General features: G+C 44.3%; 3 long non-coding RNA genes across 3 annotated transcripts; 1 reads left to right on the forward strand and 2 right to left on the reverse strand.

The window, feature by feature from the left end:
- The first annotated feature begins 5,942 nt into the window (after window positions 1-5,942).
- LOC121858052 lies at window positions 5,943-6,413 on the forward strand. Its single transcript, XR_006087339.1, has 3 exons — window positions 5,943-5,980; window positions 6,112-6,141; window positions 6,401-6,413. It is a non-coding gene; the product is annotated as an uncharacterized LOC121858052 (long non-coding RNA).
- A 602-nt stretch (window positions 6,414-7,015) lies between these two features.
- LOC121858053 lies at window positions 7,016-7,312 on the reverse strand. The gene is made up of 3 exons (XR_006087340.1): window positions 7,289-7,312; window positions 7,169-7,221; window positions 7,016-7,037 (listed from the first exon to the last, which is right to left on the reverse strand). It is a non-coding gene; the product is annotated as an uncharacterized LOC121858053 (long non-coding RNA).
- Window positions 7,313-12,016: 4,704 nt separating this feature from the next.
- On the reverse strand, window positions 12,017-37,993 carry LOC121858054. Its single transcript, XR_006087341.1, has 4 exons — window positions 37,840-37,993; window positions 33,284-33,544; window positions 29,173-29,299; window positions 12,017-13,002 (listed from the first exon to the last, which is right to left on the reverse strand). It is a non-coding gene; the product is annotated as an uncharacterized LOC121858054 (long non-coding RNA).
- Window positions 37,994-51,339: the final 13,346 nt, after the last annotated feature.

The raw sequence follows: 51,339 nt of genomic DNA on the forward strand, positions 1-51,339 counted from the left end.
ACCCACACCCAAACATTGCTGCTTCATCATAAACATCATGTGTACAACATGACCCACACTAAACATTGCTGCTTCATCATAAACATCATATTGTACAAGCATGACCCACACCCAAACATTGCTACTTCATCATAAACATCATGTGTGCAACATGACCTACACTAAACATTGCTACTTCATCATAAGCATCATCTATACAGCATGATACACACCCAAACATTGCTACTTCATCATAAACATCATCTATACAACACTTGACCCACAACCCAAACATTGCTGCTTCATCATAAACATCATGTGTACAACATGACCCACACCCAAACATTGCTACTTCATCATAAGCATCATCTATACAGCATGACCTACACCCCGGCACTGCTTCATCATAAGCAGCATCATCTATACAACATGACCACACCCAAACATTGCTACTTCATCATAAACATCATGTGTACAACAGGAGGTACACCCAAACATTGCTACTTCATCATAAACATCATCTATACAACATGACCTACACCCAAACATTGCTGCTTCATCATAAACATCATCTATACAACATGACCCACACCCAAACATTTGCTGCTTCATCATAAACATCATGTGTACAACATGACCTACACCCAAACATTGCTGCTTCATCATAAACACATCATCTATACAACATGATACACCCAAACATTTGCTGCGCCATCGCAACATCATCTATACAACATGACCCACACCCAAACATTGCTACTTCATCATAAACATCATGTGTACAACATATTTTACCCAAACATTGCTGCTTCATCATAAACATCATCTATACAACACTGACCCACACACCCAAACATTGCTGCTTCATCATAAACATCATCTATGCAACATGACCTGCACCCAAACATTGCTACTTCATCATAAAGCATCATCTATACAACATGACCCACACACCCAAACATTGCTACTTCATCATAAACATCATGTGTACCAGCATGACCTACACCCAAACATTGCTACTTCATCATAAACATCATCTATACAGCATGACCCACACCCAAACATTGCTACTTCATCATAAACATCATCTATACAACGCAGTACACCAAACATTGCTACTTCATCATAAACATCATGTGTGCAACATGACCCACACCCAAACATTGCTACTTCATCATAAGCATCATCTATACAACGCATTTTACCCAAACATTGCTGCTTCATCATAAACATCATCTATACAACACTTGATTACCTACACCCAAACGTTGCTACTTCATCATAAACATCATCTATACAACATGACCCACACCCAAACATTGCTACTTCATCATAAACATCATGTGTACAACATGACCTTCCCCACCCAAACATTGCTACTTCATCATAAACATCATCTATACAACATGACCCGCTAAACATTGCTACTTCATCATAAACATCATCTATACAACATGACCTACACCCAAACGTGCTGCTTCATCGCTAAACATCATCTATACAACGCAGTACACCCAAACATTGCTACTTCATCATAAACATCATGTGCGAGCAGTACACCCAAGCATTGCTACTTCATCATAAACATCATCTATACAACATAACCCACACCCAAACATTTGCTGCTTCATCATAAACATCATCTATACAACGCGACCTGCACCCCAAACATTGCTGCTTCATCTTCAAACATCGTATTGTACAACGCGTTACACCCAAACATTGCTACTTCATCGCAAACATCATGTGGTACAACGCGACCTACACCCAAACTTGTTGCTGCTTCATCATAAACATCATGTGTACAACATGACCCACACCCAAACATTGCTACTTCATCATAAACATCATCTATACAGCATAACCTACACCCAAACATTGCTGCTTCATCATAGAAGCATCATCTATACAACATAACATACACCCAAACATTGCTACTTCATCATCATCCTATACAACATGACCCACACCCAAACATTGCTACTTCATCATAAACATCATCACATACAACATGACCCACACCCAAACATTGCTACTTCATCATAAACATCATCTATACAACATGACCTACACCCCAAACATTGCTACTTCATCATAAACATCATGTGTACAACATGACCCACACCCAAACATTGCTGCTTCATCATAAACATCATCACTTACTAGCATGACCTACACCCAAACATTGCTGCTTCATCATAAACATCATGTGTACAGCAAGCACTGACCCACACCCAAACATACTTCATCGCCAAGCATCGTAATACCTGCAACATTACACCCAAACATTGCTACTTCATCATAAACATCATCTATACAACATGACCTACACCCAAACATTGCTACTTCATCATAAACATCATCTATACAACATGACCCCAAACATTGCTGCTTCATCACATAAACATCATCTATACAACATGACCCACACCCAAACATTGCTACTTCATCATAAACATCATCTATACGAAAAAGCTTGACCCACACCCAAACGTGCTGCTAAATCATAAACATCATCCTATACAACATGACCCACACCCAAACACATTTAACTGCTGCATCATAAAACATCATCTATACAACATGACCCACACCCAAACATTGCTGCTTCATCATAAACATCATCTATACAACATGACCCACACCCAAACATTGCTACTTCATCATAAACATCATCTATACAACATGACCCACACCCAAACATTGCTACTTCATCACATAAACATCATCTATACAACATGACCCACACACCCAAACATTGCTACTTCATCATAAACATCATCTATACAACATGACCTACACCCAAACGCATTGCTACTTCATCATAAAGCATCATCTATACAACATGACCTACACCCAAACATTGCTACTTCATCATAAACATCATGTGTACAACATGACCTACACCCAAACATTGCTGCTTCATCATAAACATCATGTGTACAACTTGCATGACCCACACCCAAACATTGCTACTTCATCATAAACATCATCTATACAACATGACCCACACCCAAACATTGCTACTTCATCATAAACATCATCTATACAACGCGATTACACACCCAAACATTGCTACTTCATCATAAACATCATCTATACAACATGAGCCTACACACCCAAACATTGCTACTTCATCATAAACATCATGTGTACAACATGACCCACACCCAAACATTGCTACTTCATCATAAACATCGTAATTGTACAACATGACCCACACTACTAAACATTGCTACTTCATCATAAACATCATCTATACAACATGACCTACACCCAAACATTGCTTTCTTCATCCGCCGACATCATGTGTACAGCAGCATGACCCCTACACCCAAACATTGCTACTTCATCATAAACATCATGTGTACAACATGACCCACACTACACCCACTTGATGAAAATATATGGTACACAAGGCCAATAATATATACAGTATAGTACCTATATACACAAGAACATCTAGAGCAATTTATGAGAGGCAGGAGTTGTCTCATAGTTGATACACTTTATCTTATACTTATCTACCAAGATTATAACACTCCTCTATAATACAGGCATCGGACTGGTCAAATTTTCCCACAATGCGAAATTTCATAATGCAAAACAATTTTCCCATTGATTTCCATTATAAAAGTTGAGATGTGTTCCTATAAGAGTCTTTTAAGGCCCAAAAATGTGACCCAGGCACATATATGTATGAAATTAGACGGTTTTAACCACATACAATGAGTCATTCATGATGTAACATGATAATAAATGAATAAAACACCAAATTTTTACTCACCAGAAACAATGTTGAGTGCTGAGTTAGGTGAGGAGGTGCAACTGGAGTTACTGGGAGGAGGAAGATGGGTCACTCCTGCCATCATCATCTTTGGCTGCTGCTGGCTGTGGTTTAGGGGCAAACAACTTGTGGTCTGTCACTGACGGAGCAAATTTTCAGTGTCACCCGGTTCCTTATGTACGCTCATGGGTTCTCCAATCCTCTTGCAAACTTGAGGCTGCATTCACGGTCTGGATGGTATGTCTCAATGGTATGCCTCACATCTTCAAGTTGACAAAGCACTTCAGACAAAACCTTTGTTTTCTCCCCAGCAGCTCACTTCTGTTCCATTACTTTAAGATCCTCATTGGACAGATCCTGTCGCAGCTGACTCTGGCAGCTCAACCACAACATCCTGATCCATGCACCTGAACCTGAGAGCCCTTGGTAATCATGGTTACATTCTGGCCAGATGTTCTTCCACACACCACCCATGACCTTATCCTAGGAAAACATTCATTATGTTAAACTTCTTCCAGAAATCTCAGACCGATCCTCACCATTAATGGCAGCTATAAGTTGTCTAAAGTCCTGCGTAAATAGTTGGCCTTAAAGCTGACAATCACACTTCGATCCATGGCTGTAACAAGGCAATTGTGTTCTTGGGCAGTGGCCCCAACCCTGATATTAGTGGAAAGGTTATTAAAGTTAACAGGATGGCTGGGAGCATTATCTAACAGTAACAAGGCTTGGTTGGAAATATTTTGTTGGCTACTGTTCCTTTCTACCACAGGAGAGAAACAATTTGTAAACCAAACTTGGAACAGGCTGCCAGTCATCCAAGCTTTCCTATTGGAGCGCTGTATCACTGGTTACTTGGCTTATAGTTCAGCAGAAGACTTTTAGTACACAAGCATGGGCTATAATTTAAGATCTCCTACAGAATTACCTCCTAACAGAGCCATTACATGATCTTTGCGGAGATCTTAAAACCAAAGGCTGTTTCTCCTCAGTTGAAATAAATGTGCTGGCAGACAAGAAAAGCACTGTTTCATCAACATTTGTAGTGATAATATATCAGCCTCAATGATTGCCTTTAGTATTGCTGGCATTAAAGGGTTTTTTATCAGAACTAGCACCTTGTTCCTGGCTTAAATCTGTGTGCAGACTCTTAGCTTTTTCCTGAATCACCATGTGAATTGCTGATGGCCACATTTCACTTGGTCTGGTCCTCAATAAAGTTCCATTTAGATCATAACATCACTACGATGAAAATATAGTGTACGGAAACTTGCCAACTTTAGCACTAGTACTAATTTACACCTTAACATATCTGATTTTGTTTCTAAGGTAAATACCCTTTTGGAGCTCTCTTACCACCACTACTAGCACTTGATGGCCTCTGTCCACTCATCTTGAATAATAATACACAGTATAATACTTATAATACAGTCCACAAAAGAGAGGCAAAGCTGAACAATGACTGGAGATTCAAACAACCCAAAACTGTTGTTGTTGTGGGGCTGCAGCCGCCTTGTGGCTACCACAGAGAATCCTCACAAAAATATTTTTACAATTTGGATAAAAAAAAAATTGTAAATCATTTATTTTTTATTTTATTTTTTTAAGATTTACCAAAGTACCACAAGGGTGAGTTTGTTTCCATGGCTCGAAATTTTGGGTAATATTTTAAAAATTCTGTGAGGGCAAAATTCCGTAACCAGGGATTTCATACTGCGGGGGATGCCTGTACTACACAAAAGTTATGACTATACCGTACAGTCACGGTCAACTTATTGTCATCGACTCCTCTTACTACCATACCCATGAGCTGGAGGCCCCTTTCTACGTTGGATCTGGGGGTGGGGGTGGCGCGGGAAGGAGGCGCAAGTCAAGGACTACATACATAGTGAAGTTGTAAGTGATGCTAGGTTATCCTTCAACACCTGAAGAAAGAGTTAAGGTTGGTGGATGTTGATGACCCTAGCAGTTTATAGGTTGAGAAGCTCAACCAGGAGGGCCGGTGTCCAGGGAGCTGTTATATGGACTTAATTCTCCTTTAGTTATCTTTGCCTTTACGTGAGGTTCTGGAGAGTAATGTGAGTGAGCTTTTGGCAGGTGATGTGTCATTAGGGTTGATAAGGCATCTGGCTTCAGTGAAGGAAAGCCCCTCATATGATGACAACACAAGGGGATTGGGGTGTGGCTTGGTCACCACCAGTAACACTGAAGTAGGTTGTTACACCTGCTTACTACCGTGAGGGGTGTGGCTTAGTCACCACCAATGGCTACTAGTAGGTTGTTACACCTGCGCCACTACCGTGACGAGGTGTGAAACTGATCACCACCAGTAACACCTGAAGTAGGTTGTTACACCTCGCCACTACCGTGAGGGGGTGAAGCAGTCACCGCAAAGTAACGCACTGAAGTAGGTTGATGCACCTAAGCCACTACCGTGAGGGGTGTGGCTTGGTCACCACCAGTAACACTGAAGTAGGTTGTTACACCTCACCACTACCGTGAGGGGTGTGAAGCAGTCACCACCAGTAACACTGAAGTAGGTTGTTACACCTCACACCACTACCCGTGGGGGTGTGGCTGGTCACCACCAGTAACACTGAAGTAGGTTGTTACACCTACTTCCACTACCGTGAGGTGTGGCTTGGTCTACACCAGTAACACTGAGTAGGTTGTTACACCTCGCCACTACCGTGAGGGGTGTGGCTTGATTTTCACCAGTAACACTGAGTAGTTACACCTCACCACTACCGTGAGGGGTGTGAAACTAGTCTCACCAGTAACACTGAAGTGGGTTGTTACACCCACTCACCACCACTACGTGAGGGGTGTGGCTTGGTCTCACCAGTAACACTGAAGTAGGTTGTTACACCTGCGCCACTACCGTGAGAGTGTGGCAGTCACCACCAATGTACTGAAGTAGGTTGTTACACCTCACACCACTACCGTGAGGGGTGTGGCTTAGTCTCCACCAGTAACACTGAAGTAGGTTGTTACACCTCACCACTACCGTGTGAGGGGGTGTGTGGTCACCACCAGTAACACTGAAGTAGGTTGTTACACCTCGCCACTACCGTGAGGGGGTGTGAAGCAGTCTCCCACCAGTAACACTGGAAGTAGGTTGTTACACCTCACCACTACTGCGTGAGGGTGTGGCTTGGTCACCACCAGTAACTGGAAGTGGGTTGTTACACCTCACCACTACCGTGTGAGGGGTGTGGCTTGAGGTCACCACCAGTAACACTGGAAGTAGGTTGTTACACCTCGCCACTACCTGCATTGAGTGGGTGTGGCTTGGTCTCACCAGTAACACTGAGTAGGTTGTTGCACCTCGCCTACCGTGGGGGGTGTCAAACTAGTCACCACCAGTAACACTGAGTAAGGTTGTTACACCTTTAACTTCACCGTGAGGGGTGTGGCTTGGTCACCACCAGTAACACTGAAGTAGGTTGTTACACCTCGCCACTACCGTGGCGAGGGTGTGAAACTGATCACCACCAGTAACACTGAAGTAGGTTGTTACACCTCACCACTACCGTGAGGGTGTGGCTTGGTCACCACCAGTAACACTGAAGTGGGTTGTTACACCTCACCACTACCTGTGAGGGGTGTGGCTTGGTCACCACCAGTAACACTGAAGTAGGTTGTTACACCTCGCCACTACCGTGAGTGGGGTGGCTTGGTCCCACCAGTAACACTGAAGTAGGTTGTTGCACCTCGCCTACCGTGGGGGGTGTCTTAGTCACCACCAGTAACACTAGTAGGTTGTTACACCTGCAACTACCGTGAGGGGTGTGGCTTGGTCACCACCAGTAACACTGAAGTAGGTTGTTACACCTCGCCACTACCGTGACGGGGTGTGGCTGATCACCACCAGTAACACTGAAGTAGGTTGTTACCTCACCACTACCGTGAGGGGGTGTGGCTTGGTCACCACCAGTAACACTGAAGTAGGTTGTTGCACCTCACCACTACCGTGAGGGTGTGGCTTGGTCACCCCAGTAACACTGAAGTAGGTTGTTACACCTCACCACTACGTGAGGGGGTGTGGCTTGGTCACCACCAGTAACACTGAAGTAGGTTGTTACAGCTCACCACACTCGTGAGGGGGTGTGGCTTGGTCACCACCAGTAACACTGAAGTAGGTTGTTACACCTCACCACTACCGTGAGGGGGTGGCTTGGTCACCACCAGTAACACTGAAGTAGGTTGTTACACCTCACCACTACCGTGAGGGGTGTGGCTTGGTCACCACCAGTAACACTGAAGTAGGTTGTTGCACCTCGCCACTACACGTGTCAGGAGGGGGTGTGGCTTGGTCACCACCAGTAACACTGGAAGTAGGTTACACCTCGCCACTGTGAGGGGCGTGGGCTTGGTCACCACCAGTAACACTGAAGAAAGTTGTTACACCGCCACTTACGTGAGGTGGCTTGTCATCACCAGTAACACTGGAAGTATTATTACACCTCACCACTACTGTGAGGGGGTGTGGCTTGGTCACCACCAGTAACACTCGAAGTAGGCTATTACACCTCGCTACTCACTGGGAGGGGGTAAGGTGTGACTTGGTCACCACCAGTAACACTGAAGTAGGTTGTTTACACCTCACCACAGCCGTGTGAGGGGGTGTGCCTGGTCACCACCAGTAACACTGAAGTAGGTTGTTACACTGCCACTCACTGCGGAGTGGTGGCTTGGTCACCAGTAACACTGAAGTAGGTTGTTACACCTCGCCACTACCGCGTGAGGGTGTGGCTTGGTCACTCACCAGTAACACTGAAGTAGGGTTGTTGCACCTCGCCACTCACGGGAGGGGTGTGGCTGGTCACCACCAGCAACACTGAAGTGAGGTTGTTACACCTCACTACTACCGTGAGGGGTGTGGCTGGTCACCACCAGTAGCCACTTGAAGTAGGTTGTTACACCTCACCACTACTGTGAGGGGTGTGTGGCTTGGCCACCACCAGTAACACTGAAGTAGGTTGTTACATCTCGCCACTACCGTGAGGGGTGTGGCTTACCACCACCAGTAACACTGAAGTAGGCTATTACACCTCACCACTACTGCGGAGGTGGCTGGTCACCACCAGTAACACTGAAGCAGGTTGTTGCACCTCACTACTGCGGGAGGGGGGGGGTGTGGCTTGGTCACCACCAGTAACACTGCAGGTTGTTACACCTCACCACTAACAAGGAGGTGTGGCTTAGTCACCACCAGTAACACTGAAATAGGTTGTTACACCTTGCAACTACTGTGAGGGGTGTGGCTTACCACCAGTAACACTGGAAATAGGTTGTTACACCTGCCACCATTGCGAGTGTGGCTTGGTCACCACCAGTAACACTGAAATAGGTTGTTACACCTCGCCACTACCGTGAGGGGGTGTGACTTGGTCACCACCAGTAACACTGAAATAGGTTGTTACACCTTGCCACTACAATGGGTGAGGGGGTGTGGCTTGGTCTCCACTATTAATTGATAAAAAAAAGTTAATTGCTGTATAGAATGTGACTCATCCACCCTGTAATATGTTTATTAGAGTTGTGAAAATCGATGTGAGGTGATGGAGGCAATAATGTTTGCAGTGATGGAGGCAATAATGTTTGTGAGGTGATGGAGGCAATAATGTTGTGAGGTGATGGAGGCAATAATGTTTGTGAGATGGAGTGGCCACTGTTGTGAGGTGATGGAGGTACACGTTTTGTGAGGTGATGGAGGCAATAATGCTTTGTGAGGTGATGAGTGCATAATGTTTGGTGAGGTGATGGAGGCAATACGTTTGTGAGGTGATGGAGGCAATAATGTTTGTGAGGTGATGGAGGCAGTAATGTTCGGCCACTAGTTCATCACTTCCAGCCCAGTAAAGAACATTGACCGTGCGCCGCCAGTTACAACGAGGCAGAAATTACAAAGGAGGGCGGGGTTACCGTGAAACATTGGTTAACTCGGTGGGGAGTCTGGGTATTACCTTTGGTTTGTTGGCATTTGATATATTAAAATGATTAATTTCAGGAGTGTAATGTAAATAAATACATTTTAACTCTTATTTCTGTATACCCTATAATTTCAGGCTGGGGAGACAACAGGGGAGGAGGACAACGTAACTGCCAGGATAGTGCGGTGGAGTCCAGCAATCATGTCCCAGCTTGAGGAGAAGCTGCACGAGAGACACGTGACGGTAGGGGCTAGCCATGAATACATCAATAAAAATTTGGAGTATTGATCTCAAGTTATTTTTTAAGATGAAAATACCCCATCATCAACCAATCACAGGGCCTGCTGGTGCACCAATAACTATCATCAACCGATCACAGGGCCTGCTGGTGCACCAATAACTATCATCAACCAATCACAGGGCCTGCTGGTGCACCAATAACTATCATCAACCAATCACAGGGCCTGCTGGTGCACCAATAACTATCATCAACCAATCACAGGGCCTGCTGGTGCACCAATAACTATCATCAACCGATCACAGGGCCTGCTGGTGCACCAATAACTATCATCAACCAATCACAGGGCCTGCTGGTGCACCAATAACTATCATCAACCAATCACAAGGCCTGCTGGTGCACCAATAACTATCATCAACCAATCACAGGGCCTGCTGGTGCACCAATAACTGTCATCAACCAATCACAGGCCTGCTGGTGCACCAATAACTATCATCAACCAATCACAGGGCCTGCTGGTGCACCAATAACTATCATCAACCAATCACAGGGCCTGCTGGTGCACCAATAACTATCATCAACCAATCACAGGGCCTGCTGGTGCACCAATAACTGTCATCAACCAATCACAGGGCCTGCTGGTGCACCAATAACTGTCATCAACCAATCACAGGGCCTGCTGGTGCACCAATAACTATCATCAACCAATCACAGGGCCTGCTGGTGCACCAATAACTATCATCAACCAATCACAGGGCCTGCTGGTGCACCAATAACTATCATCAACCAATCACAGGGCCTGCTGGTGCACCAACTATCATCAACCAATCACAGGGCCTGCTGGTGCACCAATAACTATCATCAACCAATCACAGGGCCTGCTGGTGCACCAATAACGTCATCAACCAATCACAGGGCCTGCTGGTGCACCAATAACTATCATCAACCAATCACAGGGCCTGCTGGTGCACAAATAACTATCATCAACCAATCACAGGGCCTGCTGGTGCATCCACTACAAGCATCATAATATTTACAGAGGCCAGGAGTGGGTGAACCTTGGGGGAGTTGGCAGACGTAAATTATTGATTCACCTCAGACGTTCACCTCAAGCTGCTGCAAGAGGTGATGCTGTCCTTGTTTCCATACTCCCCGAGCCACTAAAAATAGTCTATTTGCAAGTGAGAGATTCATTTTCGCATAAATAATTTTTCAAAGTCGAAAATTTATCTACATGGAGCCGCCGATTTATGTTATTGTAAACAGTGATAACAAATGTATGAAGAATATCCTCCACTTGTAGGCTAACTGCTCTGGTGGCACGACAAAGGTGGTGGGCAGCTGGTTCAAGGAAAAGTGGGATGAAATTGACCTTTTGGATTGGCCGGCCAGGTTGGTATTAAGTTTCTCACAGTTAATCACTACAACCATTGGCACCTGTCAAGTTCAACCAATGGCACCTGTCAAGTTCAGCCATTGGCACCTGTCAAGTTCAACCAATGGCACCTGTCAAGTACAACCAATGGCACCTGTCAAGTACAACCATTGGCACCTGTCAAGTACAACCATTGGCACCTGTCAAGTTCAACCATTGGCACCTGTCAAGTTCATATTAATTCATATAAACTTTTCCTTTACCCAATAGAATAAATATGTTGTCTTTTTAATAATTATAATGTTGCACAGGGCCGTTGACTGTGTTAAAATATTACTATGAATGTCTGTGAATACCGTCAGACCTCAACCCCATAGAGACCAGATAGTGAACGAGTGGGAGCCCCAAGACGACCGCACTCCGACCCGGCTCTTCCAACACACACAGGACGAGTGGGGCGAGACGACCGCACACTGACCCGGCTCTTCCAACACACACAGGGCAGTGGGAGCCGAGACGACCGCACACTGACCCGGCTCTTCCAACACACACAGGACGAGTGGGGAGCCCCGAGACGACCGCTGACCCGGCTCTTCCAACACACACAGGACGGTGGGGCCGAGACGACGCACACTGACCGGCTCTTCCAACACACACAGGACAGTGGGAGCCCGAGATAGCCCACACTGACCCGGCAACACACACAGGGCCGAGTGGGAGCGGTTTAGGAGGAACCAATCCATTATCTACGACCACGTGTCCTCGCCAACAGGAAGACCTAGGGAGGTTACAGTAAAGGGAGGACATTGGACAGGGGGTTGAGATTCTACAGGACCCGCGTTGGTAAAAATTAAAAATAAATAAACGGTATTTCCACCCACGTATTTTCAATATTTCTCCTCATATCAACGTTATTATAAATATCTAATTACTGTTGTTTAAAACCTGAACAACAACCTGAAAAAATAAATGAATGGATCACAATATAATAATATGGATCCCCATCTATTGCTCTTTCAACCATAAAAACTTAAGATATTGTATTGACAAAACTTACTCCCCTTCCTTCTTTTATTAATTGTCCTGCTTTCTTCAATAACCTCCCTCTGAGGTGAGGAGCTTGTGTCATATAGCACCGCCCACAACACCACCATTCCCCCTCTCCACCCCAACCAACTTGTCGTTCTCAAAAGACCCGGCCAGGAACAAGAGTTAGGCGGTGGAGTCGATCATTACTGTGTTATATACACCATTAGACATATATATATAACTACATATTGCAGATAATATAAAATATTTACATATTAATTCTCATAAGACAAGAGAACTTCACTCAATATTCTCAACCACAATTTTTTAACACTAAATAAACTGTATCAAATTCAATTACAAAACTCATCCTACTTAATTTTGCTTCCTCATTAAAGTTGCCACCACTAATGTGTGAAAATGCTGTATTATACTGAGCCACTTGAAGATGAACCAGAGTTAGGGAGGTTAGGTTAGTGTTAGGTTTAGTTAACATTAGGTTAGGATAGACTAGTTAGGTTAGGAGTAGGGTGGTTAATCTTCAGATGATTCTTAATCTCCTTCGACAGATACAGTAGTTATTCGAGCCACCGTACAACACCCTCACACCTCCCTATTGCCACACAAGACAAATCAAACATCCCACACACACACACTTCTGAAAGATAAAGACAGCAAGATTTACTACACAGAGAGAGATATAACACACACAAACATTGATTGATTCACATAGATATTGAATAACTTTAACTCAGTTGTTCCTCTGTGAGCTACTCTTCAAAAAAACAACATTAATATGATAAAACAGGTCTGCACAAACTATGTTGGTCCACATCACCAGCACTATGTTGGTCCACACTACCAGCACTATGTTGGTCCACACTACCAGCACTATGTTGGTCCACACTACTAGCACTATGTTGGTCCACACTCACCAGCAATTCATGTTGGTCCACACTACTAGCACTATGTTGGTCCACACTACCAGCACTATGTTGGTCCACACCACACCAGCACTATGTTGGTCCACACTACCAGCACTATGTTGGTCCACACTACTAGCACTCATGTTGGCTCACACTGTCAGCACCATGTTGGCCCACACACTACTTCAGCACTATGTTGGTCCACACTACTCAGCACCATGTTGGTCCACACTCACCAGCACTATGTTGGTCCACACTACTAGCACTATGTTGGCCCACACTACTAAGCACTATGTTGGCCCACACTAGCACTATGTTGGGCCACACATTAGCACTATGTTATCCACACTACTAGCACTATGTTGGTCCACAGTACTAGCACTATGTTGGTCCACACTACTAGTTAATTATGTTGGCCCAATAATTACTAGCACTATGTTGGTCCATTGTGCACTAGCACTATGTTGGCCCACACTACTAGCATCTATGTTGGTCCACACTACTAGCACTATGTTGGTCCACACTACTAGCACTATGTTGGGGCCACACTACCAGCACTATGTTGGCTCACACTACTAGCAAGCACTATGTTGGTCCACTACTGTACTATGTTGGTCCACACTACTAGCACTATGTTGGTCCACACTACTAGCACTATGTTGGCCCACACTACCAGCACTATGTTGGCTCACACTACTAGCACTATGTTGGCTCCACACCACCAGCACTATGTTGGCTCACACTACTAGCACTATGTTGGCCTTAATACTACCAGCACTATGTTGGCTCACACTACTAGCACTATGTTGGTCCATACCACAGCACTATGTTGGCCCACACCTACTAGCACTATGTTGGTCCACACTACTAGCACTATGTTGGTCCACACTACTAGCACTATGTTGGCCCACACTAGCACTATGTTGGTCCACACTACTAGCACTATGTTGGTCCACACTACTAGCACTATGTTGGGCCACACTACCAAAGCACTATGTTGGTCCACACACTACTAGCACTATGTTGGTCCACACTACTAGCACTATGTTGGCCCACACTACTAGCACTATGTTGGGCCACACTACTAGCACTATGTTGTCCACACTACTGTTAAATTATGCTGGTCCACACTACTAGCACTATGTTGGTCCACACTACTAGCACCATATTGGTCCACACTACTAGCACTATGTTGGTCCACACTACTAGCACTATGTTGGGCCACACTACTAGCACTATGTTGGTCCACACTACTAGCACTATGTTGCTCCACACTACCAGCACTATGTTGGTCCACAGTACTAGCACTATGTTGGTCCACAGTACTAGCACTATGTTGCTCCACTACCAGCACTATATGTTGGTCCACAGCACAGCACTATGCTGGTCCACACTACTAGCACTATGTTGGCCCAATACTACTAGCACTATGTTGGCCCCACACATTAGCACTATGTTGCTCCACACTACTAGCACTATGTTGTCCACACTCACAGCACCATGTTGGTCCACACTACTGCACTATGTTGGTCCACACTACCAGCACTATGTTGGGCCACACTATCAGCACTATATGGTCCACAGTACTAGCATGTTGGGCTCCACACTACTAGCACTATGTTGCTCCACACTACAAGCACCATGTTGCTCCACACTACTAAAGGCACTATGTTGGTCCACACTACTAGTACTATGTTGGTCCACAGTACTAGCACTATGTTGGTCCACACTACTAGCACTATGTTGCCCACACTACTAGCACCATGTTGCTCCACACTACTAGCACTATGTTGGTCCACTACTAGCACTATGTTGGTCCACAGCATGTTGCTCCACACTAATAGCACTATGTTACACCCACACTAGCACTGTCAATCCACAGTACTAGCACTATGTTGGTCCACACTACTAGCACTATGTTGGTCCACAGTACCAGCACTATGTTGCTCCACACTACTAGCACTATGTTGGTCCACAGTACTAGCACTATGTTGGCCCACACTACTAGCACTATGTTGGTCCACACTACCAGCACCATAAGTTGGGCCACACTACCAGCACTATGTTGCTCCACACTACTAAAACCTTGTGTTGGTCCACTACCAGCACTATGTTGGGGCCATTAATTATTAGAGCACCATGTTGGTCCACACTATTTCAGTACCATGTTGGTCCACACTACTAGCACTATGTTGGTCCACCAGCACCATGTTGCTCCACACTACAAGCACTATGTTGGTCCACGCACTAGCACCATGTTGCTCCACACTACTAGCACTATGTTATCCCAGTACCAGCACTATGTTGGTCCACACTACTAGCACTATGTTGGTCCACACTACTAGCACTATGTTAATCACACTACTACAGCACCATGTTGGTCCACACTACCAGCACTATGTTGGGCCACACTACCAGCACTATGTTGTCCACACTACTACACTATGTTGGCTCCACACTACCAGCACTATGTTGGTCCACACTACTAGCACTATGTTGTCCACAGTACTAGCACTATGTTGCTCCACACTACCAGCACTATGTTGGTCCACAGTACTAGCACTATGTTGCTCCACACTAGCACTATGTTGGTCCACACTACTAGCACTATGTTGGTCCACAGTACTAGCACTATGTTGCTCCACAATTACCAGCACTATGTTGGTCCACAGTACTAGCACTATGTTGGGCCGCACTACTAGCACCATGTTGGTCCACACTACTAGCACTATGTTGTTCCACACTACCAGCACTATGTTATCCCACACTACTGAAGCATTCATGTTGGTCCACAGTACTAGCACCATGTTGCTCCACACTACCAGCACTATGTTGGTCCACAGTAATTAGCACTATGTTAGCCACACCACTTACCATGTTGGGGCCACATTAGCACTATGTTGCTCCACACTACCAGCACTATGTTGGTCCACACTACTAGCACTATGTTGCTCCACACTACTAGCACTATGTTGCTCCACACTACTAGCACTATGTTGCTCCAATGACTACTAGCACTATGTTGGTCCACAGTACTAGCACTATGTTGGTCCACACTACCAGCACTATGTGTTGGTCCAATACTACCAGCACCATGTTGGTCCACACTACCAGCACTATGTTGGTCCACACTACTAGCACTATGTTGGCCCACACTACCAGCACTATGTTGGCCCACACTACTAGCACTATGTTGGTCCACACTACTAGCACTATGTTGGTCCACACTACCAGCACTATGTTGGTCCACACTACTAGCACTATGTTGGCCCACACTAGCACTATGTTGGCCCACACTACTAGCACTATGTTACACACTACTAGCACTATGTTATCCAAACTACTACACTATGTTGGTCCACAGTACCATGTTGGTCCACATAACTAGCACTATGTTGGTCCACACTAGCACTATGTTGGTCCACAGTACTAGCACTATGTTGCTCCACACTACTAGCACTATGTTGGTCCACAGTACTAGCACTATGTTGGCCCACACTACTAGCACTATGTTGGTCCACCTACCAGCACTATGTTGGGCCACACTACCAGCACTATGTTGCCCACACTACTAGCACTCATGTTGGTCCACACCACAGCGCACTATGTTGGGCCACACTACTAGCAATTATGTTGGTCCACACTACTAGCACTATGTTGGTCCACACTACTAGCACTATGTTGGTCTCACACTACTAAAGCAATTCATGTTGGTCCACACTACCAGCACTATGTTGCTCCACACTACAAGCACTATGTTGGTCCATTGTGCATTCAAAGCACTATGTTGCCCACACTACCAGTTAATTATGTTGGTCCACAGTACTAGCACTATGTTGGTCCACACTACTAAGCACTATGTTGGTCCACACTACTAGCACTATGTTGGCCCACACTACTAGCACTATGTTGGTCCACACTACCAGCACTATGTTGGGCCACACTATTCAGCACTATGTTGGTCCACACTACTAGCACTATGTTGGCCCACACTACCAGCACTATGTTGGTCCACACTACTAGCACTATGTTGGTCCACAGTACTAAAGCACTATGTTGCTCCACACTACCAGCACTATAAAAGTTGTCCACAGTACTAGCATCCATGTTGCTCCACACTACTAGCAATTATGTTGGTCCACACTACTAGCACTATGTTGGTCCACAGTACTAGCACTATGTTGCTCCACACTACCAGCACTATGTTGGTCCACAGTACTAGCACTATGTTAGCCACACTACTAGCACTATGTTGGTCCACACTACTAGCACTATGTTGCTCCACACTACCAGCACTATGTTGGTCCACACTACTAGCACTATGTTGGTCCACAGTACTAGCACTTTGTTGCTCCATACTAATAGCACTATGTTGGTCCATAGTACTAGCACCATGTTGGGCCACACTACTAGCACTATGTTGGGCCACACTACTAGCACTATGTTGCTCCACACTACCACAGCACTATGTTGGTCCACACTACTAGCACTATGTTGCTCCACACTAGCACTATGTGTTGCTCCACACTACTAGCACTATGTTGTTCAACACTACTAGCACTATGTTGGTCCACGCACTAGCACTATGTTGCCTGTCCACTACTAGCACTATGTTGGCCCACACTACTAGCACTATGTTGGTCCACACTACTAGCACTATGTTGGCCCACACTACCAGCACTATGTTGGTCCACACCAGCACTATGTTGGTCCACTACCAGCACCATGTTGGGCCACACTACTAGCACTATGTTGGTCCACACTACCAGCACTATGTTGGGCCCACACTACCAGCACTATGTTGGTCCACACTACAAGCACTATGTTGGTCCACACTACCAGCACTATGTTGGTCCACACACTACTAGCACTATAAGTTGGTCCACAGTACTAGCACTATGTTGGTCCACACTACTGTAGCACTATGTTGCTCCACACTACTAGCACTATGTTGGTCCACACTAGCACTATGTTGGTCCACACTGCTAATTCATGTTGGTCCACAGTACTAGCACTATGTTGGTCCACACTACTAGCACTATGCTGTTCCACACTACTAGCACTATGTTGGGCCACACTACTAGCACTATGTTGGTCCACACTACCAGCACTAGTCAGTTCATTGTGCACTAGCACTATGTTGCACACACTACTCGCACTACATGTTGGTCCACACTAGCACTATGTTGGGCCACACTACTAGTACTATAAAAGTTGGTCCACAGTACTAGCACTATGTTGGTCCACACTACTAGCACTATGTTGCTCCACACTACTTCAGCACTATGTTGGTCCACACTACTAGCACTATGTTGGTCCACTACTAGCACTATATTGGTCCACACTACTAGCACTATTGGGCTACTAGCACTATGTTGTCCACTACCAGCACTATGTTGTTCCAATACTAACACTATGTTGGTCCACACTAATAGCACTATAGTTGGTCCACAGTAATTAGCACTATATGGCACACACTAGCACTATGTTGTTCAATATTAATAGCACCATGTTGGTCCACACTACTAGCACTATGTTGGCCCACACACTACTAGCACTATGTTGCTCCACACTACTAGCACTATGTTGGTCCATACTACTAGCACTATGTTGTCCACACTACTAGCACTATGTTGGTCCACACTACTAGCACTATGTTGCTCCACACTACTAGCACTATGTTGGTCCACACCACAGCACTATGTTGGTCCACACTACCAGCACTATGTTGGGCCACACTACTAGCACTATGTTGCTCCACACTACTAGCACTATGTTGGTCCACACTACTAGCACTATGTTGGCCCACACTAACAGCACTATGTTGGTCCACACTACTAGCACTATGTTGGCCCACACTAGCACTATGTTGGGGCCACACTACTAGCACTATGTTGGTCCACACTACTAGCACTATGTTGGGCTACACTACTAGCACTATGTTAACACACTACAAGCACTATAAAGCACACACTACTAGCACTATGTTGTCCATTAGCACTATGTTGGTCCACGCTACTAACACTATGTTGCTCCACACTACTAGCACTATGTTGGTCCACACTACTAGCACTATGTTGCTCCACACACTACTAGCACTATGTTGTCCACACCACTAGCACTATGTTGCTCCACACCACTAGCACTATGTTGTCCACAGTACTAGCACTATGTTGCTCCACACTACTAGCACTATGTTGGTCCACACTACTAGCACCTGCTGGGTCCAGTACTAGCACTATGTTGGGCCACACCACAAGCACTATGTTGCTCCACACTTACTAGCACTATGTTGGTCCACACTACTAGCACTATGTTGGCCCACACTACCAGCACTATGTTGGTCCACACTACTAACACTATGTTGGCCCACACTACTAGCACCATGTTGGTCCACACTAGCACTATGTTGCTCCACACTACTAGCACTATGTTGGTCCACACTACTAGCACTATGTTGTCCACAGCACTAGCACAATGTTGCTCCACACTACTAGCACTATGTTGGTCCACAGTACTAGCACTATGTTGGTCCACACTACCAGCACTATGTTGCCCACACTACCAGCACTATGTTGCTCCACACTACTAGCACTATGTTGGCCCACACTACCAGCACTATGTTGGTCCACACTACTAGCACTATGTTGGTCCACAGTACTAGCACTATGTTGGTCCACACTACCAGCACTATGTTGCTCCACACTACCAGCACTATGTTGCTCCACACTACTAGCACTATGTTGGCCCACACTACCAGCACTATGTTGGTCCACACTACTAGCACTCATGTTGGTCCACAGTAATAAAGCACTATGTTGCTCCACACTACTAGCACTATGTTGTCCACACTACTAGCACTATGTTGGTCCACAGTACTAGCACTATGTTGGGCCACACTACTAGCACTATGTTGCTCCACACTACTAGCACTATGTTGGTCCACACTACTAGCACTATGTTGGGGCCACACTACCAGCAAGCACTATGTTGCCCACACTACTAGCACTATGTTGGGCCACACTACCTCAGCACTATGTTGGTCCACACTACTAGCACTATGTTGGCCTCACACTACTAGCACTATGTTGGGCCACAGTACTAGCACTATGTTGCTCCACACTACCAGCACTATGTTGGTCCACACTACTAGCACTATGTTGGCCCACACTACCAGCACTATGTTGGTCCACAGTACAGCACTATGTTGCTCCACACTACTAGCACTATGTTGGGCCACACTACCAGCACTATGTTGGTCCACACTAATAGCACTATGTTGGCCCACACTACTAGCACTACATGTTGGGCCACAGTAATTAGCAATCTTTCATGTTGCTCCACACTACCAGCACTATGTTGGTCCACACTACTAGCACTATGTTGGTCCACAGTACTAGCACTATGTTGGCCCACACTAATAGCACTATGTTGGTCCACAGTACTAGCACTATGTTGCTCCACACTACCAGCACTATGTTGGTCCACACTACTAGCACTATGTTGGTCCACAGTACTAGCACTATGTTGCCCACACTACTAGCACTATGTTGGTCCACACTACTAGCACTATGTTGCTCCACACTACTAGCACTATGTTGGGCCACACTACTAGCACTATGTTGCTCCACACTACTAGCACTATGTTGGTCCACACTACTAGCACTATGTTGGTCCACACTACCAGCACTATGTTGGTCCACACTACTAACACCATGTTGGCCCACACTACTAGCACTATACACACACACTACTAAAGCACTATGTTGGCTCCACACTACTAGCACTATGTTGGTCCACACTACTAACACTATGTTGGCCCACACTACTAGCACTATGGGGTGTTGGTCCACACTACTAGCACTATGTTGGCCCACTACTACACTATGTTGGTCCACACTATTAAAGCACTATGTTGGTCCACACTACTGTACCAACACACTCACTACATACACTCACTACACCATACTCACTACACCCTTACCTCACTACACCATACACTCACTACACCATACACTCACTACACCATACACTCACTACACCACACTCACTATACTACACCATACACTCACTATACTACACCATACACTCACTACACCGTACACTCACACTACACAATACACTCCTTTACACCATACACTCACTACACCATACCTCACTACACCATACACTCACTACACGTTACCTCACTATACTACACCATACACTCCAATACACTGTACACTCACTATATGCTACACCATACACTCACTACGCATGCCTCACTACACCATACACTCACTACATGCATACCTCACTATACTACACCATACACTCACTACACCGTGCACTCACTACACTGTACACTCACTACACTGTACACTCACTACACGTACACTCACTACACAATACACTCACTACACCATATACACTCACTACACCATACACTCACTACACCATTACCTCACTATACTACCATACACTCACTACACCGTTACCTCACTAAACAATACACTCACTACACCATACACTCACTACACGTGCCTCACTACACCATACCACTCACTACACCGTGCCTCACATACTACACCATACACTCACTACACCGTACACTCACTATGCTACACCATACACTCACTACACCGTACACTCACTACAGCACACACTTACTGCACGTGCACTCACTATACTACACGTGCTCATTACACGTACACTCACTACACGTGCACTCACTACACTGTACACTCACTACACTGTACACTCACTACACCATACTCACTACACCGTACACTCTTCCATGTACACTCACTATACTACCATACACTCACTACATCGTACACTCACTATACTACCATACACTCACTACACCGTACACTCACTATACTACACCATACACTACTACACCATACACTCATTACACCATACACTCACTGCAGCACACATGCACTACACCATACTCACTACACCATACACTCCACTTTCACCATACACTCACTACACCATACACTCACTACACCATACACTCATTACACCATACACTCACTACACCATACACCCACTACACCATACTCACTACACCATACACTCACTACACCATACACTCACTACCATTCACTCACTACACCATACACTCACCACACTGTACACTCTTCACCATACACTCACTCACACCATACACTCACTACACCATACACTCACTATACCATACTCACTGCACCATACCTCAATACACCATACACTCGTACACCATACACTCACTACACCATACACCATACTCACTACACCATACACTCCACTACACCAAACACTCACTACACCATACACTCACTACACCGTGCACTCACTACACCATACACTCAATACACACCCATACACTCACTACACCATACACTCACTACACCGCACTCACTACACCATGCACTCCCTACACCATACACTCACTACACGATACACTCACTGCCATACATCCACTACACCATACACTCACTACACCGCACACTCACTACACCATACACACACTACACCATACAATCACTACACATACACTCACCGCAGTCACCACACCATACACTCACTACACCATGCACTCACTACACCATACACTCACTACACCATCGCGACTACACCATACACTGACTACACTGTACACTCACTACATACACTCACTACACCATACACTCACTACACTGTACCTCACTACACCATACACTCACTTCACCATACTCACTACACCAACCTCACTACACCATACACTCACTACACCGTACTCACTACACCATTACACTCACTACACCGTGCACTCCACTATACTACACCATACACTCACTACACCATACACTCACTACACCATACACTCACTAAACCGTACACTCACTACCGTACACTCACTATGCTACCACACACTCACTACCATGCACTCACTACACCATACTCACTACACTGTACCTCACTACACTGTACACTCACTACACTGACTGCCTCACTACACACACTACACTGTACCTCACTATGCTACACCATACACTCCACTACACCATACACTCACTACACCATTGCACTCACTACACCATACACTCACTGTACTCACTACACCATACACTCACTACACCATACACTAACTACACTGTACACTCACTACACTGTACACTCACTACACTGTACACTCACTACACCATACCTCACTACACCGTACACTCACTATACTACACCATACACTCACTACACCATACACTCACTACACCATACACTCCTACACCATACACTCACTACACAATACACTCCTACACCATACACCTAACTACACTGTACACTCACTACACCATGCACTACACTGTACACTCTGACTACCATACACTCACTACACCAACTACACTCATTACACCGTACGCATACTTCACCATACACTCACTACACCATACACTCACTACACTGTACACTCACTACACCATACACTCACTACACCGTACACTACTACACCGTACACTCACTACACCATACACTCACTACACCATACACTCACTACCATACACTCCTACCATACCATCACTACACCATACACTCACTACACACCATACACTCACTACACCATACACTCACTAAACCATTACACTCACTACACCGTACACTCACTATACTACACCACACTCACTACACACCATACACTCACTACACTGTACACTCACTACACGTACACTCACACCATACACACACTACACTGTACACTCACTATACTACCATACACTCACTACATACACTCACTACACCATACACTCACTACACTGTACTCTCACTTCCTACACCATACCTCACTACACCATACACTCACTCACGTACACTCACTATGCTACACCATACACTCACCACACCATGCACTCACTACACACGTTACACTAACTACACCGTACCTCACTACACCATACACTCAATACACCATATACTCACTACACCATACACTCACTACACCATACACTCACTTTCACCATACACTCACTCACCACGATACACTCACTACACCACATACATCCACTACACCATACACTCACTACACCGCACACTCACTACACCATACACACTACCATCACTACACCATACACTCACTACAGTCACCACACCATACTCACTACCATACACTCACTACACCATGCACTCACTACACCATACTCTCACTACACCATACACTCACTACACCATACACTGACTACTGTACACTCACTACACCATACACTCACTACACCATGCTCACTACACTGTTACACTCCACTACACCATACACTCACTACACCATACACTCACTGCACCATACACTCACTACACCATACACTGCTCGTACACTCACTACACGTACACTCACTACACCATGCACTCACTACACTGTACACTCACTACACCATACACTCACTGCACCATACACTCACTACACTGTACACTCACTATACTACACCATGCACTCACTCATCGTACACTCACTATACTACCTACACTCACTGCACCATTGCACTCACTTCACTGTACACTCACTACACACATTACACTCACTACACAATACACTCCTACACCATTCCTCACTACACCGTGCACTCACTATACTACACCATACTCACTACACCGTACACTCACTACAGCGTACACTCACTACACCGATACCTCACTTACTACACCATACACTCACTACACCGTACACTCACTGCGTACACTTACTACACGTGCACTCACTATACACCATACCTCACTACCATACACTCACTACAGCGTGCACTTACTGCACCGTACACTCACTATACTACACGCCTCATTACACGTACACTCACTACACCATTACCTCACTACAATACCTCACTAAACCGTACACTCACTGTACACTCACTACACAATACACTCACTACCATACACTCACTACACACTGCACTCCTACACCATACATCTACACAGTACACTCACTACACTGTACACTCACTATACTACACCATACTCACTACACCATACACTCACTACACATACACTCACTACACTATGCACTCACTACACCAAACACTCACTATACTACCATACCTCGCTACACCATACACTCACTACACTGTACCTCACTACACCATACACTCACTACACCATACACTACTACACCATACACTCACTACACCATACCCACTACACCATACTCTACACCATACACTCACTACACCATACACTCACTACGTCCTCACTGCATTACACTCAATATATACACCATACACTCACTACACCATACACTCACTACACTGTACACTCACTACACCATACCTCACACCATACCTCACACACCATCACACTCACTACACCACATACCTCACTACACCATACACCCCACTACACCATACTCACTACACCATGCACTCACTACACCATGCACTCACTGCATATTGCACTCACTACACCATACACTCACTCACACCATACACTCACTACACCATACTCATACACCATATACTCACTATACCATACACTCACTACACCATACAATCACTACACGGTATCACTACACCATACACTCAATACACCACACTCACTACACCATACACCATACTGACTACACCATACACTCACTACACCAAACACTCACTACACCATACACTCACTACCCATACACTCACTACATACACTCACTACACCATACATCACTACACCATGCATCACTACCATACATCCACACACTATACACACTCACTACACGCACACTCACTACACCATACACACACTACACCATAAACTCACTACACCATACACTCACTACACCAGTCACCACACCATACTCACTACACCATACACTCACTACACCATGCACTCACTACACCATACCTCACTACACTGCACACTCACTACACCATACACTCACTTACCTCACTACACCATACACTCCTACACCATACACTCACTACACCATGCACTAACTACACCATATACACTCACTACACCATACACTCACTACACTGTACACTCACTACCATACACTCACTACACCATACACTCACTACACCATCACACTCACCACCATGCACTTACTACACCACCATACCCTCACTACACCATACACTCACTACACCACCACACTCACTACACTGCACACTCACTACACGTGCACTCACTACACCATACACTCACTACACTGTACCTCACTACACCATACACACTCACTACACTGCACACTCACTACACTATACACTCACTACATCATACACTCACTACACTGTACACTCACTACCATACACTCACTACACCGTACACTCCCCTTCTGCCTTACACTCACTACCGTACACTCACTACACCATACACTCACTACACCATACACTCACTACACCATACACTCACTACACTGTACACTCACTACACTGTACCTCCTACTACACCATACACTCACTACACTTAGACTCACTACACCGTACACTCACTACATTACTCACTACACTGTACCTCACTACACTGTACACTCACTACACTGTACACTCACTACACCATACACTCACTACACTATACACACACACTGCACACTTTCTACCGTACTCACCACACCGTGCACTCACTACCTGTACACTCACTACACCATACATACTTCACACCATACACTCACTACTATACACTCACTACCCTGCACTCACTACACTGTGCACTCACTACACAATACCTCACTACACTGCACACTCACTACACTGTTACCACTCACTACACTGTACACTCACTACACTGTACACTCACTACACCATACTCACTACACTATACACTCACTGTACCTCACTACACCGTACACTCACTACACTGTACACTCACTACACTGTACACTCACTACACTGTACACTCACTACACTGTACATACTGCACCTCACTACACCATACACTCACTACCATACACTCACTACACCATACACTCCTACACCATACACTCCCCTTTCCACACCATACACTCACTACACTGTACACTCACTACACTGTACACTCACTACACTGTACACTCACTATACTACACCATACACTCACTACCACTCATACACTCTACACATTACTCACTACACTGTACACTCACTACACTGTACACTCACTACACCATACCTCACTACACCATACCTCACTACACATCACACTCACTACACTGTGCACTCACTACACTGTACACTCACTTACACCATACACTCAATACACCATACCTCACTACATTGCACCTCACTACACCGTGCACTCACTACACCGTACACTCACTATACTACACCATACACTCACTCTCCATACACTCACTACACCATAAACTCACTACACTGCCTCACTACACTTCCTCACTACACCGTGCACTCACACCCGTACTCACTACACTGTACACTCACTACACTGTACACTCACTATACTACACCATACACTCACTACACTATACACTCTTCACACCGTGCCTCACTACCTGTACACTCACTACACTGTACACTCACTGCTGCTCACTATACTACACCATACACTCACTACACCATACACTCACTACACCATACTCAATACAACATACACTCACTATACCATACACTCACTACACCATTACACTCACTATACTACACCTTCACTCCACGACACCGTACACTCACTACACTGTACACTCACTGTACTACACCATACACTCACTACACCATACTCAATACACCATACACTCACTACCGTACACTCACTATACTGCACCATACACTCACTACACGTACACTCACTACACTGTACACTCACTACCACCGTGCACTCACTACACCGTGCACTCACTACACTGTACACTCACTACACCATACACTCACTATACCGTACACTCACTACACCCATTACCTCACTATACTACACCATACACTCACTACACGTGCACTCACTACACCGTACACTCACTACACCCATACACTCACTATACTACACCATACACTCACTACTCCACACACTCCTACACCATACACTCACTACACCGTACACTCACTACACTGTACACTCACTACGTTACACACTCACTACACCGTGCACTCACTATACTACACCATACACTCACTACTCCATACACTCACTACACCATACACTCACTACACCTGCACACTCACTACACCATACACTCACTTATGCACACCATACACTCACTACTCCATACCTCACTACACCATACTCCTACTCCATACACTCACTACACCATACACTCACTGCATACCTTACTGTACACTCACTACACCATACACTCACTACACCGTACACTCCTTACACCATACACTCACTACACCATGCATATACACCATACACTCACTGCGTACCTCACTACACTTGTACACTCACTACACCATACACTCACTCACGTACACTCACTACACTGTACACTCACTTACACTGTACCTCACTGCACTCACTAAACCATACACTCCATACCTCACTACCATGCACTCATATACTACACCATACCTCCTACTCCATACACTCACTACACCCATACACTCACTCTCCATACACTCACTACATAAACTCACTACACTGTACACTCACTATACTACACCATACCTCCACTACTCCATACACTCACTACACCATACACTCACTACTCCATACCTCACTACACCATGCCTCCTACTCCATACTCACTACACCATACACTCCTACACCGTACACTCACTACACCATACCTCACTACACCGTACACTCACACTACTACACCATACACTCACTACTCCATACATTCACTACACCATACACTCACTACACGTACACTCACTACACTGTACTCCATACTGTACACTCCACTAAACCATACACTCAATACACCATACACTCACTACACTGTACACTCACTACACCGTACACTCACGACACCGTGCACTCACTATATACACCATATACACTCCTCCATACACTCACTACACCATACACTCACTACACTGTACACTCACTATACTACACCATACCATTATGTTAAGTAAGAAGAAAGTTGTTCGTTCGAAGTTTCTCTCTTCTGTCCACATGACTCCAGAATCCCAAGCAGGCTATCATGATGGGCAGTCCCAGTAGGCTGAAGATAAGCTCTCCCGTGACCTGTAACATGATAATACTCTCCCGTGACTTGTAACATGATAATACAGTACTCCCCCCGTGACCTGTAACATAATAATACTCTCCGGTGACCTGTAACATGATAATACTCTCCCGTGACTTGTAACATGATAATACTCTCCGTGACTTGTAACATGATAATACTCTCCGTGACCTGTAACATGATAATACTCTCCGTGACCTGTAACATGATAATACTCCCATTGACCTGTAACATGATAATACAGTACTCCCCGTGACCTGTAACATGATAATACTCTCCGTGACTTGTAACATGATAATACAGTACTCCCCGTGACCTGTAACATGATAATACTCTCCGGTGACCTGTAACATGATAATACTCCCCGTGACCTGTAACATGATAATACTCCGTGACCTGTAACCAGGGCTGTGGGTCGAAGACAAAACAACCGACTCCGACTCCGACTCACTCCTTGGCCTATTTGTAACAACTATTTCTATCCTAATTGTAATTTGTATGTTGTAACCTGCATAGGTAAAGTAAACACCGTGGCTATACTGCTACACTTTATTAATGATCTGGACGATATTTAAGAACTACAAAAAGATGATAGGCTTGACTTTCAAGTTTCAATCAAAAGAAAAATAAATTTATTAAGAATTCAAGATATTAACTAGAAAACACCATTGACATGTATATCTAAAAGTTCGATCTCAGCATATGAATTTTGTTTAAGCTCATAATCTGATGTGGATCTAAATGATGATCCTACAATTCCTTTTAAAGTAAGTTATATATTTATGTACATTAAAAGAAATGAATACCTTATTAAGAGAAAATGGATAAACCTTACATGATTAAGTTATTAAATTAAATTTGCCTTAATCTCACAAAAACAGGTTGTAGCTAATTGTTTTGTGTGAGAGCCTCTGTGCAGTTTTCAACGAAACAAAATTTGATATAATTCAAAATTTCAAATGGTAAAGAGAGACTATCGTCAAAATTATAGTGCTATACTGTGCCTGCTACAAAAATTCATAATAATGCTTATAAAATGAAATAAATTCTTTTAATAATTTAAGAAAATTAGTGGGATCAGTGGAATCACTGCAATGAATATGCACGAGTTCATATATTTGTTCTTAGGAACAGAATAGCTTCAGTGGAGTCGGTCTGGAAATTTTACCGACTCCGACTCCACAAGCCTCCGACTCCTGACTCCGACTCCGACTCCGACTCACTCCACAGCCCTGCCTGTAACATGATAATACTCTCCCGTGACCTGTAACATGATAATACTCTCCGTGACCTGTAACATGATAATACTCTCCCGTGACCTGTAACATGATAATACTCTCCCGTGACCTGTAACATGATAATACTCTCCCGTGACCTGTAACATGATAATATTGTATGAGACTATAGTGTATGAGGCTAGTTCACCTGAAAGCCTCCACGCTGGTTGTATTGTCGTCAGCATAACGAGAATGGAAGGAGTTGTCATGTACTGTAATACAGTGGGGTATGCTATAACGAATCTAATTGGTTCTAGAACCTCGTTCGTTATAGCATTCATTCGTTATAGGATTAATCCGTTCCAGGCCCCCAAATACAACCACTTAACACTGAAATTTCTGGAAATGTAAAAAATAATGCATTGGTCTTACCTTAGTAAGCGTTCAGCATGCAGGACAGGGAGCAGAGGGGAGGGGAGGAGAGAATTATGTGGAGAAGAGGTGAAGGAGAGGAGCCATCCTTCCTAGCCCTCTTTGGTGACTGTCTCTACAGGCACTTTGTCTGTAGTGGTTCTTTTGTTACCTTTGTAAAGAAGGAATCCAGTGGTTGGCTGTTTCTAACCTTGATTTTCTTGATCTTCCAAAAGTAGTTCATCACATTAAACACATTCGATGGCCATTTCCACAGAACCAACATCAGGATGATAATCCCTCAGCAAGCTTGTGACAGTTTCCTCCAGCAAAAGAACACATCCTTGAGATCTTTGTTCCAATTACGCGGTTTTCTCTGTCCTCCTCTCCCCGACTCCTCAGAAGCTAAGTCTACCGTGTGTCTCGCTTTGTTCTTTGTGAAGCCAAGCAGCTCCTCAGTGGACAATTCTCATTGTTCTTCTTCCACCAACTCCTCAACATCATCATCATCCACTTCCAGGCCCATGAATTGCCCCAGAGACACACCTCATGTACAACAGCCTTTTTCTTCTAACTCTCCTTCGAAGCTCTCTTAAAAAGTCACTTTGAAGTTATCACATTCAGGCCATACACTATTCTTAAGCAGCAATAATAAAAGACATCATGGTAACCTTCTTTCCAGGCTGAGGTAATTAAAAAACAGCATCTGCCATATTGAAGTGACCTTCCAGAATTCTCTCAAACTGAACATCACTAAAAGAAGGATTAAAAACATTTTCAAACAGCTCGTACAGCTTCTAAAGTTAGAAATTACCATGATCCATGGCTGGATGAGAGGTGAAGTTGGTGGCAAGAAGGCACAGTGATGAAGCTGAACTCCTGGCAATTCAACCATCAAATTAGGGAGGTGGGTTTATGTATTGTCCATCAACAACAAAGCTAGTTGAAGATTATTCCCTGAGGTATTCCTATCGATTGTCCAAACACCTCAATAACTCCACTAGAGAAAAGACTCTTTGGTCACCCAAGTTTTCAAGTTTGACTGCCACATAGCCACCAAGGCGGGTCTCCCTAATGTTTTTTGAAAGCTCTGGGTTTTCTGCATGGTACACAAGGAGTATGTATTTTGCAAGCCACCAGAAGCATTAAAGGACAAAAGAAGTGGAGTATAAGCTTGTCATTCATTGGCTTGCATGCAGATGTGTTTTCCTGGTATTGTATGCACACAGTATTTTTTCCAAAAAGTCCAGTTTCATCACAGTTGAATACCTGCTGAGAAACAAAGCCCTCTTAATAACATTCAAAAATGTCATGGTGTTCCTTAGCTGCTTCCTTATCTGCACTAGCAGCATCACCATGTCTCACAACACTATGTGCACTTATTTCTCCTTCTGAATTCAGTAAATTAACTTTGGTACCCCAAACACCGGCACATCACTATCACTTGAAATTGGGAGTCTTGGCTTTGTCCTCAACAATTGTCTGGCCTTCTACAAATTTTAGGCTTCACTCAATGCTATCACCTGCCATTTCTTTCTCCTTTATCCACATTAAGAGTAAATTTTATCTCTTCAATCATTACACCTTGCTTTGCTAAGTCTAGAGATTCCCTTTAGCCACGCAGGCCGCTTTCGACTCTCTTTATTCTTCAAATCGTACATATAGTCGACGAAGCTATCCCATACTATCACTAAGTTTCGCAATGCTTGTTCCATCCCCAGTTTCTTTTATGATTTCTTTCTAGTTTCAAGAGTTATGAACTTCTCACCGCTTTTGGACGATTCACTGTTACAATTGTACACTTGTATAACAAAATATTTACACAAATAACTCCATATTTCCACATCAAAAGACGAAATTTCAACAATAACAGTGGTGCACCGGCTACAATGAGACAAAGATGGCGCTGACGCTTGTTGTGGGTCACAACAATATTCATGCGCCAGGCGAAGAAGTCCGTATTCATCTCACAGTTTCATGGTAGGAGTTGGGCGTCAAGAGGAAGACATTCTCACTTATAGGTAAAACTGCTCAAGAGGTAGGAATATCTGTGAGTAGGATCCGCTTCGCTATAGCAGTTATAGCATACCCCACTGTATACCGTAGAACTTTGTGTACTTTATACCTTATATGTTACTCTTAAATTTCTACGTATGATGTTTACTGTTTATTAAAGCAGTTTGGGAACAGTTTATGTTGTGTTTTTTATATTAAACAAATAATTTACATTTACATGAATTAAACTATAAACCACGATTAGATAATTCATAATATATTGTGGTACCTAATGCATGAGTTATTGTGACATCGCTGTCTATATAAACACAGGCGATATAAACATGAGCAAAAGCTGACCTGTGGCCGCCATAACATTCCGAGGGACGCCAGTACAGAACAAGGCCCACCACAGAGCCTGGACAGGTAAGGCGACAGAAGTGGTTGCTAACGTGAAGATCATAGAGTGTGAGGCGGCCATCACTCGGCCCACAAGGACGAGAAATGTTATGTAGAAACCGATAAGCCAGCCGTAGAGCGTGGGCCACACTCTGCTCCCCAGTGGAAGTGACACCCAAGTCCAGCTGACGTGAGTTTGACAAACTTGTGGGGTGACCCAGCCTGTAGGAAACAAGAACACAGAGATAGTACAGTCCTGCTGATGGTGTTACTGTTAATACTGTCCTACTGATGGTGTTACTATTACTACTGTCCTACTGATGGTGTTACTATTATACTACTGTCCTGATGATGGTGTTACTATTACTACTGTCCTACTATTTACTGTTACTACTGTCCTGCTGATGGTGTTACTATTACGACTGTCCTGCTGATGGTGTTACTGTTACTACTGTCCCTGATGGTGTTACTGTTACTACTGTCCTCTGATGGTGTTACTATTATACTACTGTCTGATGATGGTGTTACTATTACTACTGTCCTGCTGATGGTGTTACTATTACACTGTCCTGCTGATGGTGTTACTTACTACTGTCCTACTGATGGTGTTACTGTTACTACTGTCCTGCTGATGGGTTACTATTATACTACGTCCTGATGATGGTGTTACTATTACTACTGTCCTGCTGATGGTGTTACTATTACCTGTCCTGCTGATGGTGTTACTGTTACTACTGTCCTGCTGATGGTGTTACTGTTACTACTGTCCTGCTGATGGTGTTACTATTATACTACTGTCCTGATGATGGTGTTACTATTATACTACTGTCCTGCTAATTGTGTTACTATTACTACTGTCATGGAAGCCACACATCCTCAACATTGCTAAAGCAGCCTCCTGAAAGCTTGGAATGCTGTACAGATGCCGTAGCTACTTCACTCCTGAGTAGTTGGTTCAAGTATATAAGGGATTCATTCGTCCTAACTTGGAGTACTGCTCTCATATCTGGGGTGGCTCTTCGACTGTTAGATAGGGTGGAATCAAAGGCATTTCGTCTTATTGATGAAGGGTGTGTGTGGGTGGTGTTGAAGGGTGGGTGTGTGTGTGGGTGGTGTTGTAGGGTGTGTGTGAGGGTGGTGTTGGAGGGTGTGTGTGGGTGGTATTGGAGGTGTGTGTGTTGAGGTGGTGGTGTTGGAGGTGTGTGGGTGGTGTTGGAGGGTGTGTGTGGGTGGTGTTGGAGGTGTGTGGGTGGTGTTGGAGGGTGTTGTGGGTGGTGTTGGAGGGGTGTTGTTGTTGGTGGTGTTGAGGGTGTGTGTTGGTGGTGTTGGAGGTGTGTGTTGGTGTGTTGGAGTTGGTGGTGTGGAGGGTGTGTGTGGGTGGTGTTGGAGGTGTGTGGGTGGTGTTGGAGGGTGTGGTGGTGTTGGAGGTTGGGTGTGTGGAGGTGTGTGTTGGTGGTGTTGGAGGGTGTGTGTTGGTGGTGTTGGAGGGTTGTGTGGGTGGTGTTGGAGGTGTGTGTGGGTGGTGTTGGAGGTGTGTGGGTGGGTGGAGGCGTGTGTGGGTGGTATTGGAGGTGTGTGTTGGTGGTGTTGGAGGGTGTGTGTTGGTGGTGTTGGAGGGTGTGTGTTGGTTGGTGTTGGAGGGAGTGTGGGTGGTGTTGGAGGGTGTGTGTGGGTGGTGTTGAGGGTGTGTGGGTGGTGCTGGAGGGTGTGTGTGTGGGTGGTATTGAGGTGTGTGTTGGTGGTGTGTTGGAGGGTGTGTGTTGGTGGTGTTGGAGGGTGTGTGTTGGTGTGTTGGAGGGTGTGTGTTGGTGGTGTTGAGGGTGTGTGTTGGTGGTGTTGAGGGTGTGTGGTGGTGTTGGAGTGGGGTGTGTGGGTGGTGTTGAGGGTGTGTGTGTGGGTGGGTGTTGGAGGGTGTGTGTTGGTGGTGTTGGAGGGTGTGTGTTGGTGGTGTTGAGGGTGTGTGTGTGGGTGGTGTTGGAGGGTGTGTGTGTGGGTGGTGTTGAGGGTGTGTGTGTGGGTGGTGTTGGAGGGTGTGTGGTCGTGTTGGAGGGTGTGTGTGGGTGGTGTTGGAGGTGGGTGGGGGAGGTGTTGGAGGGTGTGTGGGGGAGGTGTTGAGGGGTGTGTGGGTGGTGTTGAGGGTGTGTGGGTGGTATTGAGGGTGTGTAAGGTGGTGTTGGAGGGTGTGTGTTGGTGGTGTTGAGGGTGTGTGTGGGTGGTGTTGAGGGTGTGTGTGGGTGGTGTTGAGGGTGTGGGTGGTATTGAGGGTGTGTGTTGGTGGTGTTGTAGGTGTGTGTTGGTGGTGTTGAGAGCGTGTGTGGGTGGTGTTGAGGGTGTGTGTGTGGGTGGTGTTGGAGGGTGTGTGGGTGGTGCTGGAGGGTGTGTGTGTGGGTGGTATTGAGGGTGTGTGTTGGTGGTGTTGGAGGGTGTGTGTGTTGGTGGTGTTGAGGGTGTGTTGGTGGTGTTGAGGGTGTGTGGGTGGTGTTGGAGGGTGCGTGGGTGGTGTTGGAGGGTGTGTGTGTGGGTGGTGTTGGAGGGTGTGGGGTGTTGGTGGTGCTGAGGGTGTTGGTGGTGTTGGAGGGTGTGTGTGGGTGGTGTTGGAGGGTGTGTGGGTGGTGTTGGAGGGTGTGTGTGGGTGGTGTTGGAGGGTGTGTGGGTCGTGTTGGAGGGTGTGTGTGTGGGTGGTGGTGTTGGAGGGGGGTGGGTGTGTGGGGGGAGGTGTTGGAGGGTGTGTGGGGAGGTGTTGAGGGTGTGGTGGGGGGGAGGTGTTGGAGGGTGTGTGGGGGAGGTGTTGAGGGTGTGTGGGGGAGGTGTTGAGGGTGTGTGTGGGTGGTGTTGGAGGGTGTGTGGGTGGTGTTGGAGGGTGTGTGGGTGGCGGGCTGAGGGTGTGTGTTGGTGGTGTTGGAGGGTGTGTGTGTTGGTGGTGTTGGAGGGTGTGTGTGTGTGGGTGGTGTTGAGGGTGTGTGGGTGGTGTTGGAGGGTGTGTGGGTCGTGTTGGAGGGTGTGTGTGGGTGGTGTTGGAGGCGTGTGGGGGAGGTGTTGAGGGTGTGGGGGAGGTGTTGGAGGGTGTGTGGGGGAGGTGTTGAGGGTGTGTGTGTGGGTGGTGTTGGAGGGTGTGGGTGGTGTTGGAGGGTGTGTGGGTGGTGTTGAGGGTGTGTGTGGGTGGTGTTGGAGGGTGTGTACAGTGGTGTTGAGGGTGTGTGTTGGTGGTGTTGGAGGGTGTGTGTTGGTGGTGTTGAGGGTGTGTGTGTGGTGGTGTTGAGGGTGTGTGTGGGTGGTGTTGAGGGTGTGTGGTGGTGTTGGAGGGTGTGGGTGGTGTTGGAGGGTGTGTGTGGGTGGTGTTGGAGGGTGTGTTGGTGGTGTTGGAGGGTGTGTGCTGGTGGTGTGTGTGGTGTTGGAGGTGTGTGGGTGTGTTGGGTGTGTGGTGGAGGGTGTGGGTTGGAGTGGGTAGGGTGTGTGGGTCGTGTTGGAGGTGTGTGTGGGTGGTGTTGGAGGGTGTGTGGGGAGATGTTGGAGGGTGTGTGGGGGAGGTGTTGGAGGGTGTGTGTGGGTCGTGTTGACGGGTGTGTTACACACTGACACACGGGAATTAAGACAACAAGCATCCAGTGAGGGGGTCTTGTTGTGTGACTGCATGGTGGTGAATTAAAAGATCAGCTGTTGAGGATCTTATCACTTGTCAACACTGGTGCATGTTACCACTCCTTTCCACTCCATCACCTACACCTTTCTGCTCTCTCTCACTCCATGCTGTAGAACCTCAATAAATCGGACTAATTGGGGCAGATCCCAGTCAAGTGATTATATGGGGGTGAGAAAACACAGCTTATCTGAACTGTTTAAAGAAAATCAGTTGTTGTTATGTTATTACTGCACTTCAACAACTAAGTGTATAACAAGGTTATTAAAACACTGTTACATCAACAATAAAAAATATAAAACAACTGTTGATAATTAATGAGACATATAAGTCTGGTCATCACCGAGATGATTGTTATTTACTGTAAAGTGTTATATGTAAGTAACAACAGAATTTGTCTTATGAATAAAGAAGAAAACTGTAAACTGTACAGTAATATAAAGATAAAAATATGTGTAGGAGTATTGTGGAAGGTGAGTGGGTGGCTCCCTCTCTCCCACAAGATTCCTTTATGCTATTCCACCATAATTATCATATAATCTAGGATCATTTGGTGCCAGGTTGATAAAATTTAACCTTAAATAAATCAACTTTCCTGAATAAAGAATCCCACACTGAACACCAGGAGTCATTTGTTTATAAAGAGCAAACAGCTGATAGGTTTAGCTACTTACAACAACTTCTGCCTTCAACTCTTAGTAGATTAGCACAGTACAGTTATGTATTTATCATTCATTTAAGAAATAGGCTGTGTAACTTTAATATTAGTGTTATTATAAAAAAAAATGTGCAAATTACACGTGTAAATCGAGAAGTGAATCTGTTTGTGTTTATAAATTATACAGTATATGTGCCTTCAATCTTTGTCTCCTCCACCCACCTTGCCTAACACGGTGAAGAAGTCCGTCCAGAAGAGCATGATGATAGTAGCGAGGGAAGCGAGCGTGAACCACACTAGGTGGATGCCCCACTTGGCCAGGCCAGAGTTGTTAAGTGGCACCGTCACTGCCACACCAACACCCCGGCTGGATATAAGAGTCAGCAGCACAACACAACACAACCTGGCCTGGCCTGCTTCAACACAAGCACAACACCAACCCAACACAACCTAGCCTAGCCTAGCCTAGCCACCAAGCCTAGCCTAGCCTGGCCTAGCCTAGCCTAGCAACTGCCCAGCTTGCTTAGCAGCAGCAACCCAACCTAACCTAACCTAACCTAATATTTACTATGAGAATACCCTAACCAAGGCTCCAATGTGAGCCTGCACTGATCACCATCAAAAAACTATGCTTACCTAATGTAAAGTTCCACATGTTCCACCCTGAGACATACTGTACTTACTGTCTCAATGTAAAGTTCCACATGTTCCACCCTGAGACATACTGTACTTACTGTCTCAATGTAAAGTTCCATGTTCACCTACATCTGCCTCTCAATGTAGTTCCACATGTTCCACCCTGAGACATACTGTACTTACTGTCTCAATGTAAAGTTCCACATGTTCCACCCGACATACTGTACTTACTGTCTCAATGTATAGTTCCACATGTTCCCACCCTGGGGCCATACAACCTTACTGTCTCAATGTAAGTTACATGTTCCACCCTAAGACATACTGTACTTACTGTCTCAATGTAAGAGTTCACATGTTCCACCCCGCAAGACTTTCATGCCACTGTCTCAATGTATAGTTCCACATGTTACCCTGAGGACATACTGTACCTGTGTCAATGTGTAGTTCCCACATGTTTCCACCAAGGACATACTGTACTTACTGTCTCATCTTCCACATGTTCACCCTAGGACATACTGTACTTGCTGTCTCACGTGTAGTTCCCACATGTTCCACCCTGAGAGACATACTGCCTTACTGTCTCAATGCAGGGACATCCACATGTTCCACCCTGGGGAACATACTGTACTTACTGTGCTCAATGTAAGTTCCCACATGTTGCCACAGACGCTACTGTACTTACTGTCTCAATGTAAAGTGTCACATGTTCCACCCTAAGACATACTGTACTTACTGTCTCAATGGCAGAGTTCATGTTCCCACCCTGAGACGCTACTGTACTTACTGTGTCTCAATGTAAAGTTCCATGTTCACCCCTGAAGCCATACTGTACTTACTGTCTCAATGTAAAGTTCATGTTCCACCCTGGGATATACTGTGCCCACTGTCTCAATGTAAGTTCCACATGTTCCACCCCACAGGGACATACCCAGCACTTACTGTCTCAATGTAAGTTCCATGTTTCCCCACCTGAGACATACTGTACTTACTGTCTCAATGTAAGTTCCACATGTTCCACCGTGAGACATGCTGTACTTACTGCATCTCAATGTAAAGTCCACATGTTTACTTACAGAGACATACTGTACTTACTGTCTCAGTAAAGTTCCCACATGTTCCACCACAGAACATACTGTACTTACTGTCTCAATGTAAAAAGTTCCACATGTTCCACCCTGGACATACTGTACTTACTGTCTCAATGTAAAGTTCCCATGTTCACCTGAGACCTACTGTACTTACTGTTTCATTGCATAAAGTTCCACATGTTCCACCCTGAGACATGCTGCCTTACTGTCTCAATGTAAAGTTCCACATGTTCCACCCCATAAGGACATACTGCTTGTCTCGTGTAAAGTTCCATGTTCACCAGGACATACTGTACTTGCACAATGTTCAATGTAGTTCCCTGTTCCACCACAGAGACATACTTTGTACTTACTGTCTCAATGTAAAGTTCACATCTTCCACCCTGAGACATACTGTACTTACTGTGTCTAGTAGCAGGATTATGTTTCACCCACAAACGCTGCTGTACTTACTGTCTCATGTATAGTTCACATGTTCCACCTGAGACATACTGTACTTACTGTCTCAAATGCTTATGGATTCCTGAGCCACCCCTGGGGCACTGTACTTACTGTCTCAATGTAGTTTCCACATGTTTCACCCTGAGACATACTGTACTTACTGTCTCAATGTATAGTTCCACATGTTTCCACCCTGAGACATACTGTACTTACTGTCTCAATGTAAGGTTACATGTTCCACCCATAGGACATACTGTACTTACTGTCTCAATGTGAGATTCCACATGTTCACCCCGTGAGACATACTGTACTTGCTGTCACCAATGTAAGTTCCACATGTTCCACTGGGGCATACTGTACTTACTGTCTCAATGTAAGGTTCTCCACATGTTCCACCCTGAGACATATTACTGTGCCACTGTCTCAATGTAAGTTCCCATGTTCACCCTGAGACATACTGGCACTTACTGTCTCAGTGATGTAAGTTCCACATAATTTTCCACCCTGGGAACATACTGTGCCTGTCTCAGTAACAGGAGTTCCCACATGTTCCACCCTGAGACATACTGTACTTACTGTCTCAGTGTAAGTTCCACATGTTCCACCTGGACACACTGGCCTTACTGTCTCATCTTAAGTTCACATATTTCCCACCCTGAGACATACTGTGCCTGTCTCAATGTATAGTTCCACATGTTTGCCTGAGACATACTGTACTTACTGTCTCAATGTAAGAGTTCACATGTTCACCTGAGACATACTGTACTTACTGTCTCAATGTAAAGTTCCACATAATTTCCACCCCTAGGACATACTGTACTTACTGTCTCAATGTAAAGGATCCACATGTTCCACCCTGGGGAGACATACTGTACTTACTGTTTCAATGTAAAGTTCCTATGTTCCACCCTGAGACATACTGTGCTTGCATGTAATGTAAGTTCCATGTTCCACCCTGAGACATACTGTGCCCTATACTCAATGTAAGAAGTTCCACATGTTCCCACCCTGAGACATACTGTACTTACTGTCTCCAATGTATGATTCCCACATGTTCCACCCCTGAGACATACTGTACTTACTGTCTCAATGTAAGAGTTCCACATGTTCCACCCTGAGACATACTGTACTTACTGTCTCAGTATAAGTTCACATGTTCCACCCTAAGGCATACTGTACTTACTGTCTCAATGTATAGTTCCACATGTTCACCCTAGGACATACCTTGCACAATATAATGTATAGTTCCACATGTTCCACCCTGAGACATACTGCTTACTGTCTCCAATGTATAGTTCCACATGTTTCCACCTAGGGCTTATACTGTGCCTGTCTCAATGTATAGTTCACATATTTCCACCCTGAGACATACTGTGCTTACTGTCTCAATGTAAGTTCCACATGTTCCACCCTGAGACATACTGTACTTACTGTCACCAATGTAAGTTCACATGGCTCACGTGGAACCTACTGTACTTACTGTCTCAATGTAAAAGTTCACATGTTCCACCCTAGAGACATACTGTACTTTGTCTCAATGTAAGTTCCATGTTCCACCTGGGACATACTGTGCTTACTGTCTCAATGTAAGAACCCATGTTTCACCCTGAGACATACTGCTTACTGTCTCAATGTGAAGTTCCACATGTTCCACCCTGAGACATACTGTACTTACTGTCTCAATGTAAGTTCCACATGTTTCCACCCTGAGACATACTGTACTTACTGTCTCAATGTAAAAAGTTCCACATGTTCCACCCTGAGACATACTGTACTTACTGTACTCAATGCAAATTCCCCACATGTTCCACCCTGAACATACTGTACTTACTGTCTCCAATGTATAGTTCCACATGTTCCGCCCTGGGGCATACTGTACTTACTGTCTCAATGCTAAAAATTTCATGGCCACCCTGAGACATACTGTACTTACTGTCTCAATGTAAAGTTCCACATGTTCCACCCTGAGACATACTGTACTTACTGTCTCAATGTAAATTCCACATGTTTCACCCTGGAACATACTGTGCCACTGTCTCCAATGTAAGTTCCATGTTTCACCCTGAGACATACTGTACTTACTGTCTCAATGTAGAAGTTCCACATGTTTACAAGAGACATACTGTACTTACTGTCTCAGCTGTAATTCAGATGTTCCACCCTGAGACATACTGGCCTTACTGTCTCAATGTAAAGTTCTATGTTCCACCCTGAGACATACTGCCTTACTGTCTCAATGTAAATTCCATACCTGGGGAGCATACTGTACTTACTGTCTCCATGCTTAAAAGTTCCATAAACCACCCTGAGACATACTGTACCCACTGTCTCGGTGAGTTCCACATGTTCCACCCTGAGACATACTGTACTTGCCTTCTCAATGTAAGAGATTCCACATATTTCACCCTGAGACATACTGCTTTGTCTCATTGAAATTCCACATGTTCCACCGTGGAGACTATACTGTACTTACTGTCTCAATGTAAGTTTCACATGTTCCACCCTGAGACATACTGTACTTACTGTCTCAATGTAAGTTCCATATTCCACACAGGAATGCCCTTACTGTCTCAATGTAAAGTTCCCACATGTTCCCGCCCTGAGACATACTTTATGCCCACATACTCAATGTAAGTTCACATGTTCCACTGAGACATGCTAACACTGTCTCAATGGTTCACATGTTCCACCCTGAGACATACTGTGCCTGTGTCTCAATGTAAGAAGTTCACATGTTCCACCCTGAGACATACTGTACTTACTGTCTCAATGTAAGTTCCACATGTTCACCCTGAGACATACTGTGCTACTGTCTCAATAGCAAGAAGTTCCACATATTCCACCCTGAGACATACTGTACTTACTGTCTCAATGTAAAGTTCCATGTTCCACCCTGAGACATACTGTACTTACTGTCTAAATGTAAGGTTACATAATTCCACCCTGGAGACATACTGTACTGTCTCAATGTAAGTTCCATGTTCCACCCTGAGACATACTGTGCTTGCATCTCAATGTAAAGTTCCACATGTTCCACCCACAGACATGCATGCTTACTGTCTCAATGTAAGTTCACATGTTTCACCTGAGACATACTGTACTTACTGTCTCAATGTAAGATTCCCACATGGTACCACCCTAGAGACATACTGTGCCCTGTCTCAATGTAAAGTTCCACATATTTTCCACCCCACAGACATGCTGTACTTACTGTCTCAATGTAAGTTCACATGGTACCACCTAAGGCATGCTGTACTTACTGTCTCAATGTAAAGTTCCACATGTTTCACCTGAGACATACTGTACTTACTGTCTCAATGTAGTATACTTATATTTCACCCTAGAGACATACTGTACTTACTGTCTCAATGTGTAGTTCATGTTCACTGGGGCATACTGTACTGCATCTCCAATGTAAAGTTCACATGTTCCACCCTGAGACATACTGTGCTTACTGTCTCAATGTAAGTTCACATGTTCCACCACAGGGAACATACTGTACTTACTGTCTCAATGTAAGTTCATATTTCACCCTGAGAGACATACTGTGCCCACTGTCTCAGTAAATTCCACATGTTCCACCTGAGACATACTGTACTTACTGTCTCCAATAATGTAAAGTTCCATGTTCACCCTGAGACATACTGTACTTTGGGGGGCAGTGAAATTGCTCAAAGCTGCACTCTTCAGGCATTGTTCCTATACATATCTAAGACTCCATGCCAAATTTGAAGCTGATATGTGAGGTTTAGTCTGCGCATTTTCTACTGAAATTTTAAATTTACCTACAGTACTAGTCAAACAGCCTTGGGTGCAATGTTCTGTTCAGTGTTTATCAACTTTTTTCATATCTCTTATTTCATTTAAGTTGTCTTGTTGCAGATGAGTATGGTGCTATGTCTATTGATTATCAGCCTTTTCTCATTTCATTTCTCAATGTTGTGTTACTGTACTGTAATGGGGGAGACCTGTGTTTAATGATGAAGTGGAGAAAGATCTGTCCTGGGATAAATACCTGTATAGGATTTGTAAGAGTTATCACAGGTGTTGTTGAAGATGACTTGGCTGCTGAGCAGGTCCTCCTGTGTGTCAAGGTGGATCACCTTATGGAGTAGAATCCTCAGGCTGTATGTAGCAACATCAAGACCCAGCCATGAGTTGAAAAAATTGTCATTACAATAATAAGTTCAGTGCTCCAATGTGGTTTTACATCAAGATACACCCTTACGTAACTACAGGCTCCAAGGAGCGATTCCAGTCCATATATGAAACACCTGAATAGTGAGGAGGAGACGATAGTGAAGAAGGCTGTCCAGAGAAATGCCTGCCACAGAATCAGCAACCTTGGTATGTGTGCAGATGAGGACATGACTGTTAGAGAAAAAGCTGTCTCAATGATAAGAAAAAATTAGAGGAGAATCAGCAAAGGAAGAATGCACTGGCAGATCTGAAGGAGGAGGAAGATTCTGATGCTGCTGTTGACGAGAATTTGTTAAACTATACTGATGAGGAGGTAAAGATGGAGATGGGAATGAGGATGTGCCTCCTGTAGTCAACATGAGAAAGGTGGTGACTCCGAAACTAAAGTGGCAAGCAAAAACTATCATTCCATGATTAACTGAAGGAATGAACTCAAGACTGAGCCTCCTCACATTGCTTCTCTGTCAAATCTACAGGTTAATGACAGAGACACCATTAGTGGTGCCCAAGTAACAGCACTCAGGCGGTCGAGAGAGGCATAAAAGTGATGACTGAAGCTTGCACTGAAGTGACGGGATCGAATCGAGATGGATATATTAGGCAAAGTATTGTCTAGAAAATGATGCCAAGGTTCCGCACAAAAAAGAATTTCAATATGAACTTGTAATGATTTTCTCTGATTGTACCTGTAAAATAACATGTGTTAATCGATGTCACCCATGTAAAATTTATCATTATCCTGGAAAACATTAAATGACACCTAATTTTTGGTATACACTAAAAGTTGACAAAAAGTCGTTAGCGATGCGGCAGGTAAAGTATGCATGAAATGGCATGAAATTTTACAGGTGTTTTGTTACAGCCATACAAACGATGCCTGAAAAGTGCAGCCTGCAACTCAAATAAAAGTGTTTTTTTCCCTGCCCCTAAGAGTACAGTATGTCTCAGAGGTGGAACATAATGGAATTTATAAATTGAGCTAGTAAATTACCTGAGAGCTATGTCTCGAGGTGGAACATGTGGAGACTTTATTAAGACAGTAAGTACAGTATGTCTCAGGGTGGAACATGTGGAACTTTACGATGGACAATAGAAATTACAGTATGTCTCCAGGGTGGAACATGTGGAACTTTACATTGAGACAGTAAGTACGTCCATCTCAAAAAGATTGGAATTTATGTGGAACTTTTACATTGAGACAGTAAATACAGTATGTCTCAGGGGTGGAACATGTGGAGACTTTACATTGAGACAGTGAAAGTACAGTATGTCTCAGGGTGGAACATGTGGAGCTTTACGTGAGACAATGAAAGTACATTGTATGTCTCAGGGTGGAACATGGAACTTTACATTGAGACAGTAGAGTACTGTGTGAGTATGTCTCAGGGTGGAACTTTATGTAAAGAAACTTTGAGACAGTAAGTACAGTATGTCTCAGGGTGGAACATGTGGAACTTTACATTGAGGACAGTAAGTACAGTATGTCTCAGAGGTGGAACATGTGGAACTATACATTGAGACAGTAAGTACAGTATGTCTCAGGGTGGAACATGTGGAACTTTTACATTGAGACAGTAAGTACAGTATGTCTCAGAGATTGGAACATGTGGAACTTTTACATTGAGACAGTAAATTCTGAGTATGTCTCAGGGTGGGGCTATGTGGAACTATACATTGAAAAGACAGTATTGTGATGTCTCAAGGGTGGGGCTATGTGGAACTTTACATTTGAACAGTAAGTACAGTATGTCTCAAGGTGGAACATGTGGAACTACGGTAGGTAAGTGAGTATGTCTCAGAGATTGGAACATGTGGAACTACATTGAGACAATGAAAGTACAGTATGTGTCTCAGGGTGGAACATGTGAACATTGAGACAAGTAAGTACAGTATATCTCAGAGTGGAACATGTGGAACTTTACATTGAGACAGTAAGTACAGAGTATGTCTCAGGGTGGGTTTTATGTGGAACTTTACATTGAGACAAGTAAGTACAGTGGCATACTCCAGGGTGGAACATGTGAACTATACGATGAGACAGTAAGTACAAATGCATGTCTCAGGGTGCCGTTGAGACTTCATTGAGACAGTGAGTACAGTATGTCTCAGGGTGGAGTACTATGTGAACTACATTGGGACAGTAAGTACAGTATGTCTCAGGGTGGAACATAATAGACTTTGTTGAAGACAGTAAGTACAGTATGTCTCAGAGGTGGAACATATGAAACTTTACATTGAGACAGTAGAGTACAGTATGTCTCAGGAGTGGGCTATGTGGAACTTTACATTGAGACACAGTAAGAAACAGAGTATGTCTCAGAGATTGGAACATGTGGAACTTTACATTGAACAGTAATTACAGTATGTCTCAGGGGTGGAACAATGAGACTTGTTGGAACAGTAGTACAGGTATGTCTCAGGGGTGGGACATGTGGAACTACATTGAGACAATAAGTGAGTATGTCTCAGGGTGGAACATGGAACTTTACATTGAGACAGTAAAGTACAGTATGTCTCCAGGGTGAGACATGTGGACTTTACGTTGAGACAGTGAAGTGCAGGTATGTCTCAGAGTTGGGTTATGTGGAACTTTACATTGAGGACAGTGAAAGTACAGGTATGTCTCAAGTTGGAACATGTGGAACTTTACTGATGAGACAGTAAGTACAATTATGTCTCAGGGTGGAACATGTGGAACTTTACATTGAGACAGTAAGTACAGTATGTCTCCAGAGATTGGAACTTATGTGGAACTTTACATTGAGACAGTAAAGTACAGTATGTCTCAAGGTGGAACATGAACACACATTGAGACAGTAGAAAGTACAGTATGTCTCAGGGTGGAACATGTGGAACTTTACATTGAGACTAGTAAGTACAGTAGCATATGTCTCAGGGTGGGTATGTGGAACTATACAGTGAACAATGAGTACAGTATGTCTCAGGGTGGAACATGTGGAACTTACATTGAGACAGTAAGTACAGTATGTCTCAGAGATTGGAACATGTGAACTTTACATTGAGACAGTAAGTACAGTATGTCTCAGGGTGGAACATGTGGAACTTTGTATTGAGACAGTAAGTACAGTATGTCTCAGGGTGGAACATGTGGAACTTTACATTGAGACAGTAAGTACAGTATGTCTCAGGGTGGAACATGTGGAACTTTACATTGAGACAGTAAGTACAGTATGTCTCAGGGTGGAACATGTGGAACTTTACATTGAGACAGTAAGTACAGTATGTCTCAGGGTGGAGTTATGTGGAACTTTACATTGGACAGTAAGTACAGTATGTCTCAGGGTGGGGCTATGTGGAACTATACATTGAGACAGTAAGTAGTATGTATAAGGGTGGAACATGTGGAACTTTATTGAGACATTAGAAGTAATTATGTCTCAGAGTTGGAGTTATGTGGAACTTTACGATGAACGAGTAGTGCAATTATGTCTCAGAGATTGGAACATAATGGAACTTTAAAATTTGAGACAATCAAAGTACAGAGTATGTCTCAAGTTGGAACATGTGAAACTTACATTGAGACAATGAAAGTACAGTATGTCTCAGGGTGGAACATAATGGAACTTTACATTGAGACGAGTAAGTACAGTATGTCTCAAGAGATTGGAACATGTGGAACTTTACATTGAGACAGTAAGAAAGTACAGTATGTCTCAGGGTGGAACATGTGGAACTTTACATTGGGCAAGTAAGTACAGTATGTCTCAGGGTGGAACATGTGGAACTTTACATTGAGACAGTAAGTACCAGTATGTCTCAGGGTGTGGAACATAATGGAGACTTTACATTGAGACAGTAAATTGCAGTATGTCTCCAGGGTGGAACATGTGAGACTTTACGATGAACAGTAAGTACGAGAGTATGTCTCAGAGTGGAACATGTGGAACTTTACATTGAGACAGTAGTACAGTATGTCTCAGAGATTGAAATTTTATGTGGAACTTTACATTGAGACAGTAAGTACAGTAGCATGTCTCAGGGTGGAACATGTGGAACTTTACATTGGAACAGTAAGTACAGTATGTCTCAAGGGTGGAACATAATGGAACTTTACATTGAGACAGTAAGTACATTATGTCTCAAGGGTGGAACATGTGGAACTTTACATTAGTTTCGAAAAAGTACAGTATGTCTCAGGGTGGAACATGTGGAACTTTACATTGAGACAGTAAAGTACGAGTATGTCTCAGGGTGGAACATGTGGAACTATACTGATGAAGACAATGAAAGTACAAGTATGTCTCAGGGGTGGAACATGTGGAACTGCATTGGGACAGTAAATTGTAATTATGTTCAAGTTAAGAACATGTGGACTTTTCATTGAGACAGTAAGTACCAATTGTGTCTCAGAAGTTGGAACATGTGGAACTTTACATTGAGACAAGTAAGTACAGTATGTCTCAGGATTGAGTTTATGGAACTTTACATTGAGGACAGTAAGTACAGTATGTCTCAGAGATTGGAACATGTGGAACTATACATTGAGGACAGTAAATTTTAATTATGTCTCAGGGTGGAACATGTGGAACTTTACATTGAACAGTAAGTACAGTATGTCTCAAGATTGGAACATGTGGAACTATACATTGAGACAGTAAGTACAGTATGTCTCAGGGTGGAACTATGTGGAACTATACGTGGACAGTAAGTACAGTATGTCTCAGGGGTGGAACATGTGGAGACTATACATTGAGACAGTAAATTACGAGGTATGTCTCCAGGGTGGGCTATGTGGAACTACATTGAGACAGTAAGTACCCAGTATGTCTCCAGGGTGGAACATGTGGAACTTTACATTGGACAATGAAGGTACAGTATGTCTCAGGGTGGAACATGTGGAACTTTTACATTGAGACAGTAAATTTTGAGTACATGTCTCAGTTGGGCTATGTGGAACTATACATTGAGACAGTAAGTACAGTATGTCTCAGGGTGGAACATGTGGAACTTTACATTGAACAGTAGTACAGTATGTCTCAGGGTGGAACATGTGGGCCTCACATTGAGACAATGTGCAGTATGTCTCAGGGTGGAACATGTGGAGACTATACATTGAGACAGTAAGTACAGTATGTCTCAGGGTGGAACATGTGGAACTATACATTGAGACAGTAAAGTACAGTATGTCTCAGGGTGGAACATGTGGAACTTTACATTGAACAATGAGTTACAGTATGTCTCAGGGGTGGAACATAATGAACTTTACATTGAGACAATGAAATTTTAGTATGTCTCAGGGGTGGGCTATGTGGAACTTTACATTGAGACAGTAAGTACCTGTCTCAGGGTGGGTATGTGGAACTATCTGAACAGTAAGTACAGTATGTCTCAGGGTGGAACATGGAACTTTACATTGAGACAGTAAGTACAGTATGTCTCAGGGTGGGTATGTGGAACTATACATTGGTAGTAGTACAGTATGTCTCAGGGGTGGAACATGTGGGAAGACTATATTGAACAGTAAGTACAGTATGTCTCAGGGTGGAACATGTGGAACTATACATTGAGACAGTAAGTACAATGTCTCAGGGTGGAACATGTGGAACTATACATTGAACAGTAAGTACAGTATGTCTCAGGGTGGGTATGTGGAACTTTATTGGGGACAATGAGTACAGTATGTCTCAGGGTGGAACATCTGTAGACTATACATTGAAGACAGTAAGTACAGTATGTCTCAGAAACTCTATAAAACTTCAGCTTTGTACAAATTTGTTCATCTTTTTTCTAATGCTTTTGTACTACTGATCAAACCAAACCTAACCTAACCTAACCTACTGTAACCTGACTCTCCAGGCAGAATCAGGAGGTTTAATCAACAGGTGTAATAAGCTAAGGTTTAATAACAGGTGTAATAAGCTAAGGTTTAATAACAGGTGTAATAAGCTAAGGTTTAATAACAGGTGTAATAAGCTAAGGTTTATTCAACAGGTGTAATAAGCTAAGGTTTAATAACAGGTGTAATAAGCTAAGGTTTAATAACAGGTGTAATAAGCTAAGGTTTAATAACAGGTGTAATAAGCTAAGGTTTAATAACAGGTGTAATAAGCTAAGGTTTATTCAACAGGTGTAATAAGCTAAGGTTTAATAACAGGTGTAATAAGCTAAGGTTTAATAACAGGTGTAATAAGCTAAGGTTTAATAACAGGTGTAATAAGCTAAGGTTTAATAACAGGTGTAATAAGCTAAGGTTTAATAACAGGTGTAATAAGCTAAGGTTTATTCAACAGGTGTTAATAGCTCACCTTCTTAGTCACCACCTCCTTCTCCAACAAGAGCCAGGAGAGGGTAAAGAGGAAGAGTCTGCAGCGTAAACAATGGTCCAGAGCGCGTGGGCCTGGGAGCTCCACTGTCCACCATCGCTGCTCGGGGTGTGTCGTGTTCGTCCGTGACACAGATACAAGTTGTTCAGTTGAAAGTCTAGACCCAAGAACAGCCCGCCTAGTACCCCACACAGCGAGAACATCTTAGGGGAGCTTAGTTCTGGAAGATAACAATAATTATTAACATCAAAACACTCTGGGGAGTTTCATTAGCAAAACTGTCTATATTATTAATTAGCGCTTTAGTGTTTTCATACGCATATTTACGTGTGAAGTTAAAAATTACATGAAATAATTTTCTTTTTAGTATGAACCCAAGATACACATTTGGCACATCAGCACACTCTGGCAACTATGAAAACTGTACTCTGTCACCACACCAAACTGTACTCCAAGGTCGCTACACCAAACTGTACTCCAAGGTCACCACACCAAACTGTACTCCAAGGTCACCACACCAAACTGTACTCAGGTCACTACACCAAACTGTACTCAAGGTCGCTACACCAAACTGTACTCCCAAGGTCACCACACCAAACTGTACTCCAAGGTCACCACAAACTGTACTCAAGGTCACTACACCAAACTGTACTCAATGTCACTACACCAAACTGTACTCAAGGTCACCCACACCAAACTGTACTCCAAGGTCACTACACCAAACTGTACTCAAGGTCACCACACCAAACTGTACTCCAATCCAAGGTCACAACACCAAACTGTGCTCCAGGTCACTACACCAAACTGTACTCAAGGTCACCACACAAGTACTCCAGATCACTCAACTGCTCCCAGGTCACTACACCAAACTGTACTCAAGGTCACCACACCAAACTGTACTCCAAGGTCACCACACCAAACTGTGCTCCAAGGTCACCACACCAAACTGTACTCAAGGTCACCACACTAAACTGTGCTCCAAGGTCACCACACCAAACTGTACTCCAAGGTCACTACACCAAACTGTACTCCAAGGTCACAGGAGGCCACACACTTGTCAACCGTCACTTGGC

This window comes from Homarus americanus, unplaced genomic scaffold (assembly GCF_018991925.1).
Source record: "Homarus americanus isolate GMGI-L3 unplaced genomic scaffold, GMGI_Hamer_2.0 scaffold48293, whole genome shotgun sequence".
NCBI classification, from domain to species: Eukaryota; Metazoa; Arthropoda; class Malacostraca; order Decapoda; family Nephropidae; genus Homarus; species Homarus americanus.